A 72,089-nucleotide genomic window follows, 5' to 3' on the forward strand; every position below is an offset into this window, starting at 1 on the left:
CTCCTCTTCCGTAACAGGAGCTCCTCATAATATTTCACCCTAAATGTTCTGGATCACCCTTTGACAATGCACCATCTGCCCTAACAGGAGCTCCCTTTGGCGACACACACTTTGCCATCGTCTGCTGTCATCGAAGCACCATTTGTCATTGTTTGCTGTCGCCGAATCACCCTTTGTCATCGTCTATTGTTGTCAAAGCACTCTTTGTAGTCGTCTGCTCGTGAGAAATAGTTAAACTGCTAGAGGAATCGATATTCTGTCTATTGTTCATCATGATACCAGGCTACAAGCATCGAACTGAGTAGATAGAGAATAGTGATTTACAACAGAGATAATGGTGGCAGTGTCGAACTGAGTAGACAGAGAGTAGTGATTTACAACAGAGATCAGATCAGAGAGTAGCAATTTATAGTAGAAATCATATCAGAGAGTAGCGATTTACAGTAGAAATCATATCAGAGAATAACGATTTACAGTAGAAATCATATCAGAGAGCAGTGATTTACAACAAAGATCATATCAGAGAGTAGCGATTTATAGTAGAAATCAGATCAGATAGTAGCGATTTACAGTAAAAATCAGATCAGAGAGTAATAATTTACAGTAGAAATTAGATCAAAGAGTAGCGATTTACAGTAAAGATTATATCAGAGAGTAACAATTTACAGTAGAAATCAGATCAGAGAGCAGCGATTTACAGCAGAGATCAGATCAGAGAGTAGCAATTTACAGTAGAAATCATATCAGACAGTAGTAGCGATTTACAGCAAAGATTAGATCTGATTTCTACTGTAAATCACTACTCTCTGGTTTGAATTCTACTGTAAACGCTACTCTCTGATCTGATTTATACTATAAATCGCTACTTTTTTATTTGATCTCTACTATAAATCGCTACTCTCTAATATGGTTTCTATTGTAAATCACTACTCTCTGATCTTATCTTTATTGTAAATCGCTACTCTCTGATATGATCTGTATTGTAAATTTCTACTCTTTAATTTGATTTCTACTGTAAATTGCTACTCTTTTATCTAATCTCTACTATAAATCGCGACTCTCTGATCTGATATCTATTGTAAATCGTTATTTTTTTATTTAATTTTTACTGTAAATCACTACTCTCTGATCTGATTTCTAGTATAAATCGTTACTCTCTTATCTGATTTCTAATATAAATCGTTACTCTCTGATCTAATCTTCATTGTAAATTGTTGCTCTCCGTCTACTCAGTTCGACGCTGCCACTATTATCTTTGTTGTAAATCGTTATTCTTTGTCTACTTAGTTTGATGTTTGCACCCTGGCATCATTATGAACAATAGACAGAATGTTGATTCCTCTAATAATTCAACTATTTTTCACGAGCAGACGACGATAAAGGGTGCTCCGACAGCAATAGACGATGGCAAAGAGTATTTCGGCGGCAGCAGACGATGACAAAGAGTGCTCCGGTGGTGGCAAAAGACGACAAATGGTGCGTCGTCAAGGGAGCTCCTGTTACAGGAGATGGTGCATTGTCAAAAGGTGATCCGCTCGCAGCATAGGAATTTACTGCTTAGGGCAAAAATGAAATATTTGGACTTTTGGAAGAGTTAAGATCATCCTCCTTTTTCTGGATAGAGGACATTTTTGTCCTTTTCTTGAACCGTCGTTTCATGGCAGGAATGGCGGAAAAGGGTACTTAAGTCTTTGCAACCGCACTGAACTCCGATGCTAAGTGATGCCGACACACGAGGATAGTGGTGCTCATTCGGACCCTGAACGCACACTGTAGCAAACCCCGCGGGGGAGAACACACAACACCCTCCCGTTGTCTTCCCTTGGAAGCCCCTTTTCTTTTGTTTCTCGTTCTCATTTAGATCGGCCCTGTAACCTGCCTTTATCTCATCTTATAATCTGACCAAAGGATGGATTGATTCCTTTTGTTAGGGGCGGGGAGGCGAGGAACTGAGTGTGGCCAAGCTTGTTTCGGCTTTGGCGAACCAACGCACTGGTGATAGTGGAGGCGTGGTGTCGCAGAGGGAACGTGGCTACGAGCTCCGGACTCGCCATCTCCAGCCTTCACACAGGTGGCTGGCACGTGTGCATCGTGGCAGACGAGCGGGCGAGGGAAGAGTACCAATGCTCGATGGCCCGAGCTGGGTTGTTCCGCGACACCCTAACCTGTACAGAGGTGATGGCGCTCGGATCAGGTGGCCGTGAAGCGGATGATGATGATGATGAGGGGAATGAAGGAAGGACGACTGTCGGTGGGAATGTTAATGGGATCATCCGCAACGTCGACTTCCTGCTGTTGGATTGCCTGCCTGAGGGCTACGTCGCTCGATCTGTCTTAGCGATCGAGGTGCTGTTGTCATCTGCAAGAACGCACGCTGCAAGGTGGCTGCTCCCATACTCATCAAGTGTCGCTCCCTCCTCCTCAAGGGGGCAGCCATCACCAGTACCGTCCATCTCTCCGTCGACAATGGTCTGAAGATTACCCAGCTTAGCCATGCCGTGGTCTGAGGCATCAAAGGGATGCCTAAGAGCTGTTGGATCACGCATACCGACCGCAACACGGGTGAATGTGTTTAGACGATGATCATCTCTCACCAAATTAACCACTCTCTCTCTCTTTCTTTAAAATTTTCATCTGATGATCCTCTCTTTGTATGCTTTGCAGATGCTGGGTATAACTAAGACATGGAAAAGACAATATATGCACTACGTTTCCTTGCTCATTTTGAGTTTGGGTCCCGTGTCGCCTTGCACTTGAAATCCCATTAAATTCATCATTTGTAACAAATTATCACGGCTATGTACGTGGGATCAGGAAGCAGATCAGGTCAGGAAGCAGATCAGGTCATGTTGAACATGAGCGTTTTTGCTCATGCCGACATCGTGGTCGTTTGTTTGCATTTTGGATGAATGCCACATGGTTTTGTTGAGTTTTGAGTTTTTTAAAATGCAAATCGGATGGCCACGATATCGGAATGAGCAAAAACGCACATGTTCAGCATGACCTGATCTGCTCCCCTAATCGTGACCTCTTGTTCATCCTCCATCGGACGGGGGCGTGTCCTTCCCCTCTGTTCGCAATGGGGAACGGGCGATTGGAGGTCCTCTTTTGTTAAGTAGTTGTACTGGAAAAATTGACGCCCGTGCTCGTTCTGCTATATCCGCTCTAGACCGGAACATGTGATACGTAAAAGGATCACTACTTGGTGATGGCATCGTCGCCTTTTTTTGGGAATTTGGGAATAATATATGCATATCGAAGTTTAAAATTTTCAAGAAGTTACAGCTCTATAAAATTATGGATGCAGATGCGCTACCGATATCGGTTCCACTCATCGCCTATCTTCATACCCCTCTTAAATATTATGATTCAAGTAGTTTTGATCAAATCTGACCTTATATCTGGATTCTACATGGTCGATTTAGTAAGCATCGACCCTTGGATTGTATTTTTTCAATAAACAATATGATTTTTTTAAATCATAAAATTTTTTATTTTATCAACAGTTGAATTTTGAAACACCAAAAAAATCTTGCATACAAGTTGGATTTCAGAATGATATAAATAACATCTGTGGAGTCCCATTTGATTAAAACAACTTGCATCAGTGAAATCAGTAAGGCCGGCTATGAAGATAGGGATGACATAGGGCATGAATGAAACTGATTTGTATGCTACCCCTATAAATAGGGGCAGGCAACCGCCCCGATAGGCCAAGCCGACCCGGCCCATGGCCATGAATTTTAAGTCCGGGCCCGTTAGGTACTGCCCGTTATATATGTGGGCCGGGCTAAGGCCAGCCTGATGGATATGAGTTATTTATTAATTTTTTTAATGGTATATATATATATATATATATATATTACTATTAACTTGGATAACTATTGTTATCTATCTAATTAGTTGCATGGAAACTTGCTATTTGCTATTTACCTAATTACTTGCACTAATTAGGAATTAGTTGCATAAGAACTTGCTTTTCTCTCATTAACCCATAATTTCAATCAAGCATTTATGTATTTTAAGATTGAGCCAGGCCGGACCCAGCCCGCTTTACATTGGCCCGTTGGGCAAATGGACTAGGCCATGGGCTTCTCTTCAAACTCGAGCCCGTTAAGAACCGAGACAAAACCCAGCCTGTTTACTAACGGGCTGAGCAGTTGACCCGGCGGGCTCGATGCCCACCCCTACCTTATAAAGTACATTGGGAACCCTATATCGCAACTGGACCGACCACCCACATAAGCCAATCAAAAACCTTGTGTGTCACGGGCCTATTTCCTTCAATGGGCCAGCGCAGCGCGGCGGTCCTTCCTCACTGCCGCAAGCCTACTCGTCAGCTCGCTTGCCGATCGCGGAAGCTTATAATCAGAGAGAAAGAGAGAATAGAGGGAGAGAAGTTGCAATCACAAGAAGCAATCGCAACGAGGGTGAACAAAAGAAAGCTCAACGCATTTACTTCATTCACAATTTTGCTCGCAGGCTATTACAGTTCAAGTATACGGGCTGCCCCTTCGGGGTATTGATTCACCTGAACCGAGCAGCTTACATCAGACTCAACAAAAGCAAAACAGACTCTAAGCGCAAATGTACACTGTAAGTCGCAAGGGAACATGCTCCCCCCTTCAAATCATGCGTCGTCCTCGGCGCCATCTGTTTCGTGGTAAGCCCTGACTTCAGCCGGGTAGCGGCTGTTCATTCGAAATGCAGGCTCTCACGTTGGTTCCGTTGTTTCCTCCCACTGCACCAAGTATTTCTTCGCTTGTCCCAAGTAGTTGACCTTGTGGTGAAGGATCTGACTGAGGTGCTTCTCGGCCCGTTGTGCTGTTGGGGCCCTCTGCATGATGGGAGCGCATTGCGGCACACTGTGTTCCGGGTCTCCATCATCTGGATGGAACTGCTTGAGGTTGCACACGTGGAACACCGGGTGCACCTTGAAGTATGGGGCAACTCCAGCTTGTATGCCAGCTTGCCCACCTTCTTTGTGATGGTGAAGGGTCCCTCATACTTTCTGAGTAGTCCGCGGTGCCACCCACGGAAGATGCCTATGCGACCAGGATATAACTTCACCAACACTTGGTCCCCAACTTGGAACCCTGCGGGCCGACGGTGTTTGTCCGCCCACTTCTTCATTCTCTTTGCCGCTTTGTGTAAGAATGCCTTCGCTAACTCATTTTGCTCATGCCAGTCTCGAACAAACTGATAGGCGAATGATGGCCTTCCCTTTTCCTGTGTGGCAAGAGTGTACGAGGTCAGTGGCTGCTGCCCCGTGGCTATCTCAAACGGACTGTGACCTGAAGACTCGCTCTTCTGCAGATTATAACAAAATTGTGCCACATCAAGGAGCTTCACCCAATTTTTCTGATTGGCACTAACAAAGTGCCTAAGGTACTGCTCCAGTATCTCGTTGATACGCTCTGTCTGCCCATCTGTCTGCGGATAGAAGCTAGTTGAAAACAGCAACTCAGAGCCAAGTAGCCGAAATACTTCACGCCAGAACTTTCCCATGAAGCGAGCATCGCGATCACTCACAATGCTCTTTAGTATGCCCCAGTGCTTCACCACATGCTTTACGAACAACTCTGCAGTCTTCTCTGCAGGGCACTCCTTGGAAGCTGGGATGAAGGTGGCATACTTTGAGAAACGATCCACCACAACCAAAATAGAACTGAGGCCCTCTACCTTCGGCAGACTAACAATAAAGTCCATGGAGATGTTATCACAAGGACGTTCTGGAATTGGTAGAGGCTCAAGGAGACTGGCAGCCTTCTGGTTTGTCTCCTTATCTTGCTGGCAGATGAGGCATGTCCGCACATACCCCTCAACGTCGTCTCTCATCTGCGGCCAATAGTAGTCGCTCTCAAGGAGTGCTAAGGTCCGCTCCTGACCAGGATGGCCGGCCCATAGTGTATCATGGCACTCCTTGAGTAGCTCTCGGCGGAGGCTTCCCCACCATGGTATAAAGATGCATCCCCCTTTTGTTACGAGGAGGCCATCCTGTAGCCAAAATCGCCGAGTCTTCCCTGCCTGCGCTAGAGAAACAAGGTGTTGTGCGGTCGGATTCTGCTGCGTACCCTCGCGGATGCGGCTCAGCAATGCACCCTCCAAATGCACTTCAGAAGACTCCGCGCGCGCAGCTGCCAGTTCAGCCCTACGACTCAGGGCATCCGCCACAACATTGGTCTTTCCAACATTGTACTCCAAGGCAAAGTCGAACTCAGCCAAAAACATCTGCCATCGAGCTTGTTTAGGCGTCAACTTCTTTTGTGTCTGAAAATAGCTCGTGGCCACATTGTCCGTCCTGACGACGAACTCGGCACCCAAAAGGTAGTGCCGCGAGGTCCTGAGGCAATACACAATGGCGGTCATCTCACGTTCGTGCATTGTGTAGCGCCTCTCTGCATCTTTCAGTTTGCGACTCTCATATGCGATCGGATGACCATCTTTCATAATAACTCTGCCAATGGCAAAGTCTGAGGCATCAGTGTGGACTTCAAAGGGTCTCGAATGATCAGGCAGTCGCAGTACTGGCTCCCTCACTAAGGCTTTCTTCAAGCCATCAAAGGCATCTTGGCACGCTCTTGTCCAGAGCCATACTCGATTCTTCTTTAACAAATTTGTGAAGGGCGCAGCAATGAGGGAATAACCTTCGATGAAACGCCGATAATAGTTTGCCAAACCGAGGAATGACCGCAATTCTGGCACTTTGCTTGGCGGAACCCATTCCTGGATGGCCCTTATCTTCTGCCCATCCATACGCAGCACACCACGCCCCACAACGTGGCCAAGGAAGCTGATCTCCTCCTGCCCGAAGAGACACTTCTCTCGTTTAACACAGAGGTCATTTTTCTTCAGCACTTGAAACATTGTTCGCAAGTGCTCGACATGTTCCTCCATGTTGCTGTTGTAGATCACGATATCATCCAGGTAGACTACCACAAACTTGTCTAAGTAAGGGTAGAAGATCTGGTTCATTAAAGTCGTGAACGTGGCTGGAGCATTTGTCAACCCAAATGGCATTACTAGAAATTCGTAAGCACCATAGCGGGTGACGCAAGTTGTTCTCGGCTCATCACCTTCGGCAATCCTCACCTGCCAGTAACCCGATCGCAGATCTAGCTTGGAAAAGATACAGGCACTGCCTAACTGATCGAACAAGTCCGCTATCAATGGCAATGGGTACTTGTTCTTCACCGTGACCTTGTTCAAGGCACGATAATCCACACATAACCGTTTTGAGCCATCATGTTTCATCTGAAAAAGGACCGGGGCACCAAATGGGGCTTTTGATGGACGAATAATGCATGCATCCAACATCTCGTCTAGCTGCCTGCGCAGCTCCTTCAACTCAGCTGGTCCCATACGGTATGGAACCATTGCAGGAGGCTTCGCTCCCAGGGTCAACTCAATCTTGTGGTCGACCTCGCGTCTTGGCGGAAGACGCTTTGGCAATTCCAGGGGCATCACCCCCCGAAACTCCTCCAATAGTGGGGCTAGGGTCGGCGGCACTGCTGCTTCTACCTTCCCTTCATCTGCACGCACTGCAACTAAGAATGTCTGCTCTCCATGCTTGACACCCTTCTTCAGTTGCATTGCCGATAACACTGAAGACTTGCCTTTCTGCGTAATGCACTGCACTGTGTGTGACAAGTCTGACCCCATGATCGTCAACGTGTTAAACTTTGGCAGCATCATAACATTCTGGCTTCGCAGAAACTCCATACCCAGAATCACCTTGAAATCGTCCAGGGGCACCACAGAGAAGTTGGCTTTGCCAACCCAACTCCCCACTTGAGTAGCCACATCTTTTGCTTCACCAAGGATGGGCTTGGCCTCAGAGTTTACTGTTTTGATAGTCCTCTGCTTTGGCCCAGTTTTCAAGCTCAACCGCTCTGCCTCTTCCCGCGAGACAAAGTTGTGTGTGGCCCTCGAGTCTACCATTGCTGAAGTAGACTTTTCATTCATAATGACTTCGACGTACATAAGTTCCTTACTGACCTACATGTTCTTAGCTGCGCAACTTCTAGCTGCGTTAATCGATCGCATGGCCCCCATCCTTGGTTGCATGGTCTCAGTGTCACTGTATTCAGTATCGCTGCATTCTTCTCATGCAGCATTGGCTTGCCTGTCGTCCTTTACAAGGCGCTTTGGGCACTGCCTGGCGATATGTCTATCGCCGCAGAACCAACATGTCACAACCGCACCCTTGCTGCTGTTGTTATGCTTTATAAAGTTCTATTTCTTTTCGGATTGATGGCGTGTCGACGCCTCACCTTTATCATTGCGCTGCTCATCCTTCTTGCCTCTGTGGTCAGGCTTCTTCCCAACTTTGGTTGATGGGGTGAAAGGCTTGCGCTGAGTGTCAACTAAGCACTCAGCCACTACATATACATCTTCCAAAATACGGGGGTTGCTCATTTCCACTTCAGACTGTGCCCATGGTTGAAGTCCCACAATGAACCAGTTGAGCATGTCGTCTTCTGGCATGTTAGGTATCTCCAGCATAAGCTTCTGGAACGTTCTGACATAGTCTTGCAACGAACCAGTATGTTTGAGCTCACGAACATCCGGTAAGCCTGTCTCTGCGCATTTCTTGGCATGAAGTAGTTGCGCAACTCTACTTTGAAGTCATCAAAGGTGTCTATCACACATTGACCCATCTCCATGTCATTGCGCTTCTGCCTCCACCAAGCGATAGCATCCCCATCAAGTAAGGCCGCTGCAGCCTTAATCCTTAGATCTTCAAGGGTCACATTCTGGATATCCAAGTAGTCTTCTACTTGGAATAAGAAGTTCTCAATGGCCTTGCTGTCACGAGAACCATTGAATTTTGCGGATCTTGGCACATCAATCCTTGATGGTCTCTCACCATTTCCGCCATTTAGGGTCACCGTCCGCTGCAACGTACGGTTCCTCAACTCAAGATCGGTCACTGTAGTCGTCAATGAAGTGACATGCCCCATTAGTAAGTTCACCTGCTCTTGCAGGCTCTCCACCACATCATTCAATCCATTGAATGATTCACATGCGCGTGAAATCGCTTCATCATGCGAAGTCACATCTTCCACCAGCTTGTTAACAGTTACAGCCAACTCTTCTTGGCCCCGAGGTAAACCCATCTCCTCAGCTTCGGCAACTGCCTTGCCTTTGGTGTTGCGCAAGTGTTGATAAGGCGCCACGATGTCTTGCTCACAAATCGCAGCCTGTCGGCGTGTCTGTCGACACCGACTCCGGAGTCCCTTCCCCAGCACGAGAACGGGCTATGGTGCCACTTGTCACGGGCCTATTTCCTTCAATGGGCCAGCGCGGCGCGACGGTCCTTCCTCACCGCCGCAAGCCTACTTGTCAGCTCGTTTGCCGGTCACGGAAGCTTATAATCAGAGTGAAAGAGAGCAAGAGAGAATAGAGGGAGAGAAGTTGCAATCACAAGAAGCAATCACAACGAGGGTGAACAAAAGAAAGCTCAACGCATTTACTTCATTCACAATTTTGCCCGCAGGCTATTACAGTTCAAGTATACGGGCTGCCCCTTCGGGGTATTGATTTACCTGAACCGGGCAGCTTACATCAGACTCAACAAAAGCAAAACAGACTCTAAACGCAACTGTACACTTTAAGTCGCAAGGGAACATTGTGAATCCTTTTAATAAATGCACAGACCTGTAGAAGACCGAAACAACGACAATCGATACTACGAGTAGTATCCGACCATGTGATTACATCCATAAGTCCATTACAAATCGTATGCTTTACTCGTCAAATTTCAAAATGACAAATAAACCATATAAATAATAAAGCTAAATCCAAAAACATCCTTGTTTTCCTGATTCATTCCCATGCTCGTTTTAAGGCCTTGAATGCTTTTACTTTCCATAATAAAGGACCCAAATTTTATATTTTGTATTAACCGGCCCCTTGGGTGCGGTTCATCCAAGTGATGAACTGCATCCAAGCACATTTCGCTTTCTTCCCCAGCGGTTGGCTCGATCTGTACATGTGAGCACGAACAGCTCTAAGAGACAAATGACCCATTGGATGCCGTTGGCGGGGACAGATCTCTATTTGAGGTCTTGCAAATATATGCTACTCGTGCATAGTGACCTATAAGCTAGAGTGTTCCATCATGATTCTCGCTGCCACCACCATGGCAATGACACAAACACGTAAGATTAACAATATTTTGAGCCAGAGAGCTGTGCTGAAAAAAGGAAAATTAACGGGCCGCTTGGCTGATGCCCCACATTGCTTTTCGAAACTATTTTGTGGTCGAAATGTGTTTGGTTGACATTGCCGTTCAAAACCACTTTGAAGAACTTGATTATCAAGCCCAAAACGGGATTACGAAAGGTCATTTTGAAGTTATAAAAACATGATTTCTCCGGGCTACTCATTTTCCCAATGTCTTCCCTCTCGTACCACCACCAACGTTGCCAGAAGAAAACAAAACCGAAAACCCTTCTGGGCGTAAATTGGCCAAAAAACAGGTGGAATATCATGAGGAATACGATGTCCCATTTCAATCATTTTCCGGTGAAACCATATCCGAAAATTCACCAATAAATGAGAAAGAAAACGAGGCCTCATTCTTTCATTTTCCAGCTACGTTTCGGCCATGCATGGGCTACAACGCATTGGATATTCGCAGTCTTCTTACTTTCTGCATCCTTTTCCAGCCCACTCATGGCAAACGGAAGAATGAAAGAGATCTTTTTCAGCAAATTGCTGGCCATGACCCAACTTTCTCGATTCAAAATTTTTGGAAAACAAATTTCGTTGAAGTCAGCTAAGCAAAATTTAGTTTTAAAAAACTTTTTTTCAGGCCTTTTAAAAAAAATCTTTTTTCTATGTTTTTTATGGTTTTAGAAATACCCACATAATTTCGGAAATCAAGCAGACCAAAGCGGAGATGCAACATCAGTCCAACCACCGCACAGTCACCACCACCACAACCTTAAATTGGATGGAATCACACTGTTCGTGAAAGCATGTTTAAGCATGAAATGTATGAAAGATTAAACATCTGCCTCAGGGATTACGTATGCAAACCCGCAAATAAATGTCACGATACTGTCTCGTGCACTTAGACCGACCAACCATGAGGAAGAGGACCATACAATATAAGCAGGGATGCTAGAGAGAGTAATGGTGACGTGCATGTGCTAATGTGAAGTAGACTGAGAACCACTTCTTGGATTCGCCTTCCCTGCCATGCTTTTTTTACCCACGCCAACTTGCTGCTCATTTGATGGAAGCGCCCATCCTCTGCTGCTGCTGCTGCTGCTGCTGCTCCCTGCCTGCCTACCAGTGCCTGCACACAAACAAGTCAGTTATATGATATGCAAGGTCAGGAGCAGTGAGCACAAGCAAAAGAATGCAACACCGCATACCAAGATCTCCATGCTGCTGCAGTGCACCAAAACCTTGGTTCCATCCAGGCAGATGCGGCATCGCTCTCCTCTCCCACTCCTCCTTAAAACCGGTAAGCTCATCTGTATGACAGGGACAATGTTCTTCATCACATCTAAACTAGAGAACAAAACAGACTAAAAGGAAGAGATGTCCACCTTAGGTTACTTACCTTCGTTCAGATTGTGCAACATCTGCATCGTATCCACATTCCCATCTGAATTGAGATACCTGGTTACAGAGTGCCCCTGAAATAACAGGACAAGCCAGACAGCTTACCATTTGCATCAACACTACAAATGGCCACCTCCACTTCTTATTGGCTTGTTGGGTGGCCAACACCCATTGAAAACCTATTAGCATTCTTGTGGGTGGTGGATTTGGGCTTATATCCACCCATGCACATCCCTCACTTCTAACTTGAGCTCCTGAAATTGAGATGGCTGGTTACAGAGTGCCCCTGAAATAACAGAAGGACAAGCCAGACAGCTTACCATTTGCATCAACACTACAAATGGCCACCTCCACTTCTTATTGGCTTGTTGGGTGGCCTAACACCCATTGAAAACCTATTAGCATTCTTGTGGGTGGTGGATTTGGGCTTATATGTACCCATGCACATCGCTCACTTCTAACTTGAGCTCTATTACCCTTTCCTCACCAGCACTCTTAGCTAGAGTTTTCTCCTTTCTTTTATGCTAAAACTCTCTCTCTCTCTCTCTCTCTCGCTCTCTCTCTCTCTCTCTCTCTCTCTATATATATATATATATATATATATATATATACCAATGGGGCTCCGCTTGTCTGGTAGGAGCACCTAGTGCCTGTCACCTTGTGTTGGGATGTTGCAGGTTCAAAACCCAATGGTATAGTTGTATAACTGGTAGGGATCTGCCTAACCCCAGCTTGCCTTTCAAAAAAAATCTCTTATACTCTTAGTTTTATACCTTTCCTAATGTTTGTTTTATGGTTTGGTGCAAGAGAGACAGATGTCCCTCTATTTGTTGTCATGGTGCAGGGCAGTGTTGTTAAAAATGCGCTCGCCTCAAGGCGAGGGCCTTTGTGCCGAAGCACGCATGTGAAGCACAAAAGGCCCGAGGTGTGCACCTCATAGGCCTTGAGGCATACGTCTCGAGGCGAGGCACGCCTCAGGCTAAGGCACATGCCTCAAATTGATTGGGTCAAATGGGGGCTAATACTTAAAAAAAAAGGAGGGCGGAGGCCCGATGGGTTAGGACTCTCTCTCTCTCTCTCTCTCTCTCTCTCTCTCTCTCTCTCTCTCTCTCTCTCTCTCTCTCTTCCTTTTCTTCTTCGGTTCTTCTTCTTCCTTTCTCCCCTTCTTCCGTCCTTTTTTCTTCTTCATTTTCTTCTGGAGTTTTTTGCAATTAATTGACTATATATAAAAATTATATGTCAATTTTGTTAGTTTGTTTATGCTTTTGTTTGTTTAGCTTTAGTTTGTTTATATAAAAATTGTATACGAGAAATTGTTACTTTCAGTTTGTGTAATTATTTGCAAATATGCATGTGACTGTGTATGAAAATGTAATTGACTGTTAGATCATGGAAATTAAAAATAATTTTTTGTTAAATGAAAATGTTTGTTTGTTTTTGCTTGTGAGACCAAGTGTAGATATGGATTAGAGCTTTAGATGAATTTGTTTGCATTATATGATGATGTTGAGGAATTTGATTGTTAATTTGTTAGTGATTTTGTTACTTAAATTTTCATTGAATGCTCGTTAAGTTGTTGCATTAATGTTACTTTTACTGTTTTACATGTTATTCTCATATTTTTCGGTATTTATTTGATATTTCTTATTTTATATTGGTTGTTGAAGATCAATAAAGCATTTTTTATTTGTATTTTTAGATATTTAAAAATATATATTTTTAAAAATATATTTTTGAGGCTTACGCTTTACACCTCGCTTCATTTTTGGTGGAGCGTTTCGCTACGCCTCAATGCTTTTCACAAAGCATTTTTTATTTGTATTTTTAGATATTTAAAAAAATATATTTTTAAAAATATATTTTTGAGGCTTACGCTTTACACCTCGCTTCATTTTTGGTGGAGCGTTTCGCTACGCCTCAATGCTTTTCACAACATTGGCGCAGGGTCTTGTGTATGTAGGCCATTCTCTTACTCATTCGTGTTTTTCATTGGCATAGAAAGCAATCATGTGTTCAAATCATGAGCATGTGAGTCAAGATAAACAAAATAATGAACCTATTCAGGAACGTTCTGGCGGTACAAATACTCAGATGGGTGTGGATGGTGACGGAGATGGAACTCATGGTGGGGATGATATTTTCAGGTCTGATCATGATGTGTTGAGCAAGGAATCACCGGATCCCGGTGAGGATGATCAGTCCGGTAAAACTGTTATTTTGGAAAGAATCTCATGTAAAAGGAAGTTACCTAATACTTTGTCTAGCTCTTTGATTTTAGTTGGGAAAGATGGGAGCCAAGTTGGTAAGTTTAATCTCCTTGATGGAGATCCCTATAATGTAGGGGACGTCCAACATGATGAGGGGGCTATCTCAAATATAGAAAGTTAATTTTTGAAGCATGGACCCAGCTCTTTGGATATGGTGGGACACCCAAATCTGATCTTTACATCTGGTACGGATCCTAGGCAGGAGGTGGAGCTGAGCACAGTCAATTAATTGCAATTAAGAACTGAATGCATTTGTGCAGTATTAAGCTTCTTGGAGTTTGGTTTTATACAATCAACAATCCAAATGAAAGTAGTTGGTTGGAACATCCAAGGTTCAGGAAGGGAGTGGGCTAGAAAGGAGATGATAAGTCAACTTTGTAAGGCAAAGGCAGATATAATTTTCTTATTGGAAACCAAGCTCACGAATCAGGAAATGGACAGAATTAAAGGTGATTTAAGAATTTTCAGTTCATAGGGAATTTTGATCGTTATAAAACTTGTGTGAGTTCTTTGTTTATGGGAGGATGCATCAATCAATGTTGATGTCATTGATGCTATGGATCAAAGTCTCACGTTGAAAGTGTGCAAGCATGGAGAAACTTTTTTCTAACTGGGATTATGCTCATAACTAATTATGGTAGATGGCGGCCTCTTTGGAATCACTGTTAAAATATATATATTCTATTTACTATTTTCTGTTTTATGTAAACTGAAATACTCATCAGGGGTATTTCAGTCATTTCAACCATGTGTAGGTGTCAGCCTATTAGAGGCTTGTGTATCTTTTTTGTTTTTATTTTCCTTTATTTTTTAATTCCTTTTTTCTGTACTTTATGGACCGTTGGGGTCTAGCCCAATGTCTAGTTGGGCTGCCCCCTTAACTCCCTCTTGTATTATAAATAGGGGTTGAAAACCCCTTGTAATCTCAATGCTTTTCTAGGAATTTTTTAGTGGATTTTATATTTTTTACATTGTGTTGAGGGTGCCCTTAGTGGCTATTGTGTATGCCCTTAGTGGCTAATTATGTTTGTGTGTTATATTCTCGAGATTGTTCTCATTTTGTATCCTCTTTAGATGAATTAGGGTATGTGCACTTCATTTGTATTTGTGTTTATCTTTTTTGTATTTTTGCTTGTTTCATTAGATGGTATTATAGCTTTAGGCTCTTGTATTTGTGTAACTCTTCTTCTCCAAAAGCTCGTGATTACAAAAGAAGATTCATCCACAAGCAAAGTCTCACTCGATCCAAATGGACAAAAAAGAATTCATAACAGTGATTGTCTTCAAGCTAAATGACTCCAACTATTTGATGTGGGCACTACGAAGCACCACATTAAGGAGAATAAATTATGGGAGCATGTAAGTGATACTGCATGTGAACCCCAACTCATACTGACCAAAAAAGATGGTGACCAAGTGAAGATTCTCAATGATGAAGCAAGTGAAGATTCTCAATGATGAAGAAAGAGAGGTTGCACTCAAAGAACACTACGTCAAAGTGAAAGATTGGAAGCCGAAAATGCCCAAATTCTTTCTTGGTTTCTTAATAGCATGGACCTCAAGATTGCCGCAAGCATAGTCAAATTAAAAAAGGCAAGTGAGGCATGATTTTTTCTTAAATGTATGTTCGTACAAAAAGACTTGACACAAAAATACTTTTTACAAGAAAAGATTTGAGGTGTTAAACAAGGAGATAAGAGTGTGAGAGATTACTATGGTACTCTCTCACCTCTTTGGGATGAATTAGCCTTGCTTGAGCCTAATTTGGAAGGTTCCCTCATTGAAAAAAGGCAAAAACAACTTGCGGAAGAACATTTATTTTTCTTCTTGTTCGGGTTAAGACCCGAATTCGAGTAAGTTGTCCAATATCTTACATAGGACCGAAACTACCTCTCTTGATGATGCGTTAGGAAAAATATACCAAGCCGAGACCCAACTTGATATGACAAAAGAAAATGAGAAAATCTGGACGTGTCAAGACCCGGTAATAATGTTAAAGCATATAAACCTCCTCAATTTTGAAAAATTAACAATGGAGGAACATATAACAATGAAGGAAAAAGATGAGTGATTTGTCATTTTTGTTAAGAGATGAGACACATTAGACTGGATTGTCCTAACCTCGAAAGAAAGGTAGCAACCGTTTGAAGAAACACCGCCCAAAAATTGTGGTGAAGGTACCATGAGAGAAGGAGAACTTGAGGATTCTATTAATCATCTAACAAAAGCATTTCAACAATTCTTTAAGAACTCCTCTACATCTACTTCCGAATGTCATCGTATCTACTTCCTCTCCTCCAACTATGCTTTCTTTGATTCTCGACTCTGGTGCCTCTTTTCACATGACTCCTTTAGAATCGCTCTTATTCGAATGCACAAAATCCTTTTATAACTCTTGTGTTTTTACAGATAATGAAACTAATCTTGAAATCAAAAGTATTGAAACATTTTCAAACATTTCAAAAAAAATTCAAGTACCTAAAGTTAGAGTTGTTCCAAAAATTAATTTAAATATTTTATCTATCTTACAAATATTGAATTATGGGTATGAGGTCTCCTCATCAAAAAAATGTTGGGTGCAGGATCGTTAGTTAAGGAAGGGGAAGGCTAGTTGGAATTTTGTCAAGGAAAAAAATAGTTTTGTATCTTTTTTCATTTTTGAAGTAATGAATGTATTCTTTAAAAAATGAAGATTATTTTTGGTCCTAGAACTTTTATTTCATAAAATCCTTTTGAACTTGAGCATTCAGATGTATGGGGACCCGCGCTAGTCATGTCAAAAGGACTCTCCTATTATGTTATTTTCATTGATAATTATACTAAGTATACTTAGATCTATTTCGTTAGACAAAAATTTGACTCATGTTTCAAAGAATTTCATAAAATTATATAAAACCAATTTCAAACCAATATTATCATTTTTCGATCAAATTCAAGGGAAGAATATTCGTCTAAGGACTTAAAAATTTATTTAAAAGAAAATGAGATTTCACACCAAAGATCTTATCCAAATACCCTTCAACAAAATGGTTTAGCTGAGAGAAAGCATCGATATATCATTGAAACTATAAGAACTTTGCTTATCTCAGAAAATGTTTCAAAAAGAACTAAAAGTGCCCTAACTGCAGTTTATCTTATCAACCGAATGCCTTCATTTACTTTGCAAAACATATCTCCAATTGAAAAACTATATCAAACCATTCCTCATGTAAGAATCTTAAGAATCTTTGGATGCAAATGTTTTGTACTTATTGACAAAAAAACAAATTACCTCCCAAGGCCATTGAATGTGTGTTTTTTGGTTATGCTAATAACCAAAAAGGGTATAAATGCTATGATAAAAAAAATGACAAATTATATCTCAAGAAATGTTAACTTTCTCAAAAATGAAAATGGTTTTGATTTTAATAAGGCTAAGGATAGTTTCGAGTATTCATGATTTATTGCCAAATAAGACCCCCCTAATGGTGGTATGCATGATAATGATATGCATATTGATGGCTCTAGTATTCATAGAGAGGATACCCAGAATCATGATATTCAAACTTATTTTAGAAGAACTCTTGATCATCTCCCATGTGCACTTGATAGATACTCACAAAACCAAAATCTAAGAGAATCTAGTATTAGGAAATCCAGTAAATTCTTTAAACATCCCAAAAGATTTGTCTTACGAGACTTTTTCTCCAAGATATAGAGCTTGTCTTTTGTCTATTCACTCTTTTTATGAATCCGCAACCTAAAAAGAAGCTAAGGAAATTCTTGAATGGATTGATGCTATGAGCTTAGAAATAGGTGCCCTTGAGAAAGCCAAGACTTGAGAAATTCAACAATTACCCAAAAGAAAAAAGACTATAAGATATAAGTGGGTCTATAAGGCTAAAGCAAAAAGAGATAAATCCTTAGAAAGATATAAGGCAAAATGTTAGTAGCAAAAGGTTATTCCCAAGAGTATGAAATAGATTATGAAGAGACATTTGCACACATAGCTCATATGACTAGTGTTAGGATACCCATTCTTTAGCATCTATTAGAAAGTGGTTTATTTACCAACTTGATGTTAAAAATGCCTTTTTGAATGGTGACCTAAATGAGGCAGTGTACAAGGATCCTCCTTCCGGTCTTGAGATCAAGAGAGAAAAAATTCTTCGATTAAGAAAAGTTTTGTGCGGGCTTAAGCAAGCCCCCAAAGCTTGGTAATGATATGTTTAGCAATGTTATGCTAAACTTGGGTTATAAATCTTGTTATATTGACACTGCTCTTTTTTTCAAATGCATACTCTTATTATATGTGGATGATATGATCATCACAAAAAAGTGAAAGAGGGAATTGATGAAATTAAAAATATTCTTAAAAAACATTTTGGTATGTCTAACCTTAGTTTTCTAAGGTATTTAATAGGTATTGAAGTGGCTTATTCTCCTCGAGGATATGTGTTGTCTCAAATGAAACTGGCTACAGATACTATTTCCAAATCTGGAATACCTGATGATAAAAAGGTTGATATGCCGTAAGTTGTAAATGCAAAATTAAAATTGAAAGATGAAACTCTACTTGATGATCCAATTTCATACCGACAATTGGTTGGACCCTTGACTTACTTATCCATCACCAGACCAAACATCTTTCATGTAGTTCACTCAGCCAATCAGTTTCAGCATTCACCATATCAGGAATACCATCACCAAAGGGCTATTTCTATCATCTTCCTCTTTTTTAGAGTTAATTGCTTATATTGATGGTGATTAGGGAGGTAATCCCAATGATAGTCTCAATGAAGAAAGGCAGTGCCCCAGGTCTAGATAGATTCCTAATTTTCTTCTTTCAGAAGTTCCAAAATATCATTGGTGAGGATGCATCTATAACTATATTTTTTTTTCTTGTCAATTGCTCAAACGAATTAACGCTACACATACAGTGTTGATACTAAAAGTAGCAAGAGCAACAAAGATGAAGGATTATCACCCGATAAGTCTTTGTAACTTTGTCTTCAAGATCATTTCAAAAGTGACGGTGTAAACACCCCAAATTTTCCAAAATTACTTTTTCTGACCCTGGGACCCACCTCCTAAGTCACTTATATTTCTTATAGCATTTTCTTGGATTAATTTCAAAATAAATAAATAAATAAATAAATAAAAAGGCAAAAATTCAAAAAGCTTTATAAAAGTGGTTTTAGGTCAAATAAAAGGGGATTTTCAGAAAATTTTTGCAACTAACCCCTTTTTAAAAAATTTAAAACTTGGAAGGGGCATTTTTGAAAAAAAAAACATAACCACCCTCTCCTTTATAAACTCATGTAAAGGAGAGGAAAGGGGGTCGATTTTTTAAAATAGGGGAAAACGAGCCATCTTCCCTCTGATTTTTCCCTCCTTCTTCTCTTTCCCCTTCCTCTCTTCTTATCCTCCTCTTTTTCTCACGGCTGAAGAATATCAATCCGACGACAGTGCAAAGGTGGAAGGCTCCCTCTCTTCTCAATCTAATCAGATCCGAACCGGTGAATATTTCTTCTTCTTCTTCCTCTTCTTCTCCTTCTTCCCTCTTCTCCTCTTTTATATTCATGTTTTAGCATTTTAGCATTTCTGGTTTTTCTCTTTTTAATCGGTGTTTTAGCATTTTTATCATTCTGCAATTTAATATTTGTTGCATTTTAATGTTTTAATGTTTTAATGTTTTAACGTTTTAGCATCTCAGTTGCATTTCGTTCTTCCCTTTTTAATCTGTGCATTTTGATTTAGCATTTTTTTATTTTATCGCACATCATCGCGTTCAATTGCAACTGTTGATATTTTTTGCGTGTTCTACATCATTTTTTTTAGATCTCTGTTCATTCGTATCATCCCTATATCTCATCAGCATCATTCCTGCATCTTCCCTGCATTTCTTTTATTTGCTTCCTCATATTTCATTGCATCGACATCATCGTCTTCATTAGCATCTCCTCTGTCCTGTATTTTTTTAATTCTGCACGTGTAACATTGCATCTGCCTTTTTTTCTTTTTCTCTTCAATCTGTGCATCGCATAAGCATTTTTCATTCATCGCATTTTATTTCAATTTCATAGCATCGTTTGATGATTTTAGCATCTCTGCATCCATAGTCTTCTGCACATTTCATCTAATCTGATCTTAATTCAGCAGATTTCCTGTTTCAACATCAGCATCTATCGTGTTCGATTACATCATCTGCATCTTTTTATGTTGCATCTCATCAACCGCATCGATCGTCTAAGTACTGCTGAGCATCAGCATACTTACATCGCATGTCATCTCACAGAACCAACTCAGCATCTCATCACGGATTTCATGGATTCATTCCAGCATTTGCATTTGATTTGTCAGGAAATCTCATTTGATTTGCAGTGAAGTCCAATGTCTGTCGTGTTTCCCCTTTCTCTGCGAGTTGCGTTAGCATCCTTTTCACCTGCATTCCATTGCATCGCACTCCTCCAATTGATTTCGTATATACACATCCTATGCATTGCATATTCTGAATGTTTCTAATCATCATTTGCACGCATCTGCATCTTGTTTTGATTCATCTCATACACATTTCATCATATTTTGATGTTGCATTTGTGTGTTCATCTCGTTTTTTTTTATTCTTCATTGAATTTCCTGCAATTGCATTTGTTGCATTCATTCCATTTGCTACATCATCAGCGTGTTTTTTATTTAGCATTGCATCTCATCCTGTTCACTCTGCATCTCGTCCATTTTCCTGTATCTCTTAATTTCATCTGCATTGCATATCATTTATCTGCATTTTCTGTGCATTTCAATTTATCTTGTTCATGCATCATTTCATTCCCTGCATTTTAGCATATGCTTATGTACTTCATTTCCTGCATTTTAGCATATGCTTATGCATTTCATTTCCTGCATTTTAGCATATGCTCATGCATTTCATTCCCGTCACTTTGCATACGCACATGCATTTCATTCTTTGCATATGCATATACGTTTCATCCTCTGCACTTTGCATATCATCCATTCCACATTTCTTTCAATTTCAATCTAGATGTTTCTTGCTATTGTCCTGTAACTTCATTTGTAAAATTTAGCCTTTTATTCCTTTCCATTTAGTAGTTCTTAATCGCAATTTTTGTTTTTCTTTATTTAGTACTTCAATTTTGAGAATGAATGTTTTAGTGTTTAAGTTTGTCAATGATTTCATTATTGCACTTACATTCAATCCTTGCGCATTCATATTTCACGTATTCAATGCATTGATGATTTTTCCCTTTTGGTGCATTTCGTATTTTAGCCTTATATCTTCTTTGCATTTCGTGTATTTTGCATTTCATAATTTTCCTTTGTAAATTAGCCTTTTATGTCTTGTTCTTCTTTCATCATCTACATATTCATGTCATTACACTTTTAATTTCACAACATAATCTTTACTTTTCATCTAGTGCATGTTAATTTGCAACCATTTAGATTCCACATTTACTTTCTCGCAACTTTTACTTTACATTTTTGTATCTCGTATCTTTGTTGCTCTGTATCATCTTGTGTTTTGCAGGGAAGCGTGGAAGATACTGGTTTTTCTTTTGAATTAAAGAATTTCAATGTTCAGCTTAAATTTGGGGTTGTAATAATTTCATTTAATGAGAATTTTTATTTTTTGTTTAGATTAGAATGGATGAGCATGTAATTGCATTTTAATTTTTGGTAATTGACTGTGGCATTTAATTTTTATTTTCTTTCAAAAATGGCACTATGGTGAAACACAAATGGCACGTGCACCATTCTAATAAAAGGTAAATAACCCTAAGTAGACGATTTACATTTTTGGCCATAGTCAGAATGCGAACAATACTTAAGATTTTTATCTTTTATTGAATAAAATTCGACCTACACTTTAGGTCATTTTTTTTAAATATCATATTTTCTAAAATTAATTTACTTTTCTTCCTCTGTCAGAATTTAAAATATAAATTAATTTGAGATATATTTGTAGCCATAGTCATGAATGTATTAAAAATTAATTTTGTTTTAAATTCTATAAAGGTACAAAATCATATTTTAAAATAAAATCTTTCAAATTTCTTTATTAAATGCATTCATCATAAAATTTCATCATTTCATTGCTTTCATTTTCAAATTATTTCAATATCAAAATATTCCAAGTGATTTTCGAAGTTCATTTTCAAAATTACTTTTCAAGGTGAATTTAAGTTTATTTTCAAAAATCAATTTCAATCTTAGATTCAAAGTCTAATTTTAAAACCCCAATTTTAATCCAATTTCAAATTCAAATTCTAACTTTAATTCTAAATTTCAATTTCTAAATTTAATTTTAAATTCCAATTTCAAAGCTAAATTTTAATTTTAAAATTTAAACTTAAACTTAGATTTTCAAAATTCAATTTCAAATCTCAATTTCAACATCAATTCTAATTTCAAATTCAAACTCAACTTTTATTTTCGATTTCCATTTTCAAAATTCCACTTCAAATTTCAAATCTCAATTCCCATTTCATAATCGAATTTTATTCTTTATTTTCAAAATAATTTTAGTTCAAATAGTTTTCTAAGTAATTTCAAAAAAATTTAAGCAGAGTTTCAAAGTATATTTTCAACTCAATTTCGAAATTCATTTGGAATTAGAATTTTGAAATATTTTCTAAGTGTTCTAAAAATAAAATAAATTCAAAAGCATGCATCATATTTTAAACCTTGATTTCTCAAATTTCATAACAAGCATGATTCATGTGCATTTAGGGCTTAATAATCTCTTAGTCAAATTTAGGCAAAGCAAAAGGCATTGATTCGATCATTGGTTTGATTACCCCTGATAAAGGCGCCAGGAACGGTCGAACCTCGTACCGACAAGCGAGTCCCTCTTTCCCATCTTTTTCAAAAACGGAGGCGAGTTATTTTCTAAAAAGATTCTTCACTCAAAAATGTTGAAATGCGAAAGGATCCCGTAAAGGGAAATTTTTGTATGGATACATATAGTCAATAGAATAAAAGCACTCTTACAAAAGATTATTTCTGAAAATCAAAGGGCATTCTTAAGAAGAAGGTCAATTCAAGAAAGGATTGTTGCATCTCATGAGATTGTGTATATGTTAGAAGCTAGCTCGCAAAAGAAAACAACAACAACAACAACTACGCCTTCATCCCAAAACAATTGGGGTCGGCGATATGAACCAACAAAGAAAATCATTCTGGGTCTTCCACATGAATCCTTCTCCTCCAATCATTTCTATCCAGTGCCATGTCCTCGGTGAGGTTCAAAGCATTCATATCCTTTCCTATCACCTTCATCCATGTCTTCCTAGGCCTACCCCGACCTCTTTTAACTAATATATTTTCTCATTTCTCCATCCTTCTAACTGGAGCATCATTAGGCCTTCGCCGAATATGTCCAAACCATCGTAAACGATTCTCTCTCATCTTATTTTCAATGGGTGCCTAGCTCGCAAAAGACAATTTTATTTAAATTCAACTTGGTAAAGCCATACGATAAAGTTGATTGTGAGTTTCTTGAATCCGCCTTATCGAGAGGATGATGATGTGTGTATCTCCAACCTTTGCTATTATGGTGAATGGTGAGCTCGTGTGGCATTCGACAAGGTGATCCTCTCTCCCCTTATCTATTCTTAATTGTCATGGAACGTCTCACTAGGAGGTTGTTTGCAGAGGCAAATTCCAAAATTATTCCCGCAACTATTCGATAATTTAAATGGAGTCACAACTTCTATGCATATGATGCCTTGTTATTTATCAAGGATACGAAGTATTCAGTAGAAAACTTCTTGGAGATATTGGACCATTTTCAACGTATATAAGGTCTTCTCATTAGTAAGGAAAAATCCACTTTTATTCCTTTTAATTTATCACTTGGTAAAAAAATTCTGATCAGATCTATGTGTAGAGATGGAAATTAGACAAACTCCCCTTTGGGTATCTAAGGGTTCCTGTTTTCATTGGGTTTTTTACTGCCAAGCTTTGTGAGCCTCTTGTCATGAAATTTCAAAGAAGGATGGAAGGGTGGAATGGTAGATTGTTATCTATGGCAGGGAGAGTTGTTCTTATTAAATCCATTTTGTCATAATTTCCTATATATTGGATGGCAGTTTTTCAACTTCCCCAAAATGCGGTGCACAAGAGCAGCTGATGCCAAATTTCCTATGGATGGGTCTGTTAGAATACTTGTATTGAGAAAAGAGAGAGAGAGAGACGAAGAAGAGGGCTAAGATGAATTGCGGCTGTCACGATTTCAACACAGAAATTGTGACCTAAACTTGTATTAATAAGTTTACATTGCAGACGTATGGGTCCGGGTCCAGTATGTCCAGACCCGAATAAATAAAACATTACATGGCTCGGGTCCATTGTATCCATATTGTACATACGATGGATACAATGGACTCGGGTCGGGTCCTAATGACCTAGAATACCACTTTTTCACCCCCCACCCCCTCTCAAGTTGATCATGGTTTTGGACCATGAACAACTGGCCTTAAGCATCCAAAAACGATCATTTGTTAACCCTTTGGTAAACGTCTGCAACTTGTCTTTCAGTATTGACAAACTCAGGCTCAATCTCTTTTTCTTCAACCTTCTGTTTCACAAAGTGTTGGTCGATCTCAATGTGCTTAGCACGATTGTGATATACTGGATTGAATAACATGTTGATAACACTTTGGTTGTCACATAGCAAGATAGAGTGGGAGATCTTTTCTCCTACTTCAGTTAGTAGATGCCTGATCCATGTGGCTTCGGCAGTAGCAGCAGCCATGGCTCTATATTCAGCCTCAGTGCTTGATCTAGCGATAGCTTTTTGTTTTCTACTGCTCTAAGAGACTAAATTCCTTCCAATGAAGACACAATATCCTGATGTAGATCATCGTTCATCAGGATCTCCTGCCCAGTCTGCATCACAATATACAGTGAGTTCATGCTTATCCTTGCCATATGATTGTGGTGAATATGTCAATCCATCCCCAATAGTCCCTTTCAGATATCTAAGAATCCTCTTAACCGCTTCCATATGTTCAGTACTTGGTGTCTGCATAAACTGAGACACTTGATTGACTGAATAAATAATGTCAGATCGAGTGAATGTGAGGTACTGTAACATTCCTATTATGATGTGATACCTGGTGGGGTCGTCACACAGATCTCCATCATGAGCACTAAGTTTTTGGTGAAGCACACTCGGAATTCCTAGAGGTTTGCAGTCTTTCATGTCTGCCTTCCTGAGAACATCTAGGGTGTACTTGTGCTGAGTGAGCGTCAAGCCATGATCCTGGTTATCAACTTCTACACCAAGAAAATAGCGCAGAACACCAAGATCTTTCATTTTGAACCTCTGACCTAGTAAGTTTTTTACTTCTTTGACATGAGCTTCAGAGTTTCCTGTGATGACAATATCATCAACATAAATTAATAATAGAGTGGTCACAGTCTGACTTTTAAAAATAAATAATGAGTGGTCCAGTACGGAACGTGAAAATCCATGTTTTTGAATCCCAAGCGAGAAGCTATCAAACCAAGAGCGAGATGCTTGCTTTAGTCCATAAATAGCTCTCTTTAACCTGCACACATGGGTTTTACAATTTTGTTCTTGATATCCAGGGGGTTGTTCCAAATAGACTTCCTCCTTCAAATCCCCATGCAAGAATGCATTTTTCACATCAAACTGACTCAACTTCCATCCATATTCAACAGCCAAGGAAATAATAATTAGAATTGTTTCCATTCTCACAACCGGACTAAAGGTCTCATCATAGTCTTGCCCTGCTTCTTGGGTGAACCCTTTTGCCACAAGTCTTGCCTTATATCGTTCAATGGTTCCATTTGGCTTGTACTTTATTTTGTAGACCCATTTGCATCCGACAACATTTTTGTCAGGTGATCTGGGAACAACTTCTCATGTTCCACATTTATGCAAGGCCGCAAGGCTTGCATTTCATCATTCATGGCTTCTACCCATTTAATAGAAGTGGTTGCCTGATAGTACATAATGGACTCATCTTCCTTATTGAGGGCAGTTAAAAAGAGTTGAAGATCCAAGGAGAAGTTGTTATAGCTAACCCACATGTCAATAGGATGTCGTATGCGATTTAATTTTTTTACCTCAAGAGTATGAGAGGAAGTAGGATTGACAACTGAGACATGATCTGAATGGCTTGATGCTGTCGGTTTCTGTCTAGAATAGAAAATGCCTTTGTATTTGCCCGGTAAGAATGATGGTACTTCCCCTTCATTCTGTGATCCCGATGTCCCAGTGTTCTCATACATCTCTTCTTCTTGCTGCACACAGTCTGAGGAACAGGCTTCGTTGGAACCAGCAAAAAGTTCTGAACTCAGCCAAGGATAGTAAACTTCAGTTTTGTTAGGGGACATATCCGTTGCGTCAGCTCTATGATCAAAATTTTGCTCATCAAAAACAATATTTCTTGAGATTCTGATGCGGTTGGTGGTTGGATCATAACACCTATATCCTTTGTAGTCATCTGCATATCCCACAAATCTACACTTCTGGGCTTTGTCTTGAAACTTGTTTCTCAGGAACTGATCAATATGCACATAACAAACACATCTGAAGACAGATCATGATAACTAGGGTGAGCTCCAAAAAGACAGCAATAAGGAGACTTATTTTCCAGAACCATAGGCAGTCTATTTATCACATGTACGACAGAATGGAAAGCTTTTGTCCATAAGTTGATGGGAAGATTACTGTCATGAAGCATACTCATGGCACTTTCAACGATACGCCTATATTTTTGCTCAACAATCCCATTTTGTTGAGGGGTGTGTGGACAGGACACTCTTCTTCCTATTTCGTTATTTTGAAGAAAAAAAATAAAATCACGAGATGAGAACTCCCCACCTCCATTACACTGGAAAAATTAAATGGACTCAGAAAATTGATTTTTAACCAAGGAAAGAAAATTTTGAAACAAAGGAAAGACTTGCGACTTATTTTTTATGAAATATATCCAAGTGTATCGAGAATAGTTATCAACAAAGATTAGGTAGTATCTTCTCCCAGATCCAGAGACAATTGGGACGGGTCCCCATACATCAGAACAAACTATTTCAAAAGGTTTTGAAGCTCTCTTATTAATGGAATGAAAAGGCAATACATGACTTTTGCATGAAAGACAATTGGGACACTTCTGACTGCTCTCATCCCCATTGAGACTTTCTTTTGGAATAAGGTTATTAGAGACAAGTTTCTCAATAAAATGACTCCCACAATGTCCTAATCGACTATGCCATAAGAAAGGCTTATTACATTCAGAAATACTAAAAACATTTGCAGAAGAGGATGAACACGACTCTAATGAAGACTTTGAATCTGATAAACAGGGCAGACGAAATGACATGGAGCTTCTTCAAAGACATACATATTGTCTCGTCTCTTTCCTTCAGCGAATGTTTTCCTCGTGCATAGGTCCTTGACCTGCACAGAAAAATGAGTGAATAAGTTTGGAAACAGAGATAATATTTTTCTTGATGTTGGGAGGGTGAAGAACATCAAAAAGTTTAAGAGTGGAATGTGACATGGGGATGACAGTTTTTCCAACATGAGAAACAGGATGGTGGGATCCATCACCAGTGACAATCTTACTTCTGCCAAAATAAGGAATAGGGTTAGAAAGTTTACCTACATTGTCTGTCACATGAGTGGTTGCCCTTGAGTCGGCAAACCAAGTGCCTTCATCACTCTGCTTCAATTTCAACTCTGACAAGGTGGATATCAGTAGATTTTTAATATCCCCACTAGTGTTATTAAAAGTGCGCCTCAAGGCACAAAAAGCGCGCCTCGCCTCAAGGCGAGGGCCTTTGTGCCTCGAGGCGCAAGCATGAAGCGTAAAAGCATTGAGATGTACGCCTCTTACGCCTTGAGGCGTACGCTTCGAGGCGAGACGCGCCTCGCGGTGAGGCGCGCACGCCTCATAATGTTACCCCCGACCCTGGGCTAAATTTTCTCTCGCAGCCCCTATTTCTCTCTCGTCTCTCACAGTCTCTTCCTCTCTCTCTCATCTCTCGCAGCCCCTCTCTCTCTCGTCTCGATCTCTCCTACCTCTCTCTCTCGTCTCTTGCAGCCCCTCTCTCTCGTCTCGATCTCTCCTACCTCTCTCTCTCGTCTCTTGCAGTCCCTCTCTGATCTCGTCTCTCACAGTCTCTCCCTTCTCGGCCTCCTCCTTCACCAATGCAACGACGACGATGGAGGGAACGAGAGGCACGAAAGGGAAGAAGATGGGCACCTTGATCTCGTCTCGGGGGAGCTCCACGTGCTCCTCCCCGACCTACCCTTGGCTAGAAACCCCGAGATCCCGGAATGCGTCGAGCGGTTTATCGATTGCCTCATCGGAAAGATGACGAGGCACGAGTCTGGCACCGATAAGATCGATTGGCACCGTGATTCTGGCGCCTTCCTCTGCCTCGTGATGTGCATCCACTCACTGGTTCAGGCGCTCCCCTCCCCAGAACCGGGAGGCCTGTCGATCGCCGGAAAAGTGGCGGCCCTCCTTCAGCGAGCGATGTCATTCCTGGAGGAGGAATTGTGATCAATCCTCGAAGAACCGTCAAATTTCGACAATGGGGACCGACTCCGGGCTACCAACTACGTCAATGCCAATGCCGATGATAGATGGCCGATCGTCGAGTCGGTCCCTTCTGAGCCATACCCACCCAATGATAGCTGCCCGATCGCCAAGATATCGAAGATAATGATCGATTCGGGCTACGAGACAGAATGCTGCCAGGTCTACAGCATCTCCCGCAAGGCCTTCCTGGAGGAAGCCATCTCGGAGAAGATGGGTCTCGAGCAAATCGATATAGACGAGGTGCAGAAGATGTAGTGGGACGCCCTCGAATCGGAAATCATCAAGTGGGCCCGAGCCTTCCGCCACTGCTCGGAGTCTACCTCATCGGGGAGCGCCATCTCTGCGACTCGATATTCTCGGAGTCTCCCCAGGTGTCTCAGTCCCTCTTCGCCAACCTCGCCCGGGGCGTCGTGATCCACCTCCTCAATTTCGCTGAGGTCGTCACCAAGACCCGCCGGAGCACCAAGCGCCTCTTCAAGTTCATCGACATGTACGAGGCGTTTCGGGAAGCCCGACCGCTAGTTGACGACCTCTTCGTTGGCGGCCCCCGTATTTTCCAGATCGACTTGTTTTATAATTTTAGATAATTTTTATATATTTTTTAAGTTTAAATTTATGTATTTTTTTAGGCTTACGCTTTGCGCCTCGAGGCTTACTCCTCGCCTCAAATTTTGGTGGAGCACCTCGCTACGCCTCAACGCTTTTCACAACACTGATCCCCACTGTCTCTGATATTCGTGAACTTTCTTTTGATTTCTGTCTGTGGAGCCTTTCCTTTATTTTTGGGATTATGCCAACAATTCGCCTTGATATGCCCCCTTTTGTTACAAAGGAAGCAAGTGGGGATGGGTCTTTGTCCCTGCGCATGAGTCAACACATTAGGAGTGGGAAGCAAACCACGTCCTCCGTGTCCACTTCGCCCTTGCCTCTCTCGTTCTCATCCTCGACCATAAGTCACTCCTGTGGCAAAAACTTCTTGGGAATTTGTGTGAACATGAGTTTCTTCAGAAAAACCCTTCAGAGTCATTTCATATTGGATCAATTTAGCCTGTAGCTCATCAAAGGTAAGGACAGGGAGACACAATAGTGAAATGACTATCATATTGTAGTCAGGTCCCAATCCACTAGAGTTTGTTGCACCATGTCACTGTCACTGACGGCACATCCTATAACTGCAAGTTGATCTGTGATAATATTTATCTTGTTCAAGTATTCCATGATAGTCATGGAATTTTTTCTTAGCAATTGAAATTCTCCCTTGAGAAAAATCATCCTCGCTTGTGAAACCTGTGAATACGTCTGAACCAGTCGCTCCCAGAGTTGAAGAGTTGTACAGTTGTCAGGGATGGCAACCAGGACCTCTTGAGACAAGGTAGAAGTGATGTATGCAACTACCGATTGATCTTTCCTTTCCCAGATGAGATATTCTGCATTTTTGACATATATAATTGAACTCGCCCCTTTATCATCTTTTTCTTCTCTCGGGGCAAATTCTGGTGAGACCATCTAGGTGACCTAAGAGACCTTGGCTCCTTATAAAAGGAATAATTTGTCTCTTCCAAATCAAGAAGTTTGAGGTATTCAACTTTTCAGAAACGAATTGATTGAGAAAGCTTGAAGAAAGATTCGATTGAGAAGAATAAGGATCCATCGAGAAATAAAATTCAACAAGAGTGTTCACGAAGTGCTCAGCCTCCCTCTTTTCTTTTCTTTTCTTTTCTTTTCTTTTCTTTTCTTTTCTTTTCTTTTTTTTTTTTTCTTTTTTTTTTGAATAGGAGACCACAAGATTCAAAAGATAGTGAGACTGAACACTGAACTTTTCTTTACACTCTTGAAAAATTTTAGATTGACGTGATGAAAAACACTTTTACACGTTAGATATGTTTTCAGGCAAGTGTAGAAAATGAGAATCAGGGAAGAAAAACATAGCAAAAAAAACGAGGAAAGTTGGGATATCTGAATATGCAAAAAAAAAAAAGTGGAGGAGATTGGGCAAAGGGGACAAATGAAATGATACCAAACAAAAGCAGATCTGAAATAGGGATCGTGGTCGATTTGTTGTTTCACGTGAATCGATTTCAACGATTCACGTGAATTAGAATCACCTTTGTTTTTGCACAGTCTGGATTCACGTGAACAGGGTTTACGTGAATCTCAGATCACCATGAAAAGGTCAAGCCCACGTGAGATGTGTGTCGGGGGCACAGAAGATTTCAGAAAGAGGGAAGAAATCAGCCACGTGAATGTCAAGCCCACGTGAGATGTGGGTCGGGTGCACAGAAAATTTTAGAAAGAAGGAAGAAATGAGAAATAGAAAGAAGGAGAAAGGAAATGAAGAAAAGTAGAAGAGAAGGAACGAAAAACCTCAAATCTCTGATCGTCGCACCTGTCGGCAACTTTCTTCAGCCTTCAGATGGATCTTCGCTCTGATACCATGTTAGAATACCTGTATTGAGAAAAGAGAGAGAGAGAGAGAGACGAAGAAGAGGGCTAAGATGAATTGCGGTTGTCACGATTTCAACACAGAAATCGTGACCTAAACTTGTATTCATAAGTTTACATTACAGAAGTATGGGTCCGGGTCTAGTATGTCGAGACCCGAATAAATAAAACATTACATGGCTCGGGTCCATTGTATCCAGATTGTACATACGATGGATACAATGGACTCGGGTCGGATCCTAATGACCCAAAATACCACTTTTTCAGGGTCATCTAATGTCCATCATACTCAATTTTTGTCATGGGAAGTGTGCAAGTCACAAGAGGGTGGCCTGGGTATAAAGCGGATAGAGGAGATGAATTTGGCCAAGATATAAAAAATGAAATGGGTGGTGGCTTCCAAAGATCCTAGCCCGTGGTATCGATTATTAACTCCCGAGTATCATCGAACGGGATGCATTTGGTTCACGTGGAGAACTAATGGATGCTCTTGGGGGTGGAAAAGTGTGTTAAAAAGCATGAGCATCCTTGAAGAGGAAGGTCATTGGTTAATAGGAGGAGATATTGTAAATTTCTGGTTTGATCCTTGGTATGGGAAATTTCCTCTTGTGCGGATTATTCAAGAGGATGTCTCTCTTCCCATGTTACGACGTATGCAAGCGGTGACTGTCACAGACATGATCAGCAATGGTTTTGAAAATATATGTGTGCTTTCTGGTGCAACTGTGCAGGACTGTTCCCATCATCAGTCTATACAAATTGTGAACCTTGTGAATGCCCAACGTAGGAGGAAAGGGGCTAGAGACATTCAAGGATGGTTTCACTTCTAAAGAAGCATGGGAGGTTTGTAGGCATAAGGGTGGCATGGGGATCGCATTCCAAGAGCAGCCCTCACACTACGATTTGCAGTGGAATATAGACTTCCTACCATTGACCGATTAAAAAGATTGGGGATGTCGATGGTAAATCGGTGCCCTCTATTTGAATACGACAAAGAGTGGTTAACCATTTATTTTTATTATGTCCGGTTGCTAAACTGATTTGGAGAAAAGATGGTTTGTAAATTTGGAGGACCTAAAATTCCTCCTACTGAGATAAAGTCTGCCTTATGTTGGTGGGGAAGCCAACAATTCAGGGAAAGGAAGTAGAAACATGCATGGTTGGTCTCTTTCCAATGTCTTACCAGGAAACTTGGGAAATTAGGAACAAAGTAGTATTTGATGATGCTAAATTGATGCCATTACAAATTTCAATGGTGGTGTTGAATGAGATCAGAGTGAATGTTCTTCGTATATGTCATGACCAGAACTGTTCAATCATGAGGAAATGGCTGTATGCAGGGTGATGGAAGAGCCCTATAGTAGGATGGCTAAAAATTAACGTTTTCAGCATGTGGGTTCAGGTCTCCTTGACGAGTCCAGTGGGATTCACCATCAGAGATCAGGAAGGGCACCACTTATTCTTGGGTTGGCTAAGTCGACAGGCTAACTTGACATGTAGAGTGGTGTGTTTGGGTTGATATCATCAAGATGATCTCCTCTCGTCATTGAATCATCCCGTTGTTTTGGTCACAAATCAGATGTTGGAAGGAAGATGTGATCCCAGGAAATTCTCAAGTAGCCGAACTTCTTTGGAACTTTGATCGAGTGCAATGTGCATGGGTAAGCAAAGATCACAATTATTGTGCGGCTAGCTAGAATGAATGTCATGGACAGAGATAGGGTGTGGAAAGTTAAGCCACCAAACTCGTTTCCTTCCCTCTCATATATGTAACTGCATCTTATACCTTGTATTAGTAGGGGTCTGCCTAACCCCAGCTTGCCAATCAAAAAAAAAAACAAGAGTATGTAATTCAAGAGGTTATTCAAGGTGATGGTGTCAAGGTAATAATAGCTCTCACCCAGTGCAGGGTGTGGACTCATTTGGCACACAAGTGAAGCTCGGTTGTATTCTAGGAGTGAAGTTGCGCTGAAGTCTATTTCATAGAAGGCATTATCCCAGTGAGACAACTCTCGTTTTGAAGACAGTGCGTCAAAAGCATGCCTCTAAGCCAACTGGTTTTGAACATAGTTCTCACATTGTATGACCCACTCTATATGTCTTTCCAACAGTAACAACACACATGCCCGAGGAAGCAGAAGGATACCATACCTTGTCGCGGATCCCTCGTGATGTACGATGAGTCGCTTTGCCCGTGGTTGTATCTGCCTCCTTATGTTCTTCCTCAATCACCTGCTTCACACACAACAAACAAACACAACAAACAAAGAACACTGCGTCAACCTTCTCTCTCTCTCTCTCTCTCTCTCTCTCTCTCTCTCTCTCTCTCTCTCAAATTGGTGGTATCTAATCTATTTTCTGATTTTCAGTTTGCTTTTATTCCTAATAGGAGAGTTCAACAAACATATATCTCGGTTTCAAAGGTCATTCGTTCCAAGAACGCGAGTCGTACTCCTTACTTCGTGTTGAAGCTTGGTTTTAATAAAGCATATGATTCTGTGTACTGGCCTTTTCTTTTGCAAATGGTGAATCACATGGGATTCGGCAGCCGTTTTTTTAGATGGGTGTCAGAGCTCCTTACCAATGCACAAGCCATGGTGTCCATTAACAGGGTAAAGGGTGAGCAGTTTTTATTGCAGCGCGGCCTATGGCAGGGATGTCTGTTATCTCCGCTTTTGTTTAATACAGTGGCAAAAGGACTTGCGGTGGTTCTTAGACGCACGCAGACAAGGGGCTTCGTACAGTCGTTGGATATCCAAGGTCTTCTGAGCATATTATACAATATGTAGACGATATACTAGTTTTTCGAAGGCCTTCACTATAGCAGATGCTTCGCGTAAGGCTTATTCTCATGTTTTTTGCAGCTTTGTCTGGGTTGAGACTCAATGAAAATAAGTGTTCGGTCACGCTTCTGCATGGCGATCCGACCAGTCAAAACGCGGTGAAAAAAAAATTCAACTGCGCTTTAGGGTCGTTGTCGATCAAGTACTTGGGGCTCTCCCTACAAGTCAAGTCAACCTCTAAAACATCATGGGCACCGGTTGTTGACAAGGTGTGTTTTAAGCTCCAGTCTTGGCGTGCCAGATATTTGTCTCTTGCAAGCAGAATTACTTTGATCAGGCATGTTTTGTCAGCGATTCCAGAATTTTTCATGTCGGTTTGTGTCATGCGTGTCAACGTTAAGCAACAGTTTAAGCGCGTCCTGTCAAGGTTTTTGTGGCGTGGTGTAAATAAACCTTATAAGAGGCACTTTGTGGGATGAGACTCCATCGTTATGCCAAGGACTATGGCTGGCTTAGGAATTTTTGCTTTGCGTAAAAGGAGTGTGGCATTGGTTATGAAGCAGTGTTGGTTGGCTGATACTTCACAAGATGCATGTGCAAACTTCCTCTGGCTGAAATATGGTCTAATCGATTTGCTTGCTATTCGTCGTGGGGCTCGTGGACCATACACATCGCATTTGAGGAAAATATAGTTTAGGGCATTGCGTTTGTTTCTTGATAGGGATTTGGACGTGGGGGTAGACAGATCTTGGCTTCAATGGGCAGTCTCGAATGCGGGAGTTTTCAAAGTCCATAAGGTCTACCATTCTCTTTTACCTCCAGGTCCGGGCTGGATCCCCAAAAATGCTTTATGAGCGAAGGGACCATCTCCGAGGACCAAGGTATTGGCTTGGTTGATTCTTCATGACCGAATACAAACCCATAACAATATCAAGAGGATGGGGTTTCAGTTTCTCAGTTGGTGTGTGCTTTGTCGACAGGCTGAAGAAACTACACATCTTTTTTGGTCGTGTGAAGTGTTTCAACAATTGTTTTCTAAAACTTAGAGGGCTCCATTAGTTGTGCAGGAGGGTTGCTTTGCGTTAGATCTTATCCTCAGCCCTGCTATAATTAGACGCGAAAAGAAGTGGACTATTTGGAGAGTTTGGTTATTTATAGTGTGGTGGTTCATATGGATGGCCAGAAATGATGCTACTTTTCGGGATGTCCCGTTCAACCTTAACCGTTTGACTCATAGGGTCTTGGCTGATGTGTATGCTATCTTCCGCATATATCTCAAAGACTTGCCTCTGCCTCCAACCGATCCCCATCTAGATGTTTGTGGTCCTTGATGAGTTTTCTGTTTTGTATTCGGGTTTTTTCTGTTTTTTGTGTAAATGGTGTTTTCATGTTTTGCTGTCATGTTTATGCTTGTGGGACTCAAAGCTTTGTTGAGTTTCACTTTTAATTAATGTTGATCGTCTCTCTCTCTCTCTCTCTCTCTCTCTCTCTCTCTCTCTCTCTCTCTCTCTCTCTCTCTCTCTCTCTCTCTCTCTCTCTCTCTCTCTCTCAGACACACACACACACAGTTGGCTTACCCCATCGCCTCCAGTTCTTCTAGTTGTAGACGAAGTATAGTAAGACCCATTTGCACCTCCGTATGTCACTGTAGAGCTCTGGAAAATGAAACTGCGAGTTTGTGGCTGCATCCTCTGACCACCACTGCATTCGCTTCGCTGTCGAACATATCGGCTCCCCCTCCGCACTTACAAACATTACGCCAATTCAATTAGCCATGAATCAAGCAAGAGAACATAAAATGCAAACAAAAACTAGGCTCTCTTCCAGCAGCTACCATCTGTATTGTCTTCGTCATCAGGATCCTGGACGAAAGGTTCGGTGTGGGCGCTCTCATGCTTCCTTGAATTCCCCTTCTGATTTGGAGTATCTTCCCCCTCTGATGACAATTCTTGGATGACCGGTCCTCTGGTGGATGGACGCGCCTGCAAGAAGATTTTTAATAAGCAAAGCACAAGAACTCAGGTTCTGATTGGCTTTCATTGACACATCCTGGAGTTGAATGCGTAGAGCGTGGAGATGGAAAGCACCTGAGGAGATGCATCCTCAATGAATCCAGAAGGGAAAGGATCTCCGAAACCACGAGCACCGCCGCCCATCCCAAACATGCTCCCCAACGGGCGAGTAAAGAAAGGGTCGTCTAAAGCATCCTGACAAAAGAACCCCGGCCGGCTAAAGAAAGGGTCATTAAATGCATCCCGACCAAAGAAATTAGACATCAGGCTTCTTGGATTAGCAAACCCAAGGAAACCAGCAAAGGGATCTCCAAAACCAAGGAAATCATCCATGCCACCGGCTCTGCCTCTGCCGCCGCCCCTGCGTCCACCCTGCATCCTCCCTTCCTTCCTTCCTTTTGCACTGCCTATGTCTGCCCCAGCAGAGGAAAAGACAAAAAAACAGCAAGCATCAAATAACCGGAAGATTTATCGCCAACAAATCAAATGATTAACTACTGATGTGTTCTCAAATAGCCACAGAAAGCGGTTGCAAAATCAACGGTAGGAAAACCCAGGAAGATGTCCGAGAGACCACAAACCATAAACCTGAAACCCCGAAAAAGGGGGAGAACAAACCAACACCAGCCCTCAATTGAAAACCGAGAATCGGATGATGAGGCAAAAGGAAGCCTGGTATCCAGCCTCCTCCCTCCAAGCCCCCAAGGGGAAGAAGAGGTGATCAGATAGAATCATGATCTTCAATCCATAATTGCATGGTAGGAAAGAGGGACAAGTCACTGGAACCCACAAATTGAGAGAGAGAGAGAGAGAGAGAGAGAGACCTTGAAATAACGCAGCCAACCCACACAGCCTTGGCGCGTGGGAGAGAGAGAAGAGCGCCTCGGCTTCCTGATTACTTAAAAAGAAAGGGAATAACAATCGAGAAGCATTTATTAATCAAGCAAGGGAATAACTATACCCGGGTCCATGTATTAATTGGACGTTCAGGTCTGGACCCGGGTCTTAATCAGATCTTCTTATTTATCACCGTACCCGGACCCTATAGGGTTTGGTGCAGGTCGGGTCCAGGTAAATCACATTCATACCGTGGAAAGCAGACTCATATGCATCAATAGCCACACCCACAAATGCGGCAGTACTAGTGTGCAGCGGTGCAGTTTCCTCAACAATTATGAACATGAGATTTGCTGTCTGCATGAGCCTTGCCGTTTAACAAGGGAATATTTCACGAAATTTCATTGCCAGATAATACAGGAATTTCCTCATCATTCCTTACCTTCCCTTTTTTATCGTGAGAAGAAGTTTCCCAGTCCTCGGTTTTGCCCAAAGGGCTGGAAATGCAGGCCACCATCTTAATACTTCAGTTCTCATCCAGAATATAAATAATGAACTGTTGAACATTCGTAGTGCACCGATAGTTGGCAGTTGGCACCATCGCCCAACGGAGTGAAACACAAAGTTGTTGGTAAACCATTGGAACTCGATGACCAATTCTAATGAATAAGATTCACTAAATCAATAGATGGAGAATCATTCCCTTCAGTTCACATTACGTGGTTCAAACACTTCTACTCTTCATGGTACGATTGTAAGCATGAAACTTCATTGCTTCCACGTTCTTAGACATGAAAGACAGCATTCTTCTCCCAAGCCCTTAAAATTAGAAAGAATTGTATACAATGTTTGTCTTCCAATAGTTAATTGCTACTTCATTTTTCGACAGGTAAGAGAGACTAGCACCACAATCCTCCAACCATATACACTACAATAAATTTAGTAGGAACAAGCTGTACTTTAACCGCCATTATCGTTATATAACCTGCAAAAGTAAATACAACAGGGTATCTTGGGTGGTGCCATGTGATATCATTGAACAATGGTTGCCTTCCAAGCAGCATCCTGCTCGCCTTTAACATCTACATCATTCTGAGTGGGGTACCAATCGGAATTTTTTTAGGAAAACTTTATTTTCATCTATCAGAAGATAGGGATTCAGTCCACCAAATATAAAAAAAGATAATTTCCAGTAATGATCAGCTGCACTAAATTTGAAGATCGTCCAATGAAAGCTCTTGAGCAGACAGCGGCTTCATTTTCTGCAGAAATAGAAAAAGGAAAATTAAAAGAAAACCATCAGAGGGCAGCAAGATAAAGCATTCAAAGATTCATATGCAGCACAAGTGTCAACTCCAAGGAACTTGCTGATAGGGGTGAAATGAAACTTGACACCGCTGAACAAAAATTGACCAAATATCTGGTGGAAAAGCAAAGCAAAGCAGCATGACTTGTTTGCAGCAGAACTATAAACTTTACATATTTCCATGTGTAATTATCCTTTTTGGATGGTCCAATCTAGCCAGGTGAACCAGATTTTATTTGGATAAGAAAGGCTAATGCTGTTAACTGATGCACAATACAGTTCAACTTGCGAATAAAAAACCGAGTCTGTGGCCTTTACCGTGATAAACTTGGGAGGATCATCAATGCTGGATGAACCAAGGACAATCTCCCGATTGAGCTCATTTGTGAGCTTGTGGGCAGTGCGTAGCTGATCAAAATATCACAAAGCATCAATTTTAGGGTGAACACTACATGACCTCTCCTCTCTTCCTGTTCCTGGAAAAAAGAAGGAAAAGAAAAGAAAGGATGATGAATACAAAAATGCATACTCTGGTTTTCAGAGTGATTCCAAAACTACTCGACAATTTGCATAATTCTGAGCGAATAGCTCCCCCAATGATGAATACAAAAATGCGCTGTCCCATCCTCTTAAAATCACTTGATGCATGCCTCAGAATGGAATCACTGTGAAAACCCGGGCATAAGTTATTAGAAAGCAAAATTTGATTTTTCATATAACTGGATCAAAAGGAACACAGTACAACCTTAGGTACCGAAGCAGGTTATATGTTACCCCTCACCGAACAGGGCATCTCATGCTCGGGGGTCCCAAAAAGCACCACGTATCACCACAACAAAGCAGTAGATTAGCGACGACCACATTCCATCGCTATTCCGTCGCTAATCTGTTGCTAACAGGCGTAGCGACAGATTAGCGACGATGAGGCGACGGTATGCTTACGTCGCGAATTTTTCGACGCTAACTGGCGACAAAATAAATCCGTCACCAGGTCCGTCGCTAATTGCGATGGACTAACGAGTGCTTTATTCTGTCGCCAATCCGCCGGTACTAAACGGCGACCTCGGCTTGGCGACGGATTTATGTCCGTCGCTAAGACGTCGCTAGATATATATACATACCGACGGATGTTTCCGTCGCAAAAACGAAAAAAAAATAAAAAAATTTATTTGAAAATTAAATACCGAGAACGGTACAATTTATATTGTACAATTTATATTTCCTGTAAATAAAAAACAAACTACATTAAAAAATTCCATATAAAAGGAATCTACAACAATTAATTGTTCCACCTTAAAATTAACAAATTTAATTATTTACAATTCAACAATTATAATTAGGAAACATAAAAAAATAGAACTTCTTCAACACAGTTCTCTAATCATTGCCAAGATTTTGTGTGTCTTCTTGTTCATTGCCTTTATCTGTCCCTTCAGCTCCACTACGCTGATTATCGCTAGCAGCCTACACAAGAAAAGAACAGTCAGTATTGATAAACAAAATATAATAAAATAAATTACACATTATATGTGATTCTATCATGTGCTCATATGTGTTCTAAGGCAATAAAAAAACTCTATATGTGATTCTATCATGCTCATATGTGCTCTAAGGCAGGCAAAAAGTTATATATGTGATTCTATCATGCTCATATGTGTGCTAAGGCAGTCAAAAAATTGAATATATGATTATAGCATGTTCATATGTGTTCTAAGGCAGCTAGAAAAACTCTATATGTGATTCTACCATGCTCAGATGTGCTTTACGGCAGGCAAAAAACTATATATGTGATTCGTTCATGCTCGTATGTGTGCTAAGGCAGTCAAAAAATTAAATATGTGATTATAGCATGCTTATATGTGCTCTAAGGCAGGTGATGTCTTCTTTATAATCGTTGTAATTTTGAAAAGATTTTTAAATGTAAAACATGTGAAAACCAGACATCAAATAATAAAAACCGGTTCTCACTAGTGGATGAGACCGGGTCGAACTCAGGGAACGGGAATATGTTGTATTCAAACACACAAGTCTAAACTAATCTTTATTGCCGAATTATTAAAATGTAAAATGTTTAAGAAAAGTAAAAACAACTAGCTATTACAACAAATGAATACCCTTCGCAGAGGGCGTAAAGTGCAATATTTACAAACCCAATTAAATTCCTAATTCTAATCTAAAAAATAAAAAGACGCTTTATTTTTCGTACTTCGTGTCACGTAATCGCTTCCGCTCCAGTCTTGTGCTATCCAGCACAATTCAAAGGACACGAGCAGTACCAGATCGAAATAGAAATTGTACTAAACAACTTATTTAAATGCTAAAAATATTATGACTAGCACTTTTACGAACTAAATTTAAAATCAAAACTAACTAACAACTAACTCAATTAACTAACAAGACAATAAACTAACTATGAAAACAAAACAAGAAATCAATGAAGGAAACATGAATTAACTATAAAAGAACAAGAATTCAAGAATTTGAAAAAAAAACAATATTAACTACAAGAATTAAAGAAAACAGGAAATGACTGAATGAAGAAAAACAAAAAAATCAGAAAATGAAATTCAGAAAAAAAAATCAGAATGTAAAAGAATACAAAACAAACAGGAAAATTAGTAAACGAACAACTGAAACAATTAAAAACAACAAGAAATGATTTAATTGAAAACAAACAGAATTAGAAATTCAGCTAATCAGAAAAAAAAAACAGGAATTGACTTAAGAAAAAAAAAACTGGAAATCATAAAAAAAAAAAAAACAAACATGATATGCACGAAATTAAGAATCAAGAAATGTTAATTCAATTAAAATGCTGTAACAACGAAATCAAACAAAACAAAAACTGAATACTAAAAAAAATTAGCAGAAACAGGAAATCAAAAGACAAATGACAGAAAATCAAACAATACTGAGAGATTACGAACTGATCAAAACAGGATTCTACTAAGAAATTACAAACATTAAAGGATGATACATATCTGTTGGTTATTCTTCAATAAGAAACATGTATTTACACAGACATACGATCGATTATTTTCTTATTTTTATTTTTCTGTAAACATACTAACACAAGAATGATTGAACCGATTTTTCTTTTGTTTTTATGTAACAAAACAGAATCGATTGAAAATAACTAACTAACGAAAGCAAGAGAAGAAGAAATTGATGAATGTGGAAGAAGATGAAGATGAAGATGACTTAAGAACTGAAGAAGAAGAAGAATCGGCTGAAGAAGTGGAAAAAGAAGAAGCTGCAGAAGAAGAAACGGATGAAGAAGAAGAAATGAAAAAGAAGAGGAAGTTCTGAAGAAGAAGAAGAAGAAGAAGAAGAAGAATCGGCTGAAGAAGTGGAAAAAGAAGAAGCTGCAGAAGAAGAAACGGATGAAGAAGAAGAAATGAAAAAGAAGAGGAAGTTTTAAAGAAGAAGAAGAAGAACACTCAGCACTCACCGTGAACCTGAGGGTTTGGAAAGAAGCTGGCCTCCACCGTCAACGCCGTCGCCGTTGAAGAAGCACCTCCACCGGAAACAGGGAAGAAGAGAGATCAAGGGAGAAGGGGAAGAAGGAGGTAAGAAAACAAGGTGGAGGGAAAAGAGGGGTTAGAGGAGAGGGCTCTGGCGCAAAAGATGAAGACGGGGGGGAATTTCCCCTCCGTTGGGTTTTTAACAGCAAGCAAACCGGTTTGAACCGGTTTGTTGCTGTTTGTTTTTTTTTCAATTAAAAAAACTCCAAACCGGTTCAACCGGTTTGCAACAGATTTTTTTTAGTTTTCAAAATCACAAACCGATTTGTAACAATTTCTTCAAAACACTCAAACCGTGTAAACCAGTTTGTTTTATTATTCTCAAAAAATCTAAAAATTGTTTTAAAGAATTTTATTTGCTAAAAACCTCAAAACTCAACTAAACTAAAGACTACTTCTTAAAAATATTTACACTAAACCTCATTTCAACTTATTTTATAATTTTTTTTTTTAAAAACTAACTAACTATATTCTCAACTCTAATTTTTATTTTATTTTTTAGGAACTCACAATGACAAACATTAAAATATTCATTAAATTGCAAAATAACACTAATTTTCAAGCATTTTCTCTTTTTAATTCATTTTAGCTCATTCACTCAAAACCAGCATAAAATTGAGTTTTAAATCAATTTTTTATGAAATCATGCATATTTTTTATATGAAATAACCCTAAAATATATGCATGATCAGCAGGCAAAGCAAAAAAATTTATATGTGATTCTATCATAAATGATATATGTTCTAAGGCAGTAAAAAAACTCTATATGTGATTTTGGCATGCTTATATGTGTTTTAAGTTAGTCAAAAAACTGAATATTTGATTATAACATGCTCATATGTGTTCTTAGGCAATCAAAAAACTGAATATGTGATTATAGCATGCTCATATGTGTTCTAAGGCAGTCAAAAAAACTTTATATGTGATTCTATCATGCTCATATGTGTTCTTAGGCAGTCAAAAAACTGAATATGTGATTATAGCATGCTCATATGTGCTCTAAGGCAGGCAAAAAACTTTATATGTGATTATAGCATGCCCATATGTGCTCTAAGGCAATAAAAAAACTCTATATGTGATTATAGCATGCTCATATGTGCTCTAAGGCAATAAAAAAACTCGATATGTGATTCTATCATGCTCATATGTGCTCTAAGGCAGAAAAAAAGTTATATATGTGATTCTATCATGCTCATATGTGTGTTAAGGCAGTCAAAAAACGGAATATGTGATTATACCTGAGAGAGACCTGCAATCGAAGATTCTCTATTCAGCACAATACGGTGTCATGAAAGTAGTCATTCATTGTGTCCTTAATGATCTGGCGTACATCATCACCAGAAAGAATAGGCTGCTGCTTGGAGCTTATGTCGGCGAAAGTAGCCTGTGAGCCGTAACTGGAAGAAGCAATAACTGGTGAAGTGTTCAGATTACTCTCAAACCCGAATACACGACCTTTTTTGGGTTCACCTGCTGCAATCACCCATGCTGCAGGATCAAATGATGGATGCTGAGTAGCGTCATCTTCATATCGCTCTACCATCTGTTGCTCATATGCCTTCTACAAAATAATGTTTAAAGTATGCATTAATAATTAATGATAACATTATGATAACTTGCATATTGTAATGATTATTAATAGAATAAATACATATCATTGTCATTCTCGCCTTCTTTGATACGAAGACTCCTGTGGTCTTCCGTTTATGTGTTTCAACAAACAATCCTTATATGATACAATGCCTCCTTTTTCTTCTTCCTGCGAAGTTAAAGGACAAAAGATTTAGTACACAAGTTTGCAACAATACTTATAAAATTAATATTATATATTGATGAGTTACCATTTTCTTCAGGTGGCTCCCAAATGTCTTAGATCCACCTGTGTGTAGATGGGCTTCAGGCATTTTCTCTCGATTTTGTGCAGCCTTCGCAGAGCGATTTCTAAATGCATCTCCCGCCCACTTATCGCATATTTTATTCCAGTAATCTCTCCTGATAGTAATAGGGCCATGGCCCTTCCACTGTAGTGGATCATCTACTACGTCATATGTTTTTTTTGCTGCAGTCTTCATAGTGTACAGCATGTCTGCAAATCGATTGGCAGTCACCTTCTGCCACACCTTCCTTGCATCATATTCTTCTACCGTAGTTGCGAAGCGATTCAAAGCCTACAAATATTTTTAGAAAGTTAGTAGACATTACTTAAAAAAATTAAATATGAAACACATTAACTATGAGGAACAACTGTATACCGTGAATAAGGACCACAATCTGCCTAACACCTCCTTTGGGTACTCTTTCCATTGAGCAACCGGTCCTGGTAGATGTTGAAGAAGTGAATTCCTAATCTCCCGTACTACTTCTTGTGGCTCAAACCTCATGTTGCACATGAATTGTTACACAGTAAATATCAATATAAAATATTTATAAGATATGCAATAATTGAAAACGAAATACTTACGGTCGATTATCGATATACACTATTCGAATGAGTCTTCTTGTGCCAGACTGAGAAGACCCTGCTTCCTGTGTTGGCTCCTGACTTGTGTGATCAATTGGTGTAGGTGGGTCGTGTATAGGCGAAACATCATCTGTAAAAAAATACGTTAGAAGTTCTCAAGATGCGCATTTGAACTAATCAAGCATCCAATTAGTTAATCAATATACCTATCACAGGAGCCCGTGAAGATGAAGGTTGGGCCTGGCTACTACTGGATGAACGATCACTGTAACCTCCACAAACCATATTCTAACAAATAACATATGTCATACAATACAATCAAATAATTCACATCAAGTATTACAATACATTCAAGTCATTCGCATCAAGTATTACAATAATTCAAATCATTCATATCAGGTACTGCAATGCATTCAAGTCATTCACATCAAGCATTGCAATGCATTCAAATCATTCGCATCAAGTATTACAATGCATTCAAATAGTTCAAATCATTCGTTGCATAAATTACAATACATTCAAATAATTTAAATCATTCACATCAAGTATTGCAATGCATTCGAATCATTCGTATCAAGTATTACAATACATTCAAATAATTCAAATCATTCACATCAAGTATTGCAATGCATTCGAATCATTTGTATCAAGTATTACAATACATTCAAATAATTTAAATCATTCACATCAAGTATTACAATGCATTCAAATAATTCGTATCAAGTATTACAATACATTCAAATAAATTTTTTAATCATTCACATCAAGTGTTGCAATACAACTCATGCATTCGCATCAAGTATTACAATACATTCAAATAATTCAAATCATTCACATCAAGTATTGCAATGCATTCGAATCATTCGTATCAAGTATTACAATACATTCAAATAAAATTTTTAATCATTCACACCAAGTATTGCAATACAACTCATTCATTCGCATCAAGTATTACAATACATTCAAATCATTCATATCAAGTACTGCAATGTATTTAAATAGAGGTTTGTAGTACAAGATTTTGCTCACTAGCTTGAGAATTCTTCCTCGTCACCAGTTTGACTTTCTTCTTCTTCTTCATTTTCTTCTTCTTCTTCTTCATTGTTTGCCCATCCACTTGGTACATCATTTGGATCACATTCCTCTATAAATGTTTCATTGGTCAATGAAGATATGACTTGCATATCATGCGCAACATCGTGACCATAAGCGAAGTCATAGACATCATCTGATTGATAGTAATTGCTGTCTTCAGCTAACTCATGTTCCTGTAACTGATCATACTCGGGGTATAGTTTAGACTTCACCTTGCAAACTGCCCACCATTCATTTCTATCTGACTTTTTTATACTCGGATATGAAGTATAATAAACTTGTTGAGCTTGCGAGGCTAATATGAATGGTTCATATGTTCCAAACCTGGATTTATGATTCACTTCCACAATGCCTGAAGCTTTGTCGAGTCTTGTTGCAGTTGGATCAAACCAATGACACTTGAATATCGTAACCCTGTTATTCATGCCTAAGTAAGTCAACTCCATTATTTCCTCTATAACACCGTAGTAATCATGTTCATTTTCACCGTAGTTGCTACCCTTGACACACACGCCACTATTTATCGTTGATTTGTTTATACCGTAGTCTTTTGTATGGAATCGATAACCATTTACGATATACCCGTTGTAGCATTGCACAACTTTGGTCGGACCATTTTCTAAATCACATATTCCTTGATCTTTAACATCACCATGGCGAACCTACGCACAGACATAAACAATGATTGTGATCACGATCAATTAAGTAACTTAGTGTTGTTTATAAGTATAAAATTTATGTTAGCTTCTTTACCAACTGTTTCAACCACTTCACAAACTTAGTTTCACGTTCTTTTTGTACTTCTGCATCAGTGAGATGCGAAACTTCTCTTTGCAACTCCAGATCAAATCATCTGCAAACCACAAATACTTATATTACCGAGCCATGTATCCACATATAGAATATAAAAGGATTTATAATTGTGTTGCATCTACATATACTTACTTGATGTATGGGTCGATCGCTGAACAATTAAAAAGAATATAGATGTGTGTTGCGTCTTGCTCTCGATCTGTCAATAGCCTTGATCGGCAACTACCAAATGCATGCCCAAGTGGTTGAAATATCGACATCTTGTCAGCTACAGTTACTTGTTCTCCATCATCGTTACGGGGCGGACATGTGTAACGTGTTGGAATATGAGGTTCGAAGTACATAGATGAGAAATTTGAAATCTCTTCTAAAGTGTACGCCTCACAAATAGAGCCTTATACTCTTGCTTTATTACAAACCTTTTTTTTTAGGTCGAACATGCATCTGACAAGAATATACATTTCAAATTTTAAATATCTGTCATTAAAGAGACAAATATAAAAAAACATATACCTTTCAAATTGGTACATCCATCGATATTGCACAGGGCCACCAACCCTTAGTTCATATGGCAGATGTATGATCAAATGTTCCATAACATCGAAAAATGCTGGCGGAAATATCTTTTCTAGCAAACAAACAGTGGTGATGACAGAGTACTCAAGATTCTTTACATCTGATACTACGACCTTCGATGCGCACAATGTTCTGGAAAATCTGCTCAACTCAGACAATACCCCCCATATAGGTTTGTCTAACATATCATGGAATGCTAGGGGTATCAATCGTTGCATAAAGATATGACAATCATGGCTCTTCAACCCATATAACTGTTCATCGTCAATCTTCACAGCCCGAACAATGTTAGAGACATATCCATTTGGAAATCTCAGTTGTCTCAACCATTGACATACATGTTTTATTTGATCAGGTCCAAGCACGCACTTTGCCTTTGGTTTCAGTACTTTGCCATTATACTCTTTGAGTTTCAATTCTGGTCTTTTACATATTAATTTTAAATTCATACGGGTCTTCGGATTATCCTTCATTTTTTCTTTAACATTCATTACTGTATTGAACACATTATCAAACACATTTTCTCCACATGCATCACATCCAAATTATGTCGTATCAATAGGGTCGGCCAATACTGTAGTTCCCAAAACATAGATTTCTTCGTCCAATTGTGATCATTCTCAAATCCACAGAAGGGTGTAGGACATTGGGCATCTCTTAATATATCTGGAAAATATCGCAATCTTCTTAGAATCTCTATGCCAGACAATCTTGAGGATGGACCTTCCGTTTCAGTTGTGCCCGCTTTAAACACATTCTTTTGTTATCGGAATGGATGGTCGCTGGGTAGAAATCGACGATGGCACTCAAATCAGTAAGGCTTCTTTCCATGCTTCAATCTAAAAGCTTTGGAATCCTCCATGCAGTACGGACAAGCCAACCTCCCATGTGTGCTCCAACCAGATAGCATACTATATGCAGGGAAGTCACTGATTGTCCATAGAAGAGCGACCTTCATGTTGAAATTTTGTTTTTTGTGGGCATCATACGTGGTAACACCGTCATCCCACAGTACTTTTAGTTCATCAATCAATGGCCTTAGATATACATCAAGATTTTGGCCAGGTGAGGTCGGACCAGGGATCAACAGAGACAAGAAAAGATTTGGATGTTTCATACACAAGCTTGGTGGAAGGTTGTATGGAGTTACAAATACTTGCCAACATGAGTATGGAGTTGATCAACCCCAAATGGATTAAATCCATCTGTACATAGACTGAGTCTAACATTTCACACTTCCATTGCGAAGTTCTGATGAGTACAATCAAAGTGCTTCCAAGCTTCAGCGTCAACAGGATGCGTGATCTTGTTTTTATCGTGTCGAACTTTATGTGCATGTCATCTCATGTGTTTAGCTATCCTTGAAGACATATATAATCGCTGCAATCTAGGAGTGATAGGAAAGTAGCAGAGCGACTTGTATGAAACTTCCTTTGATCTAGTGCTACCATTGCCTCATGTCTTTGGCTTGAACCGAGGATGCCCACATGACGGGCATGATATGTTGTTTTCCTGCTCCTTGAAATACAACATGCAGTGATTTGGACAAGCATCAATCTTTTTGTAACCCATACCTAGAGCGTTGACCATAACTTTCGCACGATAGAAATTTTGTTGCAATTTCTCATCTTTGGGCAACATACTCTTCACAATCATGCACAAATGGTCAAAACATGATTGACTCAAATTATACTCGGACTTCAAATTCATTAGTTGAAGAATTGCAGACAAGATAGTGTGACTCTCACAACCGTTCCAAAGTGGCTCATCAGCATCTCTAAGTAAATCATAAAATCTACTAGCTGCATCGTTTGGTGATTCTTCATCTACGACAGTTCTTACATCACTAGAACTCATAGCAGAACCCAGTTCTGTTCATGCGACATCAAATATCAAATCCGTATATGGATTATTGTGCACCACATTCACCCGTGCATCAAAATCGTTTCTAAATTCTTCTCCATGAAACGTCCAGTTCTGATAATCACTCACAAAACCCTTCCTGTATAGGTGATGTCTAATGCTATGAGGTTCTACAAATCGATTATTCTTACAAATCTTGCAGGGACACCTAATCTGACCTGTGGGATCCACTGTACTGACACTTGCCGTTGCAAATTCAATAAAACTGTCAACACCATCCATATATTCATGCGATAATTCATTGTCCACTATCCTACGGTATATCCATTCACGGTTTGCAATCATTTTTTTATGATGTTACGAATAATAGCCTAACGAATTAAAAGAGAACAATCAGAATGCTACGATGAAGAACATATCAAATTTATCATGCAATATATGATGTCATATAATAACAAGAATTTTGATGCATGCATTGATAACTTAATATTTTCATGTGCAAACTATTAATGACACGATACAATCATTTGAAACATGCTTTCATTATACAATTTCACATGGAAGTCATAATCAAATTGAAAGTTACATGAAAGCATGGATACAATTACATCAAACATTGTAATACATTGTAATCATTCATATCAAACAAATGGCAGACATGTACCTGCAGCAAACACACTTCAATATCTCACTAACTACTACCATGCCTAGCATGGACTCCGTACTCCAAAAATAAAAACACTTTAATATTCATACATTAAAATCATGCTCAGCATGATCTCCGAACTCCAACAAAGCAACCATAAATATCAACAACTAAGTGAGTGTGTGAACAATAAAGTGTTACATCTAATAAATTAAATAACATGTGATACGCTTGCATCACTTACTCACCAAGGGTATTTACCCGATTTTCATTATTTTTGACACTTACTTATCACAGGTGGCTGAGCACGAGCTGGTTCAGTTGAAAAATCTGCACAAAAAACATTGTTTTAAAATGAAGTCACCACGAAAAAAAAAACTGTTCTGGCAAAGGGTCAACCCCCTTACGGAACATAGGGGGTTAACTCCCTTACGAAACGTAGGGAGTTAACTGACCCCCTGTTCGGGCAGGGGGTCAATCCCCAGCCTTTCCGCCAGTGAGTCGACCCCCTGCCGGAACAGTAGGGGGTCGCCCCCCTGCTTGAGCAGGAAAGGCTTGACCCCCTGCCTGTTACGGCAGGTGGTTAAACCCCCTGCCGGAAAGGCAAGGGGTTAACCCCCTGTCGGGGTCGACCCCCTGGCCGGGTCAACCCCCTGCCGAAAAGGCAGGGGGTTAACCCCCTACCGGAATAATAGGGGGGTAACCCCCTGCCGGAAAACGCAAGGGGTTAACCCCTTGACTTTCTGGCAGGGGTCAACCCCCTGCGTTTCCGGCAAGGGGTCGACCCCCTGCCGGAAAACGCGGGCGGGGGGGGGGGGGGGTCCTTTACCTTTCTCCGGGCGGCGGGGCCGGCGGACGGTGAGACCGGCGAACAGTGGGAGTGGGACCGACGAATGGTGGGACCGGCGAACGGTGGGAGTGGGACCGACGAACGGCGAGAGCGGCGAATGGCGGGAGCAGCGAAAGAAGAAAAGGAAAAGCTATCTGGGATTAGGGTTATTCGAAACTTAGCGACGGCTTAGTGACGGATTTAATCCGTCGCTAAGCCCACGTAAATCAAATTTACAAAACCAGCGATGGACGATACGCCGTCGCCAAGTCCGTCGCTACTTAGCGACGAACTAAAGTTTTTCGCAAGAGTCGTCGGTAAATCGTGCGGACGTAATGACAAAATAGTATGTCGCAAAATCCATCGCAAAATAGCGACTGACTGAGTGACAGACTATATTCCGTCGCTGGTTTCGTATGCTTCATGGATTATAGTGACGGATGTTTTTCGCTCGTTAATCCGTCGCTAACTAGCGACAAAAATATTTCGTCGCTACCGTCCGTCGCTAACAACGCGTTTTCTTGTAGTGTATTAAAGCATTTGCATCTCGTATCCCCATGTTTGTCAGCATTAATTAGCATTGGAGTTTGATGTGATTGCAAAGACTTAAGTACCCTCTCCTCCATTGGTGCAAAAAAAATGATGATTCTAGAAAAGGAGTGGTTGTAAAGACTTAAGTGCCCCGAAGATGATTATTTAAGACTCAGTCTCTACATTGCAGGATTATTCGAGAAAGAAATCTCCCCTAGAGGAGGCCATGAACATCAACCCTCTCACACTCTCTCTCCCTTCTCTTTCTGCTTTTGTGCACATTCAACAGAAGATCCTATATTGCTCCATCAAGCACCGACTGACCTGCACATTGACTATTGTGGAGCCTGATTCAGAGTTTTTACCCTTACAGGAGAAGGGTTTGGGGGCTCCTCCCAGCGTGGGTAGCATCATTCAACTAAATGAGTTGTGGATCCTAATTTAGAGTTTTTACCCTTACAGGAGAGCGGTCTAGGGGCTCCTCTCAGCGTGGGTAGCATCATTCAACTTGAAGAGTTGTGGAGCATGATTCAGAGTTTTTACTCTTACAGAAGAGGGGTCTGAGGGCTCCTCCCAGCGTGGGTAGCATCATTCAACTTGAAGAGTTGTGGAGCCTGATTTAGAGTTTTTACCCTTACAGAAGAGGGGTTCGAGGGTTTCTCCCAGCGTGGGTAGCATCATTCAACTTGAAGAGTTGTAGAGCCTAATTTAGAGTTTTTACCCTTATAGAAAAGGGGTCTGAGGGCTCCTCTGAGCGTGGGTAGCATCATTCAACTTAAAGAGTTGTGGAGCCTGATTTCGAGTTTTTATCCTTATATAAGAGGGGTCTGAGAGCTCCTCCCAGTGTGGGTAACATCATTCAACTTGAAGAGTTGTGGAGCCTGATTTAGAGTTTTTACCCTTACAGGAGAGGGGTCTGAGGGCTCCTCCCAGCGTGGGTAGCATCATTCAACTTGATGAGTTATGAAGCTTGATTCAGAGTTTTTGCCCTTACAGGAGGAGGGTTTGGGGGGCTCCTCCTAGCATGGATAGCATCATTCAACTTGATGAGTTATGGAGCCTGATTCAGAGTTTTTGCCCTTACAGGAGGGGGGTTTGGGGGCTCCTCCCAGCGTGGGTAGCATCGAAACAAACCTTAATCGTTTCGCCGATAGTGATCCGACGAAACGCTGGTGAGCCGATGATCCGATGGTGAGCCGGCGATCCGATGGTCATCAGGCGAAATGAACCTAAGCCATCAAAAATGTTTGTTTAAACTTTTCATCGTCATCTTCTTCTTCTTCCTTCTCCTTAAAACACTGTAAAACCCTCTCTCTCTCTCTCTAGAGAAGAAATCAAGGGAGGCAAAGAGTTTCCCCTGGAGAAGGCCATGAACATCAACCCTCTCACTCTCTCTCCCTTCTCTTTCTACTTCTGTGCAGATCCAGCGATTTGAAATATGACCTCCGGTTAAGGAGATATAGCCCTGACAAGTTGGTCCTAATTCGGGTAGCGATTTACAACGATTTGCTTACTGAATAACACTATAAATTGCTATAGTGATTCGCGGAAGACACTACAAATCACTATAGTGAGATCCAACAACACTATAAATCATTATGGGGCTCGATGGAGACCCAAAAATACTACAAATCGCTATAGTGATTTGCGAAAGACACTACAAATCGCTATTGAAAGACCGAATAACACTATAAATCATTATGGGGCTTGTTGGAGACCCAAAAACACTACAAATTGTTGTAGGAAGGCCCAGCAATACTACAAATTGTTGTTGGAAGGTCAGATAACACTATAAATCGTTATTGGGCTCGTTGGAGACCTGAAAATACTACAAATCGCTATAGGAAGGCCCGACAATACTACAAATCGTTGTTGGAAGACCGAAAAACACTATAAATTGCTGTGGAGCTCGTTGGAGACCCAACAACACTAAAAATCGTTGTAGGGGAGTCATTAAAAAAATCATGGGAAAGAAACAAAAAAAGAAAAATAGAAAAATCGTGGAAAGGGGTGTTACGAAAATCTCAAGCAAGAAACAACCGAAGGAAACATGCGCCCCACGATTAAACAAAACACTTTATTGCTCTTTTTCGATAGTTAAAAGAGGGAAAGAAAATAAAAAAATTATACAAGGCCTCAAAAAAATTTGGTCCAGGGGGCGCTGCCCCCCGCCAGGGGCGGCCCCCCTGGACCCCGGTCCGCTGACCGCGCAGCGAGATCCGCGTCGGGGGGGAGCCTCCGGACCCCGCTCTTGTAAGGACAAAAACTCTAAATCAGGCTTCACAACTCATCAAGTTGAATGATGCTACCCACGCTAGAAGGAGCCCCCAAACCCCCTCCTGTAAGGGCAAAAACTATGAATCATGCTCCACAACTCATCAAGTTGAACGATGCTACAGTCAGTGTGCAAGTCAGTCAGTGTTTGATGGAGCAATATAGGATCGTCTGCTGGATGTGCACATAAGTAGAGAGAGAAGGAAGAGAGAGTGAGAGGGTTGATGTTCATAGCCTTCTCCAGGGGGAACTCTTTGCCTCCCTTGATTTCTTCTCTAGAGAGAGAGAGAGAGGGTTTTACAGTGTTTTACGGAGAAGGAAGAAGAAGAAGAAGATGACGATGAAAAGTTTAAACAAATATTTTTGATGACTCAGGTTCGTTTCGCTGGATGACCATCGGATAGCCAGCTCACCATCGGATCGTCGGCTCACCATCGTTTCGCTGAATCACCATCGACGAAACAATTAAGGTTCGTTTCACTGTGTAGACTTTGAAGAGTCAACATCATCCTCGACTTTCTGGATGGAGGACATGTTTGTCCTTTTTTTGAACCATTTGTTTTTTTTTTTTGAATGAAGGGTATTTTTGTCATTTTTTCAAACCATCGTTTTATGAGAAGAATAGCAAGAAAGGGTACTTAAAAAGAATATAGATGTGTGCTGCATCTTGCTCTTGATCTGTCAATAGCCTTGATTGGCAACTACCAAATGCATGCCCAAGTGGTTGAAATATCGACAGCTTGTCAGCTACAGTTACTTGTTCTCCATCATCGTTACGGGGCGGGCATGTGTAACATGTTGGAATATGAGGTTCGAAGTACATATATGAGAAATTTGAAATCTCTTCTAAAGTGTACGCCTCACAAATAGAGCCTTCTACTCTTGCTTTATTACAAACCTTTTTTTTAGGTCGAACATGCATCTGACAAGAATATACATTTCAAATTTTAAATATCTGTCATTAAAGAGACAAATATAAAAAAACATATACCTTTCAAATGGGTACATCCATCGATATTGCACAGGGCCACCAACCCTTAGTTCATATGGCAGATGTATGATCAAATGTTCCATAACATCGAAAAATGCTGGCGGAAATATCTTTTCTAACAGACAAACAGTGGTGATGACAGAGTCCTCGAGATTTTTTACATATGATAAAACGACCTCCGATGCGCACAATGTTCTGAAAAATCCGCTCAACTCAGACAATACCCCCCATATAGGTTTGTCTAACATATCATGGAATGCTAGGGGTATCAATCGTTGCATAAAGATATGACAATCATGGCTCTTCAACCCATATAACTGTCCATCGTCAATCTTCACAGCCCGAGCAATGTTAGAGACATATCCATCTGGAAATCTCAGTTGTCTCAACCATTGACATACATGTTTTATTTGATCAGGTCCGAGCACGTACTTTGCTTTTGGTTTCAGTACTTTGCCATTATACTCTTTGAGTTCCAATTCTGGTCTTTTACATATTAATTTTAAATCCATACGGGCCTTCGGATTATCCTTCGTTTTTTCTTTAATATTCATTATTGTATTGAACACATTATCAAACACATTTTTCTCTACATGCATCACATCCAAATTATGTCGTATCAATAGGGTCGACCAATACGATAGTTCCCAAAAAATAGATTTTTTCGTCCAATTGTGATCCTTCCCAAATCCACGGAAGGGTGTAGGACTGCGGGCATCTGTTAATACATCTGGAAAGTATCGCAATCTTCTTAGAATCTCTATGCCGGACAATCTTGAGGATGGACCTTCCGTTTCAGTTGTGCCCGCTTTAAACACATTCTTTTGTTATCGGAATGGATGGTCGCTGGGTAGAAATCGACGATGACACTCAAACCAGCAAGACTTCCATCCATGCCTCAATCTAAAAGCTTTGGAATCCTCCATGCAGTACGAACAAGCCAACCTCCCATGTGTGCTCCAACCAGATAAGATACCATATGCAGGGAAGTCACTCATTGTCCATAGAATAGCGACCTTCATGTTGAAATTTTGTTTTTTGTGGGCATCATACGTGGTAACACCGTCATCCCACAATACTTTTAATTCATCAATCAATGGCCTTAGATATACATCAAGATTTTGGCCAGGTGAGGTCGGACCAGGGATCAACAGAGACAAGAAAAGATTTGGGCGTTTCATACACAAGCTTGGTGGAAGGTTGTATGGAGTTACAAATACTGGCCAGCATGAGTATGGAGTTGATCTACCCCCAAATGGATTAAATCCATCTGTACATAGACCGAGTCTAACATTTCGCACTTCCATTGCGAAGTTCTGATGAGTACGATCAAAGTGCTTCCAAGCTTCAGCGTCAACAGGATGCGTGATCTTGTTTTCATCGTGTCGAACTTTATTTGCATGCCATCTCATGTGTTTAGTTGTCCTTGAAGACATATACAATTGCTGCAATCTAGGAGTGATAGGAAAGTAGCGGAGCGACTTGTATGAAACTTCCTTTGATCTCGTGCTACCATTGCCTCTTGTCTTTGGCTTGAACCAAGGATGCCCACATGACGGGCATGATATGTCGTTTTCCTGCTCCTTGAAATACAACATGCAGTGATTTGGACAAACATCAATCTTTTTGTAACCCATACCTAGAGCGTTGACCATAACTTTCGCACGATAAAAATTTTGTGGCAATTTCTCATCTTTAGGCAACATACTCTTCACAATCATGCACAAACGGTCAAAACATGATTGACTCAAATTATACTCGGACTTCAAATTCATTAGTTGAAGAACTGCAGACAAGATAGTGTGACTCTCACAACCGTTCCAAAGTGGCTCATCAGCATCTCTAAGTAAATCATAAAATCTACTAGCTGCATCGTTTGGTGATTCTTCATCTATGGCAGTTCTTACATCACTAGAACTCATAGCAGAACCCAGTTCTGTTCCTGCGGCATCAAATATCAAATTCGTATATGGATTATCGTGCACCACATTCACCCGTGCATCAAAATCGTTTCTAAATTCTTCTCCATGAAATGTCCAGTTCTGATAATCACTCACAAAACCCTTCCTGTATAGGTGATGTCTAATGCTATGAGGTTCTACAAATCGATTATTCTTACAAATCTTGCAGGGACACCTAATCCGACCTGTGGGATCTACTGTACTGACACTTGCCGTTGCAAATTCAATAAAACTGTCAACACCATCCATATATTCATGTGATAACTCATTGTCCACTATCCTACGGTACATCCATTCACGGTTTGCAGTCATTTTGTCGTATGATGTTGCGAATAGTATCCTAACTAGTTAAAAGAGAACCATCAGAATGCTATGATGAAGAAAATATCAAATTTATCATGCAATATATGATGTCATACAATCACAAGAATTATGATGCATGCATTGATAACTTAATATTTTCATGTGCAAACTATTCATGACACGATACATTCATTTGAAGCATGCTTTCAGTATACAATTTCACATGGTAGACATAATCAAATTGAAAGTAACTACATGTAAGCATGGATACAATCACATCAAACATTGTAATACATCGAAATAATTCATATCAAACAAATCTCAAACATGTACCTGCAGCAAACACACTTCAATATCCCACTAACTACTACCATGCCTAGCATGGACTCCGTACTCCAAAAATAAGAACACTTCCATATTCATACATTAAAATCATGCTCAGCTTGATCTCCGAACTCCAACAAAGCAGTCCTAGATATCAACAACTAAGTGAGTGTGTGAACAATAAAGTGTTACATTCAATAATTTAAATAACATGTGATGCGCTTGCATCACTTACTCACCACGGGTATTTACCCGATTTGCATTGTTTTTGTCACTTACTTACCACGAGTGGCGGGGCACAAGCGAGTTCCGTTGAGAAATCTGCACAAAAAAATGATGTTTTAAAATGAAGTCACCATGAAAAAAAACTCACTCTAAACAAATGATTTATAAAGGTAACTATTTAGTTACAGGAGGTGAATCAAATACCATGAAAAAAAATGGTATCTCACTCTAAACAAATGATTTATAAAGGTAACTATTTAGTTACAGGAGGTTCATAGATTTTGAAAACATTCATAAACATGATTTGCGAATGTCGTATTATATTTGCGAACATACGTTGAAAAAACTAGTTAAAAGAGATTCACATATTTTAGGTGAAATTTGCAAAAATGATTTGCGACAATCATATCATATTTGCATACATACGATGAGAAATATAGTTAAAAGAGGTTTGCAGATTTTTGAATCTTTATAAAAAGGACACGCCTGGTAATAAACTAATTGGTTGGCCATATATGGTTAGAAAAAAAAAGGTTAAAATATTTATCTCTTATTCCAATAAAAAAAGAACGTAAGAGTGGATATTAACAATGAAGGAAAAGGAGTAATTCTATACACCAAGTGGCTATTGAATTTTATCATGGATAAGCAGGCACTACAATGTAATAATCTAAAAGTTGAGCTAGTTTTTGCAAACAGAGTACAAAGGCTTTTGTAATTTATTCAAATAAAATAAAAACATCTATTTAGACTCTTATTTATGGTTCTTAAGGCTTGTTTGATGGTTTGTTCAAGATTGGACGAAATGAACAAACAAAATGGACAAAACACTAGTCTGTTAGTTCCTTACCAAGCCCAAGGTTTGTTTCGACCATACAATGTGCGCATAACTTGGACAGTCATAGATAATGGCTCAGTTACTTCATTTTGGATCGTATGACCCGATCCACTCACTATTTTACATGTTTTAGCAAGTTTATTATGGATCTTTGTTTCAAATCTGGATCTCGAATTGGATCCAAACACCATGACTTTAAAAAAGTTTACAATCTAAAATCTTGGATTGGATCTAAAAATTAAAAAATGTTTAAAATTTGAGTATTTTGAGAAAAATATGAATTGATATTTTTTTTATATATAAATGATTTAGTCAATGTCATCTTAAATCTAATTATGAAAGTTTATCATAAGAATACCAACAACAACAACAACAACAACTACGCCTTCATCCCAAAACAATTGGGGTCAGCGATATGAACCAAAAAAGAAATTCATTTTGGGTCTTCCACATGAATCCTTTTCCTCCAATCATTTCTATCCAACGCCATGTCCTCGGTGAGGTTCAAAGCATTCATATCCTTTCCTATCATCTCCATCCAAGTCTTCCTAGGCCTACCCCGACCTCTTTTAACTAATATATTTTCCCATTTCTCCAACCTTCTAACTGGAGCATCATTAGGCCTTCGCCGAATATGTCCAAACCACCGTAAACGATTCTCTCGCATCTTATTTTCAATGGGTGCAACACCTACCTTCTTACGTATCTCTTCGTTCCGAATCTTATCTTTTATTGTATTTCCACACATCCATCTAAGCATCCGCATCTCAGCTACACTCATTTTTTGAATATGATGTCTCTTGGCAGCCCAACATTCTGTACCATATAGTAAAGCGGGTCTAATAGTCGTCCTATAAAACTTTCCCTTCAACCGCAATGGCATTCTACGATCGCACAGCACTCCAGTAGCACTTTTCCATTTCATCCACCCAACCTTTATCCTATGATTTACATCTCCATCAATTTCTCCATACTTTTAAATGATGGATCCCAAATATTTGAACTAATCATTCACCGGTATATCTTGCTCACCAAGCTTCACTACACTCCCATCACTACTTCGTTGCTTACTAAACCGACATTCCATATATTCAGTCTTACTCTTACTCAACTTAAAACCTCTAGCTTCCAATGTCTGTCTCCATAATTCTAACTTAGCATTAACCCCAGCTCTAGACTCATCAATCAAAACAATATCAACAGCAAACAACATACACCACGGTACATTTTCTTGAATTGATCTCGTAAGCTCATCCATCACTATCGCAAATAGGAAAGGGCTTAAAGCAGATCCTTGATGTAACCCAACCGTTATCGGAAAATTGGTTGTCACCCCTCCACAAGTGCGGACATTGGTTACTACTCCTTCATACATATCTTTAATTATACTAATGTACTTGAGAGAAACACCTTTCTTCATCATTGTCCACCAGAGAACGTCCCTAGGTACTCTATCGTATGCCTTCTCTAAATCAATAAAAACCATATGCAAATCTTTGTTCCTCTCTCTATATCTTTCAATAAGTTGTCTAAGAAGATGTATAGCTTCCATAGTTGATCTTCCAGGCATAAAACCAAATTGATTCTCCGATATCATGACAACCTTCCTCAACCTAGACTCAATCACCCTCTCCCAAAGTTTCATAGTATGACTCATGAGTTTTATACCACGATAGTTTGTGCAATCTTGTATATCACCCTTATTCTTATATAAAGGCACCAAAGTACTCTTCCTCCACTCATTAGGCATCTTATTTGTTCGCCAAATCAAGTTAAAAAGATTTGTCAACCATTCTAAACCTTTCTCTCCCAAGCATTTCCAAGCCTCGATAGGTATACCATCTGGGCCAACTGCCCTTCTTGATTTCATTTTCTTCAAAGCCTCTGCAATTTCTTTCTTTTGAATCTTGCGCATGAAGTCACGATTTATCTCATGAAAAGGAATGGAGAAGTCTCCAAGATCTTGAGCATGACTATCATTAAATAGCTTATCAAAATAATCTTTCCATCTCTCCTTAATCTCCTCATCTTTGACTAAAACCCTTTGCGTTTCATCTTTGATACATCTAACCATACCCAAATCCTTCGATTTTCTATCTCTCATCTTTGCAAGCCTATAAATATCCTTCTCGCCTTCTTTGGTATCCAACTTGTCATAAACCTCCTTATATACCTTAGCCCTCGCGTTTCGAACAACTTTTTTAGCTTCCTTCTTTGCTATCATATACTTCTCCAAATTCTCATTATCACGACTCTTACTTAGATTTCTATAACACTCTCTTTTAACCTTAATAGCTAATTTGACATCCTCGTTCCACCATGATGTATCATAAGAATACCAAATTCTATTAAATCAAATTAACTATAAAAATCAAATTATTCGACCATATTAAATCATAAAACCTTAAAATACAAGAAAATAAATTATAAATAAACCAAAACATCATAAACTATAAGAAAAATAAACCATAAAATTAAATAAAAAAGCCACAATTTAAACCTTAATCAAACAAGGAAAAAACCTGCCCTAATCAAATACAAAAAAATCCTTAATCAAATTAACTAAAAAGTATTAATTAAAAAAAATGTGATTTAAATCCCTAATTATAGAAAATAAAAACTCTAAATAAATAAAAAAACCCTAATCAAATTAACTATAAAAGCCTTAATTAAAAAATTTTGATTTAAAGTCCTAACCAAATTAACTAAAAATCCTTAATTAAAAAAATTATGATTCAAATCCCTAATCATAGAAAATAAAAATAAAAGCTCTAATCAAATCCCCGGCAGGGGGTCGACCCCCGGCCGGACACGACAGGGGGTCGACCCCCTGCCGGACATCAAAAGGGGTTGACCCCCTGCCGGACACGGTAGGGGGTTGACCCCCCTGCCGGACAAGGCAGGGGGTTGACCCCTGGCCGGACAATGCAGAGGGTCGACCCCTGCCGGACACGGCAGGGGGTTGACCCCCTGCCGGGGTTGACCCCCTGCCGGACACGGCGGGGGGTCGACCCCCGGCCGGACACGGCAGGGGGTCGACCGCCTGGTGGAGTCGACCCCCTGCCGAAAAACGCAGGGGGTCGACCCCCAATCCATTTAACGGTGAAATACTTGCGGTTGCTCCGGGCAGCGGCGGCGGCAGCGGAAGGTTGACGGAGATCGACTTCCGGCGAACGGTGGGGGCCGGCAGAGAGGTCGACGGGATGTATAGGGCGGCCGAAGGAAGAGGGCGGCAGGAGGGAGAGGGCGGCGGGCGGGAGCAGCGAAAGGAGAAAGGAAAAAGAGGGCGGGATTACGGGTAATGCGACATTTAGCGACGGCTTAGCGACAGATTAATTCCGTCGCTAAGCCATCGTAATTCAAAAAACGAAAAGGCGACAGAAAATATTCCGTCGCCTAGGCCGTCGCTATGTTGCGACGGAATTTTAGCCGTCGCAATTCCGTCGCTAACTGCCGTATTTATTGCGACAAAATATTCTCTCGCACAATCCATCGCTACTTAGCGACGGATTTTGCGAGGGAATATAATCTGTCGCTAGTTTCTTAAAATTCTACAAATATAGCGACAGATTCATTTCTCTCGTTAATCCGTCGCTAAGTAGCGACGATATAACTTCGTCGCTAATCAACTGTTTTTTTGTAGTGTACAGTAAAAAATCACATAGTAACTAAGATCATGCTAATCAAATTTTCACATTAACAAAATTACAAAACACATCCACAGGGATAGTTCCAGCAAAAAATTATTTATTAGCTTCTTTCACACAAAGCAACATTTGCTGTAGGAATACGAACTATGTGCATGAAGCGACAACTAGGGTATGACCAATGTTTGAAGGCAGTAACTTTGGGGTGCCAGATTATCAGTCAAGATCAAAACAGCTGGAGAAGCCTCCGAAAAAACAATTCATGACACTAAAAAGTCTTACATACAAATATATCAAAGAATAGGATAAAAGAAGAATGGTATTAAGTAAAATCAGGCTCAAAAACATGCAATAAACAAATAAACAAGTGGAAATTTAAAAAAGAAAATACACCGAGACATTCTCATATTGTGAAAAACCATAGAAAGACAAATTTAGACAATACTTCCAACAAAATGGAGTGTGGTGTGGTGGAGAGGCTTGTTACCTCTTAGGAATTTGATGCGGGTTCAAAACCCACCATTTTTACATAGCTATTTATGAGAAAAACGTGTTCTCTGATTCAACCTCCTTGGGGCACACAGCTTTTGCATCTTTGCACTATGAGATCTTTTTGCAAAAAAATAAAAAATAAAATAAAATACAATGTTAAAACCCTAGCCCCCCATGTTTTATCTACTAAAAAAGCAAATGGTAACATGAGAAGTTACCATTTGCTTTTGCTAAAAGTTTTAAAATAGCAAAAATTTCTCCCATCCTCCACGACTTTAGGAGGAGCTTGCACCACAAGTATAGGGAGGGCACAACAAAAAGACAAAAAACACTTTTGAAAGACCAAATGTGCATGAAAGAAGATGGGCAACATTGTATATTTGGATTAGAGTTTAGAAAAAGAGAAAATGTGAATAGGTTGGACGGTTTCTAGTTTTTCAAAAAAAAGTTTGAAATGTCTAACCAAAAGGGATAAAATAGGGGGAGGACTCTCATTATCAAAAATCATGAAACATGATTTTGTTTTTCTCTCTCTCTTCTCTAAACCCTCTCATAAGCACTCCAGAATCTCCATTAGTTTTTCTCACCATTAGGAGAAGCTCCATTCAGAAATGAAGGAATGTTGAGACGATCAAGACTGGTCTTTGTCAAGGCACATTGAGGTAAGGGGTATCATATCTGTATGCTTGTGTTTGGTGCCCTATAGCACAAGTATGTTGCAACACCTTCTGAATGTGCCAATATATATATCAATTCATTAAAATGATGAGATTGATATATGTTATGTTGCACATTGCCAAATCATGCTAAGATGCATGTAAATCATAAGAATAGCAGTAATGGATCAACGTTAATATTTTTCTTTCCGTCCTATTTTAGAGATTGGTTGATATCTTATAGAATACAAATAAAAAAATAAGTGGTCCATCATCGTCTACATTTTTTTATCTTCAATTTGATATATTGTTTTATTTTTTTTGGGTTTGTATTTTGAAAGATATGCCCCTCAGAAAAGGGGACCAGTTTCTCTCCAGTTACAAGACTACGTTAATGTTTTCTTTTTTTCCTATTTTGGAAAATGACTGATATCTTCTAGAATATAGATAAAAAATAAATAAATAAGTAGTCCATCATCATCTATGTTTTCTAGTCTTCAATTTGATATATTCATTTATTTATTTGGGTTCATATTCTGGAAGATATGCCCCTCACAAAAGGGGACCAATCTCTATCCAATTACAGGACTGCGTTGATGTTTTCTTTCTGACCTATTTCGGAAAATGATTGATATCTTCTAGAATACAGATCAGAAAAAAATAAATAAGTAGTCCATCATCTATGGTTTCTGATCTTCAATTTAATATATTTGTTTTTTTTTTCATATTCTGGAAGATATGTCCCTCACAAAAGGGGACCAGTCTTTGTCCAGTTATAGGACTGCGTTGATGTTTTCTTTTTTACCTGTTTCAGAAAATGGCTGATGTCTTCTAGAATACAGATTAGAAAAAAATAAATAAGTAGTTTATCATCATCTACGGTTCCTGATCTTCAATTTGATATATTTGTTTTTTTTTGTTCATATTTTGGAAGACATGCCCCTCACAAAAGGGGACCAGTCTCTGTCCAGTGACAGGACTGTGTTGATGTTCCTGTTTCGAAAAATGGCTGATATCTTCTAGAATACAAATCAGGAAAAAATAAATGAGTAGTCCATCATCATCTACGTTTTCTGATCTTAGAAAATAAACCAAACAATTAAGAACAATGATGCTATCCAGAGTTGTACATCCCGAACTTTAGTTTTGGTATGTTATTGGATTAAATGAAATATGTTGCATGGGAAATATGCTTATTGAAAACAACAAGAAATTTATGATTCACGAAACTACATGCGAGTTATAGAGTGTGTGTGTCAATTTCATTATGTTGATGATTTCATGGTCATGAATTATGTGAAATAAAAATTAAACTTATGTTGTTTCGAAGAATCCTGATAATGTCACATGAACACTTTTGAAGTGAGGTACCTAAGGCGGGCCATGTGGCTGCATGACCGATGGGGTACGATGCGTACACCCTAATCAAGAAATCAATATGTGAAGTGGTTCAAGTACTTGGCTTGAATGCGAGCCAAAATTCTGAGAATTTTGTTGGTGTGTGTTGGGCACTAGGTTAATAACGTACATACCCTTGATCGCCTCGAGTGTGGTTCAGGATTTTTGGAAAATCTTCGATGATGCAATGATTGCACAGAGAATTAAAAACTGAAACTTAATATATGCACTTATAACCTAATTGTGGGACTCTGGGTATACCTGAAAGATGGTATATGTTACCGGTTGTTCCCTGGGTTCTAGGTATACCAAAAAGACGGTGTATGTTACCAGACTCATGTTCTACCTTGGAGAGGGTAGATGGTACAAGCACCATGAGACAATTGCATTTTTGTGAGAGCTAGGCATCTCACTCAGTCCCCAGTCCTCAGAGTTAGGGGCTAGAACAACCAATGCGTCCTAGGTGGTAGATCCAAGTCTTCTACAGAAGTTACACGGTGCATCCAAATTCTTGTTGTCATTGAGGAGTACTCTCTCGATCGTGAATCATCCCCTTTGGATATCCGTACAGCTAGTCATACGGGGTATTAATTTGAATAGCATAATAGTCCCCTGTGTGATCTCAGTCTGATACGATATCGAATGTCTGTGCATACCCACAGGGTAATTAACAAGAAAAAACATAAAGTCAGTTCACTTTTAGATCTTTCTAAGTACACTTACTACTTTTAGTTCACAGTTTAAAACTTATAGATGTGAAACATTCATGTGATGAGGAACTTTCTTCTGATTGTTGTACATTCAAATTATTTCTTTATAATTGCAAATCATGTGTTAGAATATATAGTTTTATTGATGATTCTATTTTGAGCAAGTTGTTATACATGAATTTTTACCCTTCGGTATCATTATGAAATTGTTGCACATATATTTGTACACATGACACTGAGCACATTTATATGAATATAATGCTTCTTACTTAGATGGGTGTAGTGTGACCCTTTCTAAATTACATTTTTTTTCAGGTAGCGATTAAGTTGGAGTAATTATGGATGCCGTTACAGAGAGAGCCATGAGATTTCCATTTTTTAATGATCCTGCATAAACTCTGAGAAATTTTTGATTATTTCATTAATGGGGTTGTTATAACTTTAGACATAATTCTATTTAATGTTATTGAATGTTTAAAGTTATAGCATGACAATACACGATTTTTTGAGAAACAATCATAGATAAATGTGATTTTTAGAAGAGTAAAAAAAAAATTATCATGGAGGCATAGAATCTCTAATTGTGTTCTGAGAAGTAAAAAATTACATGAAATGTCTACTAAAAATGATATCTGGAATTGCCTAGCATTTTAGAAGAAAATTTTGAATTTCTCTATGATTTTTGATGTTTGTGGGTAGCATCTCTATAAACCCTCACGAGACCTTACTCATCCACTGGGGTAACCCAGGGGTTCAAAAAGGGCTTGTTGCATAAACTAAATGCAACTGTGATTCTTATGAAAGTGATTTAGTTAGTTAATAAAAATTTATATTTTATTCGGGTAGTCCATATCTTCATTGCATGGGTAGCGTATATTGCTTGGGACTAACAATTATTCTAGCATGGGGGTATTTGATGATGCATGAATTACTCATAAAGATAACATATTATTCATGCATAAACCCATTATTTATAGGTTTAAAACCCACACTTAGATGCATTTAGGTATGATCGAGCTACAACTTGAATTTTATTCGAATCAGACTTAAAATGAGAGAGATATCACATTTATAGTGTAGCGGGTCAGACCTCGGGGCAAAATAGATCAAATTGGATCCAAATGGCCAAATTGGACCATGGATCAATGCAAAACACAATGGATCCAACCCAATCCAGCCCATTTACGAATTTGGAAAACAATTACGAAAAAACCCCTCAAAACAGGCACCCAACAAATATTGTGTTTTTAATCCTTGTTTTGAAAATTTTCAAAATATAGGATTTATCTATAAAAACAAATGGAAAACCCTAAAGTTCCTGTTCTTGCCTTGGGAAACACACTGCCCAGCCCTCGTGCTCTCATCCACCGTCTTCTCTAACTCCCCTACTCCTTCCCTTCCATTTCCCTTGCTTCTCCCTTAGCTCCTTAGTGATTTTATCACTTTTCTCCTCATCGCATATCCTTCGTCTTCACCATCTATTCCTCCTCTTCTTCTTCATCTTCCATTTTCGTGCCAATCCTTCACCCTTGTTTGTGTTGTGCAGGTTGCAGCCATGGAGGAGTGTCTCAGCCATCCGACATGACGCCCACGCAGTCCGGCCACCGGCCCTTCCTTGCCGGTCTCCTTCCCCAATCGAGGTAACCTCGGATTGCCCTCCACCAGCGGCACCATCCTCTTGTGCAGCAGCCCAGCCAAATGCAGCCATGGATAGAAGTAGTGGCACCCTGTAGCAGCAATTGGAGGCGCCTCTTCTGTCCGGTGTGATGCCCACACTGTCCAGAACGCCGACCCTTCCTAGCTAGCCTCTCTTCCCCATTTCACAACTCGGCGCCATTCAATCTGCAACATGGTGTAGCAGCACCTTCAACAACTGCAATGGGTCGTCCTCTGGGCTTGAACCATTCTCTTCGCACCCCTTCACTCCTCAGACTACCGGAAGAGGCCACCGGTAAGTTTCTCATCCCACCTCTTTAAGCATAAAACCCAATATGCGTGTTGTCCTGTTTTGTTTTACTGCCTGCGTTTTCATTTCTTTTCTAGCCTTAGAATAGGTGTGTTAGTGCTCGAACCAGCACTGTAGATCGAGTCTAGTTGTTTGGTTTAATTTTGTTTTTGTTTCTTGTTGCATTTTTTTATTTTCATTTGCATCATTTCCCATCTAGGCGGTTGCGATCTGTTCAAGTAACAGGTATTAGTTTCTGTTTAATCTGCATATTTCCTGTAGCTTAGCATAATTTTGAGTAGATGTTAGCCATTTTATTTCTGTAGCTAGTTTGCCTTTGGTTGAAATTGTAGTTCTAGAGGTATTTTCACCTAAGTTGCCTATCATGTGTATATGCATCTTGCTAATGATTGTTTGGATTTTGTGTAGTAGCAATCATGTAGCAGTCAATTGCTAATTAGTGAGTTAATCAAGTTGTAGTAACTGATGTTGTAGTCAGTCAAATTGCATTTAGGTATGTTTGCTAGTCTAAGTAGTTTAGATGTTTTTCACAAAATAAATGTGCCATCGATTTTCTGATTTGCAGCATACTTAGTATAGCTGGTTATTTCATTTTAGCAGTAGGTTGTTATTAGCTCAACTGCTAATTGATGAGCTAATTTAGATTAGTTTTGGTTTAGTTGCTAAAGAATGTTTAGAAATTAGTTTAGTTCGTGTATTAGAATTGTTTTAGTTGGATTTCCATTCTAGTTGATTTCAACATTAGCTCAACATGTTTTTAGTGGTGAGTAGGTAGTTTCTACTGTGTTTTATGGCATAGATAAGTGAGATTAGTGATTTTTTAGGTTTTAATATCGCTTATAGTGTTTGGTTAGTCTGAAAGCCTAAAACCGATCGGGCTTTGTCTCCTCGGTTCAGGCGGTTTTCAAGTAATGGATAAGTAGTTAGTTGTTGTTTGAGTAATAGCTTTCATTGTTTTATCTGTTAAGTCATGAATTGATTCAATATTAGATTAGGTCTAATTGCTGAATTGGGTTTACATATTAGTTTAGTTTGTGTGTTCGCATTAATTGATGTTAGTTCCATATTAGTCAATATGGGCATTGCATAGTGAGTAAGACTTGTTAATTGTTGGTTAGCTTCCTGTTAGAGCAAGGGTTAGGTGCTAATTAGTCGGTACATAGGGTGTTAATTAGTGTAGGGCTATTAAATTAGCTTTTGCTTTCGTTTTAGAGCTTCGTCGCAACCATCTTCGCTCCATACACCAAATTCGACTAGAACCTCGTGTCTAGTCTAAGTTGGCGGTGTTTAAGAGAAGCATTAGCAGTTAGATTTTCTTTTTTTTTTCTATAGTTTAGAAGTAAGCTTAGGTTAATCATTAGTGTATGCATGTGTTAGTTCGATAATTAGCATTTTAGTTTAATTTTCTCATTGTTTTGCCCTTCGCATCATTGGATTTTCTTGATAGGTTTATTGCGTATTTCTCACTAATTTTGTGACACCTATATCCGAAGTTCCCTGAGTGATTTTTGGGATCTAAAAGCTTCTTTGAATTTCTGATTCTATTAGAAATTTAACGCAATAGAAATTACTCCAATTGGACTCCGTTTGAGCTGTCTACGATTCATTTTCCGACCACCTATCAGAAATTAGGGTTTCGTGTAGCGCGAGGCAAAATAGTCATTTTCCATTTTACATAGTTTTTCTAATTTCAATTTTTAGTGTTCTATTAAGTTTCTAATATTAGTCCAGAGTTAATTTCAATGTTAGGATAAATAGTTTAGGGAGTTAGCTCTGGTAATTTCTCGTTTTACGTAAGAATTAGGTTAGCAATTAATTTTAGAATTAATTTAGAAGTAGTCGTTTCCATTTCTGTAAATAGTTTTACTAACTTCGTTTTTGTCGTGCAGGTGATATTAAGTTGCAGATAAAGAGCTTCTCGTCCAAGCAGTATCGTACTTCATTAGTGAAATGACAAAAATGCCCTTATGTTCGCGAGCTTAAGTCACTGCGTGGCTTCTTTTTTTGTTCTTGTTCAATTTACTTTTCATTGTAATATTTTCTGTAATTGAGCAAGTTTGATATCAATAAAATGCAAAGTTTAGTTTTAATTTGAGTATATCTTGTTCTCTGTGGATCGATCTGACTCACCATTTACGTGGAAAATCGGTATTATTACTTGGTTGGCAATTTTCTAAACGCTTTCAACAATAAAATAATGTTTTAAAAATACCATTGCTAAAAGTACGACCAAGTTTTTGGCATCGTTGCCGAGGAACGACGATTATATTTTGTTAATTCTAAGTTTATAATTTGTTGATATTTGCTTAATTAGTTAGATTAATTGTGTTTTATTTTCTAGTTAATAGGATTAGTAAGTGCATATAGGATTAACGTAGTAAGTACACATAGGATTCACATTTTGCATATTTAGGATTCACATACTTGCATGCTTCTAGATCGATTAGACAGGTGACTTCTAGATAACATAGCTTGAACTCCTATCTCTGTACTTAAATGAAATATTTCTATTTGTTGCAAAATTCTTGTTCTGGCACGAGCAATACTCGTAAATTTAGCAATTATCACTTTTTGAGATTCTGACTCGCAAAGATTTGCTCTACGAGGCGATTCGGGGCAAACCGCGATGGATCCAACCTCAATATTGGTAGGTTATTTGTATATTGTGTTCGCCCCGGATTTGGGGTTTAAACGAGAGCAATATCTCGTTATTCCATGGATTTTGGCGAGATAGGGGTATATCGGTAATTATGAGTCATACTGAGGCCCAATTTCGCCGTAATTGAGAAGTTAAATATACTTTATGAAAGCTTAAACCTTAATTTACAAAATGTAATTAAAAATCTTGATTTTTAAATAAGTTTAGATTAGTTCTTTTTAACACTTATTATATTGAGATTTTACAAAAGGAAAAAGATGAGGTAATTGCAAAATCCTCAAAACCTAGTAAAGGGTTTTTGAAAACACTTTCGCAAGGGGTGGGTTTTTGAATTTAGAAAGATTGGCATGGGCTCCACCTCAGGCCATGACTCCTTTTTTAAGACTTATGAAAAGAAGTATTTACAAAAAACCACTTTTCAAATGGAGATTTTGAAAAGTTGGAAAATTTTCAATTAGAGGCCTTAAAAAGGCATTTTCAAAAGTGGGTGGGCACAACCCACGTTTTGGGGGAATAGGCTGGGCGCCCCTTAGGGGGTAGCCCTTACCCCCTTTTTCAAAAAAAAAAATATATATAAAAAAAAAAAGGGGTGGGCGATTTTTGGTGGGAGGCTTTTACCTTGACCTTGAAAGGTCAAGGCCAACCACTCCCCTTTGATTAAGGGGAGTGGTTGGAAGGTACATGGTACCTTAGACCCCCCCCCCCCTTAGGGTTTTAGAGTAGGGTGGGGCGTGGGAGGGGGAGACCACACATCTCCCCTCCTTCACTCCCCACCATCCATCTTCCCCCTCCCTCTTTTTAAGCAAAGCAAGGGAAGAGGGGGAGGGTCGATGCCCCCCTTCTTCCTCCCTTCTCCTACTTCTCTCTCTCCTTCCACTCTTCTCCTTCTTCCTCTTCTACACTCCCTCCATTTCCCCTTGGAGCTGCTGTTCAGCTGGGCCAACCTAGCACAAGGTGAGCCCCTCCTTCCCTTGTTTTCATTTTAGCTTTTGCAAAAAAAAAAATGTTGTAGCATGCTCGTTTCTTTTTTTTTTCTTCTTGTTCAGGGCTGTAGAACGCTCCTTGGGGGTTGGGGCTGGGCAAGGTCCATGGCTAGGCCTTTGCACGCCCAGCCCAGGCCGTTTGGTGGCCTGGCTGAGCCCACAAGTGGTGGGCTGGGCCGTTGCAGGCCCTGGGATGAGCCCCGGACTGACCCCAAGTTGGTCAGTCTGGCTCCTCCTTTTGGATGTGCTGACTGCAGCGGGTGCTGCAGCCAGCGGTTGGCTTGGGTGGTCTGGGCCACCCTGGACCCAGACCTACCCGGGGTGAACCCACCCAGGGGCGAGCCCACCACGGGTGACCCACCATGGGTGAACACCCCCCCCCCCTTCTTATCTTGGTTGGTGCACACGCACCACCCGGGTGCCTTAGCACCCGGAGGTCTTGGTTTGGGGTCGGACCTGCAGGGTCAAGGGCTACAGCCCTGGGTCGAGCCACCACTTGGCTCGAACCAGGGGTCTGTATGGGCCCTTCTTTTTTTGGTTTTGCCCCTGGCTGATGCCCATTGGCAAGCCGGTGGCCTGGTGCACGTGGCACCCGGGCCACCTCCTTGGCGCACCCACTTAGTGGGCGCACCAGGTAGGTGCGACCTGGCTCAGCCCCTTGCTGGGTTGAGCCAGATGCTACAGACCCCAGGTCAGTAGCAGGTGGCTGAACCCCCCCCCCCCCCCCTTTCTGGGTTTTGTTGGCTGCGGCGCAGCCTAGAGCCGGGTGCTTTGTGCACCCGGGGCTTGGTGCTGGGCGCACCACTTAGTGGTGCGCTAGCCCATTGTGGGCCTGGTCTGGACCCTTGGCTGGGTCAGACCGAGCGTGGCCTGCCCCCAGCAACTTCGGTTGCTGGGGTAGTCAGGCTGGGTCTGGACCTTCAGTGGTCCAGACCGCCACCCTGGTTTGACGCCACCTAACTCGGGTGGGCGCCCCACCTTGGCCACCTCCTTGGCGCCCCTTGTGGGCTGGCGTGCACCCGTTGGGTGCTTTGGTCAGGACCCACCCTCGGGTCAGACCAGGGGTGCCTGTGGGGCACCTCAGCTAGTGCCCCTGCCCCCTTTTTAGTTGGCCGGGCCTGGACCAATCGGGTCCAGGCCAGAGCCTTTGGCTTGGCTCACCCAACCGGGTGGTTGGGTTAGCCGCACCCCTATGGGTGTGGGCTAAGGCCTGACACCCTGGTCCGAACCCACAGCTGGGTTCAGACCAGGGGTCTTTCATAACCCAGCTAAGTCTGGTCATGGGCGGGCCGGACCTCGCTTGAGGTCTCGGTTGGCCCGTAGGGCCCTGGGCTAAGCCTAGCCCCCTTGTGAGCGCTTTAGGCTTAGCCGGGTGCTGGCACACCCGGGTTGGCGCGTGCGGGCTGAGGCCAGTATGGCTGTCAGCCCCATTGAGCCAGTTGCTAGGCAGGGATCAAGGGTGGCAGGGCCCCCGTGGCCTAGCCACTTGGTCAGCCCCCCCCCCTTCGGGTTTTAGGTTCCCTAGTTGGCACCACAGCGGCACCGGGTACTAAGGCACCCGGTAACCTTGTCACCTCGTTAGGCAGCCCCTTGGAGTGCTCGGACCTGGGGTTTGAACCCCTTATGGGTAGCGACAAGGTTGGTGCAACCCCTTGGAGTTCCGTAGGAATTCATCTGTGGTGGCGGTTGCCTTTCCATGCCGTTAGGAAATGTCGAGCCTTAGGCGGAGTGTGTCCCTTGCTAGCGACATATGTCTCGATTGGAGGCTTCTATTGCTCATACCCCGCGGCCCCGTAAGGGAGGTAGTGCGGATGGGTTGCAAGCGATGTTGCGACTCACGCTCGTATAAGGTTGTCCGATTCTACGAACCTTTAGGGTTGCGGTCACTTTCCTGCCCCAGGCGTGCAGACCCCACTTTTGGTTATGCCAATGTTATTCCCATTAGCATGGGATAATATTGAATTCTCTTCCCCTGACACTTGTGAGTGTGGGACTCGCGAGGACCCCTGGTGGATGGCCTCGCTACACGAGAGTTGTCGTGTTAAAATTATACGCGTTTGGTTTGACTAACTTGCACCTATGCGGGATGTCCCGTCTCGTGAGAGCAAGTTGGCACGTTCAGACACTTACATCACCAGCTCACTTGTCGAGCATCTTCGTGTTTGGACCCCTCTCGTATATCGATAGATATACACCGCACCAGAGGTGCGCTTTACATGGCTTACACTTGTAAAGGTACTCAAATTATCGTAGGGGTTGACACTTTTGCCCTGTTGAGGTTTTGAGACTCGGTTGGAGTCTACGGGCAATGGCCCGGGTCCGTGAGAATGTTCTCACATGTTCGTGTCACCCTAGGCATAAAATAAAATGGTATATTATCTCCCACACAGGCGGTGTGCTCATGATGGCCGTGTGAGGCCGAGCACGTGAATGGGCAGGCCAAGTCCTCGTTTGCGTACCCCGCGGGGACCACGAGGCACGACTACCTCGAGAGGAGGTATGACCTGAAGTTTGCGCC

General features: G+C 40.3%; 1 protein-coding gene and 1 long non-coding RNA gene across 4 annotated transcripts; both read right to left on the reverse strand.

Moving 5' to 3' along the window:
- Window positions 1-10,914: 10,914 nt before the first annotated feature.
- On the reverse strand, window positions 10,915-36,590 carry LOC149840261 (uncharacterized). 3 transcript variants are annotated; one of them, XM_090003087.1, is made up of 8 exons: window positions 36,488-36,590; window positions 35,739-36,076; window positions 35,486-35,633; window positions 35,229-35,395; window positions 33,020-33,100; window positions 11,579-11,654; window positions 11,388-11,489; window positions 10,915-11,308 (listed from the first exon to the last, which is right to left on the reverse strand). In XM_090003087.1, exons 2-8 carry the CDS (start codon window positions 36,039-36,041, stop codon window positions 11,160-11,162), a joined length of 1,026 nt encoding a protein of 341 aa, XP_089859213.1. In that variant the 5' UTR covers window positions 36,042-36,076; window positions 36,488-36,590; the 3' UTR covers window positions 10,915-11,159. The 3 variants fall into 3 exon arrangements, with proteins under 3 accessions (XP_089859213.1, XP_089859212.1, XP_089859214.1); XM_090003086.1 differs by lacking the exon at window positions 36,488-36,590 and adding an exon at window positions 36,252-36,412; XM_090003088.1 differs by lacking the exon at window positions 36,488-36,590 and adding an exon at window positions 36,245-36,385.
- Window positions 12,709-14,111, reverse strand: LOC149840262 (uncharacterized). The gene is made up of 2 exons (XR_016431389.1): window positions 13,463-14,111; window positions 12,709-13,333 (listed from the first exon to the last, which is right to left on the reverse strand). It is a non-coding gene; the product is annotated as an uncharacterized LOC149840262 (long non-coding RNA).
- Window positions 36,591-72,089: the final 35,499 nt, after the last annotated feature.

Source organism: Nuphar pumila, chromosome 4, assembly GCF_984573655.1.
Source record: "Nuphar pumila chromosome 4, dmNupPumi1.hap1.1, whole genome shotgun sequence".
Taxonomy (NCBI): Eukaryota; Viridiplantae; Streptophyta; class Magnoliopsida; order Nymphaeales; family Nymphaeaceae; genus Nuphar; species Nuphar pumila.

Coding starts and splice junctions, on each gene's coding strand:
- LOC149840261 (XM_090003087.1), bottom strand. CDS start 36,041: ATGCAGGGTGGACGCAGGGGCGGCGGCAGAGGCAGAGCCGGTGGCATG. Junction 35,634..35,738: donor TTGAGGATGCATCTCCTCAG/GTGCTTTCCATC, acceptor ATCTTCTTGCAG/GCGCGTCCATCCACCAGAGG. Junction 11,490..11,578: donor GTTGCACAATCTGAACGAAG/GTAAGTAACCTA, acceptor CCTGTCATACAG/ATGAGCTTACCGGTTTTAAG.